At 39.0% G+C, this 55,043-nt stretch overlaps 1 protein-coding gene and 1 long non-coding RNA gene across 2 annotated transcripts in view; one reads left to right on the top strand and one right to left on the bottom strand.

The window, feature by feature from the left end:
• LOC121387124 (trace amine-associated receptor 4-like) overlaps nucleotides 1-15,852 on the top strand; it is a 30,911-nt gene extending 15,059 nt beyond the window's left edge. Inside the window, exons 3-4 of the mRNA XM_041518149.1 lie at nucleotides 12,157-12,255; nucleotides 14,835-15,852. Of these exons, the coding sequence (XP_041374083.1) occupies nucleotides 12,157-12,255; nucleotides 14,835-15,852 (1,117 nt within the window). The remainder of the gene's footprint in view (nucleotides 1-12,156; nucleotides 12,256-14,834) is intronic.
• A 9,395-nt stretch (nucleotides 15,853-25,247) lies between these two features.
• On the bottom strand, nucleotides 25,248-51,560 carry LOC121387765. Its single transcript, XR_005959874.1, has 3 exons — nucleotides 51,478-51,560; nucleotides 25,755-25,830; nucleotides 25,248-25,334 (listed from the first exon to the last, which is right to left on the bottom strand). It is a non-coding gene; the product is annotated as an uncharacterized LOC121387765 (long non-coding RNA).
• Nucleotides 51,561-55,043: the final 3,483 nt, after the last annotated feature.

Here is a 55,043-nt window from a genome sequence, read left to right as displayed (position 1 = left end):
CTATTTCATGTTGAACATTTGGTTATTTAGACATGTGATCAAAATCGTAACATCATAATGTTATGGTGTTGACCGTTGTGGTGTTTACAAAATTTAACAAAAACACAAATTTTCATTTCATTATTGTTGATTAGCTATGTTTAATTGCCAAGACATCTTCGAAGCATCGATTTATGATGATCTCTGAATGTATCATATTCATTTAATGCATCAATATATTAATTATGCCCGTTACGGTGTTGACAGAGAATAAACATCCCTTTTTGCCTGATCATTTGTAGAAAACTGAAACTGACAGCACTTTTCGTTATTAACATTTGAAAACATTGCGGGTTTGTCTACTTGGAAGGAAGGAAGGAAATGGTTTATTTAATGACGCACTCAACACATTTTATTTACGGTTATATGGCGTCGGAATTGTCTACTTGGAAGAAGTCATGTAACATGTCTAGGTTTATCATTATACAACATAGGCTGTGTTTGCTGACTGGTGTAGCATGTAATTTGCACTCCCCAAGAATATGCACTCCCCTGTCATTATTATACATATAATTTGCACTCCCCCAGTTACTATTATACGTATAATACGCACTCCCCTTGAAATATTTGCACTCCCCTAGTTATAATTATACATACAATATGTACTTTCCACTACTATGCTTGGATCCTGAATACTTTAAATCATCTCTTACAAAAACTTTAGGTTGATAATAATTTAAGTACTATTCAATGAAAGAAAGAAATGATTTATTTAACGACGCACTCAACACATTTTAGTTACGGTTATATGTCGTCAGACATATGGTTAAGGACCACACATATATTGAGAGAGGAAACCCGCTGTCGCCATTTCATGGGCTACTCTTTTCGATTAGCAGCAAGGGATCTTTTATATGCACCATCCCACAGACAGGGCAGTACATACCACGGCCTTTGGTATACCAGTCGTGGTGCACTGGCTACTATTCAATGAATACAATCCCCATTCAGTCGAACCGGATTGGAATATAGGTTTCATTTCGGTTCTTCTGTCTGTCCGTCTGTCCCACATATAGTTTTCCAGATGTTTTTGAGATATTGTCTGAAATACTTTAATATAACTTATCATATACCATTACAGAACAGGTTTTACTTTCATGAAGATTTACCATTTTGACCGAATTATGACCCTTGAACTTCGGAAATACAGAAATGCCTCAAGATATTGAGATGAATATTTACGTATAGTTTATAGTGTACCAATACAGATCAAGTTTGATTTTCATGACTAATTCCTATTTTTGACAAATATATGGCCCTTGAATTTAGGAATTTAGGAGAAACGACAATTTGTTTTCTGGACTTTAGTTTTGCAATGTCTCAATTTATTAAACTGAAATGTTGTATATAGAAAATAATACATGAGCGGCCGTTAGATACCATTTATCTCACAACGAGTATCTAACGAACGAAAGCGAGTTTGATACGTTTTTAAAGAACGAGTTGTGAGATAAATGGTATCTAACGGACACGAATGTATTATTCTATTTGTTACATCTTTATCGACTAAAAGTTATTTACAGCCGTTGCACTTACACGTCACAGACCCATGATTGTCAGGTTAACTATACGTCACAATGTACTCGATTTCCATCGTGTAATATTTCATTGAATGTATTGCAGTGGTGACCTGGTCATCATCTAGGAGCAGCCAGTCGTATGTCTTGAAATTTTTAACACACGTACGTGTGTAAACAACTTTGTGTTATCAAAAATAATGCACGGTGTGTGTAAGAAAGAGCTTTATCATGTACCATTACAGATCAGGTTTGACTTTCATGACGATTTGGGGAGGGAAGTAGCCCAGTGATAAAGCGCTCGCTTGATCTGGGATCGATCTCCGTCGGTGGGCCCAGCCAGTACACCACGACTGGTACATCAAAGGCCGTGGTATGTGCTATCCTGTCCATGGGATGGTGAATATAAAGGATCCCTTGCTACTCCACATTCATCAGTATACATATACATTATTATAATGTACTGTATATATAATAATGGTTGGGGAGTATAAATTATACGTATAATAATGAATGGGGATTACTGATTTATATATATATATATATATATATATATATATATATATATATATATATATATATATATATATAGTAATGGATGGGGAGTGTAAATTATACGTATAATAATGAATGGGGAAGGTAGATTATATGTGTAATAATGAATGGGGAGTGTATATTATATGTGTAATAATGAATGGGAAGTGTATATTATATGTATAATAATGAATGGGGAATGCAGATTATATGTATAGTAATGAATGGGGGGGGGGGGGGTAGATTATGTGTATTAATGAATGTGGAGTGCATACTATATGTATAGTAATGAATGGGAAGTGTACGGTACATGTATAGGTATAGTAATAAATGGAAAGTGTAGATTATATGTATAATAATGAACGGGAAGCGCAGATTATGTGTATAATAATGAATGTTGAGGGTGAGCGCTTTACCACAGGGCTGTTACGCCGCTTGTGCTTCGAGATAATCATGAATGTATACGTTATAAATGTACCTTATATACATGGTTAGTATCGTGGTATTTGTATATTATTGTTTTATACGCTGATACCCACATATGTTACTAACATGCACTAAAATTAAGTTACCTTTATTTGATCTTCATTCTTCTGTTTTGTTAAGTATAATAATTTTTTATTTTTAACAAAAATCGTTTTCAAGGTCGTCTAAAATTCGCTTTTCTTCCTCTGTCTTTCAGATCGTCCATCTAACTTTTGTTAGTTAAAAGCTTATAATTGTCTTGAAACAAACAATGGTTGTTCATATCGAATCTCTGTGCAAACAAGGTGGCAATTAACTGGGGTGGGGTGGGTCTGATGTAATTATTTCAATGGTTATAAAATATGAACCTGTTTTTAAAAATTTGGTTTGTTCAACGACACCACTAGAGCACATTGATTCATTAATCATCGGCTATTGGATGTCAAACATTTGGTAATTTTGACATATAGTCATCAGAGGAAATCCGCTACATTGTTTCCAATGCAGCATGGGATCTGTTAGATACATTTTCCCAATCGTGGTGCACTGGCTGGAATGAGAAATAGCCCAATGGGCCCACCGACGGGTGAACCTGTTTAAGACAAAGCTTCACAATGTTTTCTGGGATCCATCCGATCACCACACATGATGAGTTATTATTTTTATTCTGCAAGTTTGCAAGGGCAGATCCAGGAACGTTTTGGCCTCTTTGGGTCCGCCCCTTATTCATATACACAACACCCTCGTTTAGATTCGCTACTGAGGTTTAACTTTTACAAAGTGCACTGGCCATACAAACATCAAAAAGTAAAAAAATATAATTATGTCAGTGCTTAAATATTATTATAGCCTACTTCTAATGGGGGGGTGCATATTTTTCAGAGGCAGTGCATATTATACATATAATATAGACTGGAGGAGTGTATATTACATGTATAATACGCACTGGAGAGTGTTTATTATACGTATAATCTCGACTGGGGAGTGCAAATCCAGGGGAGTGCAAATTATATGTGACACCGGCGTTACGGTGTTGACGTATTATTTGCAAAATGAGTAACAGACAATGATAATCTTGTAAATAAAACCATAAATGTTTTCCATCTTCGAGTCTTTATTAATCGACTGATTGTTATAAAATACTGAATGAAATCAGTTTTGGGTTATTTTAATTTAGGTTCAGTGTCATGGTCTTTATTTGTAACATGACAATTTCAGGTTTTTCACTCTATTTGTTCATAAATTCAGGTGCCTTTGTGCTATAAAAATTTATCTGTGTGTTTTTAATTAATATTTATTTACCTAAGTGATCTTTATTTCAGTTTTGTCACTTTCGTCGATTTTAGGGGTGGGTAACGCAATATGACACATTTCGGGAGAATGACTCATACATACTACAGGCCTTTCCCCAGGAATGTTTTTAAGGCGCTTACATATATAGCATCATTATAACACAAATCAAGCCAAAATTAGTGGGGTAGTGGGTTGAAAACAGTTAAGTGTTTGCCTTCAATCCAGCTAATCATGTTTTTTGTTTTGTTTTTAAACTTTTTTTAAAGTAACCCATCAGTTCCCCACCCCCAACAATTTCATAATTTGCACCATGTTGTTGCTGTTGATTTCAGCGCCGTGTTAAATGCTTGTTGTGATTTCTGCTTGTAAAATACCTAGGCTAAGAATAAAAAACCAAACAAAAAACAAAACAAAACAAAACAAACGTTAATAAAATTAAAATTTAACTGCAATTTGTATAAATACTGCATGTTCGCGATCGCGATCTGCATGCGTGCTCTGGACCATAAGTACAAAATTAACAAAGACAAAGGAAATAACCGAAACTGCAGTTAGGTATTCATTGATGCAAACAACTATTGTTTTTCTACAAATTTACATCAATATTTACAATAATCGTATTGTTTAATGTCCGCAATGATGTCTCTTGACACGTGGGTGTCAGCTGACTCTGAAGCGTGATGTTATTTCGCGCCGAGAGCTTTCTTCAGTTCAGCCAACAAACGTTCTTTCTAACGTTTGCGAACTACTTGATAGGTGTCCGTCGTATCCATTTGGTTTAACGTGTAGCGAACGTTATGTTTTCGCTCGGTCTGACTGAACCCTGCCCTTGGGATAGCCTGCATGCCTTTCGGCCCTGAACTATATATACTCTTCAAAAAAAGAAACGCAAAAGGGTACAAATGGGTTATAACTCCGATTTTATGTTTCCTACCGGTTCATGCTTTGTGAATATAAGGTCATTGCATGTCCCAAACACATTCCCACGGTTACATTCGATAAAACGCAGCTACTGTACAATAAAGTTCCAAAATGTGAATATTCGCAAAAACGTAGCCACGTGAAAACCATGTCACCACTGCACGTGTGTTGTCTGCACGTGCAACATGAACACCGACAGTATAAAAGTGCAGGGTGTTCGCTTGCCTGGCCTCTGTATCTGGCCGACAGTTGACAATCCAGGACATGCCACGTCTCAGTGAACCGCAGAGAAACAATGCCATCGGCCGACTAGACGCAGGCGAATCCAGAACGGCCGTTGCCAGGGCATTCCATGTGTCCCCAAGCACCATCTCCAGACTGTGGGACCGTTACCAGCAACATGGATCAACACGTGACCTCCCTAGATCCGGTCGACCACGGGTCACTACCCCCGGGCAGGACCGCTACATCCGGGTACGCCACCTTCGGGAACGATTGACTACTGCCACCTCCACAGCCGCAGCAATACCAGGTTTGCGCAGGATATCCGACCAGACCGTACGGAACCGCCTACGTGAGGTAGGAATTCGTGCCAGACGTCCAGTTCGAGGTGTCATCTTAACACCACAACACCGTCGACTCCGACTGCAGTGGTGCCAGATTCATCGACAATGGCCTCAACTGCGATGGAGACAGGTGTGGTTCAGTGACGAGTCCCGATTTCTGCTCCGACGTCATGATGGAAGATGTCGCGTGTATAGGCGTCGTGGTGAACGTTATGCGGCAAACTGCGTGCAGGAAGTGGACAGATTCGGCGGGGGTAGTGTCATGGTGTGGGCAGCCATCTCACACACTGGCAGAACTGACCTGGTCCACGTGCAGGGCAACCTGAATGCACAGGGCTAGATTGACCAGATCCTCCGGCCACACATCGTTCCAGTTATGGCCAACGCCAACGCAGTGTTCCAACATGACAACGCCAGGCCTCACACAGCACGTCTCACAACGGCTTTCCTACAGAACAACAACATTAATGTCCTTCCTTGGCCATCGATATCACCGGATTTGAACCCAATTGAGCATCTATGGGACGAGTTGGACCGACGCCTCTGACAGCGACAACCACAGCCCCAGACCCTGCCCGAGCTGGCAGCAGCCTTGCAGGCCGAGTGGGCCACCATCCCCCGGGACGTCATCCGTACTCTGGTTGCTTCAATGGGCAGGCGGTGCCAGGCAGTTGTCAACACACGCGGAGGCCACACCCGGTATTGACTCCAGATGACCTTGACCTTGGTGGTGTGTCCTATCACTTACTCACAATGGACTAGAGTGAATTGTGAACAATCCTGCAACATTTGGTAATTATTGGACTCACCATTCAATAATTAAATAAATTCTCCAAATGTTACGACAATGTGGTTTTGCGTTTCTTCTTTTGAAGAGTATATATACAATATATAATATACGTCGCATTTTGTTATTCTGAATAAAAATTAATTCTAATTGGTTCGGGGAATTATATGATTCCGTGTTGTCGTTATATCCTGAATGAAATCATGTACAATTATCACCACATAATCAACCAAACACGGTACACATGTTTTAGCAAATGTAATTATTCAGCTTTTTAAACATTCCCCAACCAATTAGAATTAATTTGCGTTACATTTTATAAACGAAAATTATATTTCTATAGCCTAGAATTCGAACCCATAATCCTCAAGTAGAACCAAGAATGTCAGTTTTTTCCCCTTTTCATTCAGAACAACAAAATGCGACGTATAATATATGTTATATTACATGCCAGTGTAAGATATTGCTCATGTCATAGATAGAGATTATTATACGAGCTTGTGTGTCTACTGATTTTACCAAACGAGTGTCAAGATTCTGGTATTGCCCTAGCAAGAGCGACAATAATAATAATAATAATAATAATAATAATAATAATAATAATAATAATTATTATTATTATTATTATTATCATCATTAATATTATTATTATTTATATCATATTATTTATTTACTTGTTTGTTCTTTTCTTTCGTTCTTTCCTTATTTCTTCATTTATAGATTAAACAAAAATCATTTATTTTAATTTGTGGATGGTATTAAATGGTATTCGTTCTACAAACAATACAAAACATTATGTCTTTGAATGAATAGAATAGAATAGATGATTAACGACACCCCTGCACGAAAAATACATCGGCTATTGTGTGTCAAACTATGGTAAATGCAAAATATAATATGATGATAAACATCAATGTAAAAATTCAAGTGTTAAATAAAACACAGTTTAAAGAACTGTGCAGAAAATACAAATATCACAGATAGATACAAATAAAATTTAGAATAAAAGTCAGTATCACATAAAAATTGTAATAAAAGTTCTGGATAGAATCGAAATGATTCAAACACATTTAGTTGTCCAAATATATCTTTTCTAGTTTCTTTGAGATGATGGCACTCCACCAAAATATGGCGCACAGTCGGAGTACACTGACAGTGCTCACACTGAGATAGATCATCTTTCTTGGTTGATACTACGTCTTTCAATTAATGAAATCGGTATGGTTGTGAAATAAAGTGAATAATTTCATGTTGGTAACATCATTTCACTATTTGTGCATATTTGTGGAAATGTAATCATGATTGTAATCACGTTTACTGGACGATGTATTCGCAATCGTAATCGATTACTTTTGTCAAGTAATCGCCCCATCTCTGATATATCTGATATACACGTGTACACATTATTAGAAGGGAAAATCCAGTTTCGGCTAAATGTGTGTGTGTGTGTGTGTGTGTGTGTGTGTGTGTGTGTGGTTGTATGTATGTATGTATGTATAAATGTGCATGTATGTATGTTTGTATACATGTACATGTATGTATATATACATGTATTGTACGTGCACACACACACACACACACACAAATGCGATTCAGTGATACACCAGTAAATGTTGCACAGTTGCTTACAGACTCTTTCATACAAAATGTGTACGGTTCATGTTTGGCCTTTGAAATTAAAGTTACCTTTTAGATAATCCGGGAAAAAAGTTCTGTTGACCGAAATACTTCTTTGATAAAGTTTGCTGTGCCAAGTCAAGTCAGTTTTACTTTTGAAATTCATCTATATTTTAAAATACATTTTAATACAAGTTTTAAATGGTTTGTGTGAGGAAAGGAAATGCGTAATTAGTAGGTAACACGTAGGCCTACTTACAACTTACCATAATTGTTTTACACTGCCTAATAACCACGGTCAGTGCGTTTAAAATATTTCTTAAAATGATTTATCCCAAAATATATGGACATCAAATCCATCACTGAAATTTCAAAATGACCATAACTGTTGCAAACAAATAAATAAAAATCGTATGTAATAACCGGACAATTATTTACTCTTGCGCAACGAGTGTTATATGATTGCAAACTTCACGAGAAATTTTCTATTTATTATATAACTTTTGGTTTTTTAAAATGCCAGCAGCAAAATAGTTCCGGCTTTCTTACAGTGAAGATAACACTTTCTACAGTGACGATAACACATTTTAGAGTGAAATAGTGAAATTTTCACTCTAAAATGTGTTATCGTCACTTAGTGACTGATAACACTTTTATTTCACTGATATTTTAAGATATTTCACTAAATGTTATATAACAAAATGTTTTATTTAACGACGCACTCAACTTCTTTCAAAGTGTATCTAACGAGCGAAAGCGAATTGTATACGTTTTTAAAATACGAGTTGTAAGATATATGGTACATTCTATTTTTTCATAACATCAAATTTTAAACGTCTTTTAGCAGTCGGTTGAGCACTCACCTGAGGTGCTTACGTCGCAGGATCGAACCGCCTCGGTGGATCCATTCAACTAATTGTGGGGTTTTCTCGTTCCAACCAGTGTTCCACAACAAATGCCGCAATATGAGCTTTCCTGTCTATGGGAAAGTGCAAATAAAAGATTCCTTGCTGCTAATGGAAAAATGTAGCAGGTTTCCTCTGATGACTACGTGTCAGAATTACCAACTGTTTGACATCCTATTGCCGATGATTAATTAATTAATCAATGTGCTCTAGTGGTGTCGTTAAACAAAACAAACGGGTGTTTTGGGGGGAGAGGGGTGGAGACAGGGAGCAATCAGTTCCAGGTTATGTTATACGTCACAGAGCAAAGCAATCAATTCCGATCGTGCTTATTTTATGAGATAGTATGGATGTGGCAACGGGTCGTCACCTAGTAGGATTAGGGCAGCGAACCATATGTCTTTAAATCGGTATCAGACGTCTGTGTAAGAATGGGCGTCACTTGGTGAGGCACAGGGGTGGGGGTGGATTTCCCACACACACTTTTTGGAGTGGGGGAACCAACGTGCAAATGGTCCCCTCCACTTTTTACGATAAAAAATAACATCCGAAAACGGTTTATTTCATAACATTCAAAACGTCATTGCGTTGCCTTAAAAGCTAATATTGTTGACATTTTCATAAGAAAACCACAGCTATAGGCTATATAGTAGTACCATACAGCCTATAGTCGTACCAAGTTATCAACCAATGTTACCAACAACGTGGTCTATAGGCCAATCTGATTAAAATTAGCTCTACTTGTCTACCAGTAGATCTAACAGCATTGCGTGGACTCCCATGTCCAGATGACATTTCGTCTGTAATAAATAATTTAAATATCGACCAAGCATACTTGGCGTTTTATAACGTTATTTGGTATCATACAAATTCTAAAAATATCAAGCGAGACTATTTATGCGGCCGAATAAATAGAATAGATGATTAACGACACCCCAACACGAAAAATACATCGGCTATTGTGTGTCAAGCTCAAGATAATAAGTCGAGTTCTTGAGATAATAAATCGAACACTCGAGATAATACGTTAATGACTAAGGATAATAATTCGAGCACTCGAGATAATAAGTCAAACACTTGAGATAGCAAATCGAGCACTCGTGATAATAAGTCAAAAGTTTAACATAATAAATTGAGCACTCAGGATAATCAGTCAAATGCTTGAGATAATATAAGTCGAGCACTTGAGATAATAAGTCATGCAAGCTATCAAGATAATAAGTTTATCATTTGAAATAATGTCGAGCGCTTGAGATAATCAGTAATGCCCTCCAGATAATAAGTCGAGAGCTCGAGATAATAAGTCAGTGTGCATTCAGCATGCGCAGAAAAAACAGTTAAAAAGTTAAAAGTACTTTGATGACGTCAAATTACGAAACTGTAGATATAAAAATGCACGTTTCCGCGCGCAGATAATGTTAATGTTGAGTTCTTCACTTATTATATTGATGTTGAGGGCTGAACATATTATCTTGAGCTTTCAAATTGTATTGTCGAATGCTTAACGTATGTCTTGTATATGCGTACGTATCTTCAGTGGCATATAGTCATGATAAAAGGTCGAGAGCGTGACATTATAATCAAACTCTTGAGATAATATGATGACATTTCAAGATAATAAGTTAAGCACTTGACAAAATAAGTCCAGATTTCGAGATATAAGTTAAAGTTTAGTATTTTCGAAAGTAAGAAAAAACAAATGTGTGTGTCCTAAATATACCACCATATTATTTATTTTAATGGGTGGTGTTTTTAGATTGTATGAAAAGAAACTTTGAGACCTTAGTACATTTTAAATTACTGGTGTTTAACATAATGATCGTTATTTTAATACTGTATGGCCGAACGTTTATTTATTAGTATGGCAACGGGATTAAATAATAGTCGTAACCATTTTGCATTAAGGTTATATACGCAGGTCTCTCCTGTTACGGTCGTGGTTCATATAGGCGAGCTCCAATTCAATTAGATTGCCGTTTAAGCAACAGACGAACTTGTTGGTCTACTTCAACATTAAAAAACGGGGGTAAAAATGTAGTAATAACTCTGGATTGTGCACTAGAATAAATATATTTTATACCATCACGGTTTTTTGCCATCTTGAAACAGAAGTTCAACATTAAACATTTATATCACGGCAGTGAAATTAGTTTCCGGCATACTTAATTTATCCGAATCATTTCGTAGTCCCTCGGCATAATTCCGAATGTTTTCAAATTCTTTTCACGTCACTGGCATGATTCTGCAAGTAAGGTTTTGAATGGTCGAATGAAAGGTCAACTGGACATGAGCTCCAACGGGCTGCTGTTAGATCCACATGTAATAGTGGAGCTAATTTTAATAATGGTGGAGCTAATTTTAATTAGATTGTCTATAGACTGTACCGTCTAGACGCCTTGTTTTATGCTCTCTGTGTTTATAAGAAAACCAGCCTCGGTGGCATCGTGGTTAGGCCATCGGTCTACAGGCTGGTAGGTACTGGGTTCGGATCCCAGTCGAGGCATGGGATTTTTAATCCAGATACCGACTCCAAACCCTGAGTGAGTGCTCCGCAAGGCCCAATGGGTAGGTGTAAACCACTTGCACCGACTAGTGATCCATAACTGGTTCAACAAAGGCTATGGTTTGTGCTATCCTGCCTGTGGGAAGCGCACAGAAAAGATCCCTTGCTGCCTGTCGTAAAAGAGTAGCCTATGTGGCGACAGCGGGTTTCCTCTAAAAAACAGTGTCAGAATGACCATATGTTTGACGTCCAATAGCCGATGATGAGATAACAAATCAATGTGCTCTAGTGGCGTCGTTAAATAAAACAAACTTTACTAGAAACCATCCGCACCCACCCGAGTGGTTTGGGATTCGGTTTACGAATCTATCCTCACGCTTAATGCACGCAGCTATGATGTCAGGAGATTTACTTAATTTTAATTGTCAGACTTGTTAAAGGGACATTCCTGAGTTTGTTGCATTGTAGGATCTTTCCGACTAATAAAATAGTTCTATGATTAAACTTACATATTAAATATATGTTTTGTTTACAATATCAGTGTCTGTATATTCAATGTGCTTCTGGTCATCTTAAAGGGACATTCCTGAGTTTGTTGCATTGTAAGATGTTTCCGATTAATAAAATATTTCTACGATTAAACTTACATATTAAATATATTTTCTTGTTTAGAATATCAGTGTCTCTATATCAATGTGTTTCTGGTCATCTTAATATTTGTAAGAAGCCCAAACTGGATTTTGTCTTCAAATAATTTCGTACGTAGGAAAAAAATATATTTTAGGAAATAAAATAAAATTTAACCTAGTACAAATATCAGAATGATCAGAAACACGTTTAATATACAGCCACTAATATTTTATGCAGAAAAATATATTTGATATGTAATTACAATCGTTAAAAAGTCTTTGCTAGTCGATAACATCTTAAAAATTACAGCAAACTCGGTAATGTCCCTTTAAGCAGTTATCGTGGATATGCGAAAATTATTTGCTTCTGTCTCTACAAGTGTATCAAATACGGTCACTGACAGCGCCGGCGATTCTGTATCAACGGTAGGCCTCTTGCATTCACCACTGACCACTGGAAAGCTGGAAGACAAGGTCAGGTCAGGTCAGAGGGTTTAACGGGCACATTCAGAGCAAGCTGTTGTGGCGCATGCCTGTCCTGGGTGCAGGTGTCAGCCTCGGCCGGTTCCTCCGTCCAGGACAGGAAAGCGGAAGACAAGACCAGTGAATTCAGGTGTGCAATGTGTGTTGGTATGGGCGTCACTTGGCGAGGGATGTCGGAACATGCCCCCTCCCCAAACAATTGTTCAATTTGCATCTTAAATAGGTATTAAAATCACACCCCACACCCCATAATTTAGCGTCGTTGAAATAGTCTATGACTAGACTGAACAAAGACAAACTCTTGTATTGAAATAGTTTCACAAGCGCTTGTGATCGCCATTTTCTGAATTGTTGTACATACCGACACTATAATTCTTTAATAATGTTGAAAACTGGAAATTAAACTGTAATGATCATATTATGTTTGACACCCAGTAGTCGATGATCATGGGTGTCACTTGGTGGGGGACGAGAGGATATCACCCCCCCCCCCCCCCCCCCCCCCACCCCACACAGAATTTTTGGAAAGCTGTACATTCAGTTCATTATGTTCTTATATACAACACGAGTTAGTCCAATTAAAATGCTTAAAGTTTCAAATAAAACGGTGGCATGGTAGCAGTTATTGTAATAATGTTGTGTAGTTAATTTATCTGGCTTTCTTTAGCCGTAGGCTTTTAACCACTGTAATCTTTACAAATGATTTATGCTTTGAAAACCGATATTGAGCACATGTATTAAAAATACCGGTTAATTATTATTAATGAAAGATCATTTGCGTCTCAATTATAATAGTATCTAATGCTACATAGAGAATAATACATGAGTGGCCGTTAGATACCATTTATTTCACAACGAGTTGTTTTAAAATGTATCTAACGAGCAAAAGCGAGTTTGATATGTTTTTAAACGAGTTGTGAGATAAATGGTATCTAACGGACACGAATGTATTATTCTATTTCTTACATATTCTAAAAAAAAAGAAACACCAGGTTTTAAGCATATTTTTTGACTAAAAGTTGCACTTGTAGCTGACTTACTCGTCACAGACACATAATTGCCAGGTTAACTATACGCCACAGTGTAATCATTTCCACCGTGCTGGTCATCACCTAGGAGCAGCCAGTCGTATGTCTTGAAATTGTTAACACATGTACGTGTGTAAACAACTATGTGTCATCAAAAATAACACACGGTGTTCTCACCAACGCGTGTGTAAGATATTTAAGTTGGAAATGAAACGATTATCTTCGTATACATAAATTTGTGCAAATTATAAAAATTAGTTAAATATTAATTTTCAGTAATTTACAATGGTTTGTTTTAGCATAAGTAACGCATTATCACGCAGTAAAGTATTGCGACCAGAAGGCAGGGCCGTAGCTAGGATTTTTTTGGTGGTGGGTTTTTTTAGTGTGTGTGTGTGGGGGGGGGGGGGGGGGTAGATGAATTCTTGGAACGAACGAGCATGGAAGGCGCACGACACTAGGAGGTCCAGGATCCCCCCCCCCCCCCCGGACGTTTGGAATCTACAGGCTTTAAAATACCATTTTGCAGCCATTTCAGGGAGGTTACTTACTTAAAACCAAGAAGAGGATTTTCTTTAAGTTTCTATTATTTTAACCAGATTTATAAATAAGTAAATGCCATCATTATTTCAAGTTGCTTGAGAGCTCGCTTGAGGTGGTTGCGTTGCAGGATCGAACCACCTCCATGAATCCATTCAACTGATTGAGGTTTTTTACGTTCCAACCAGTGCACCATAACTGGTCAAAGACCGTGGTATGTGTTTTCCTGTATGTGGGAAAATGCTGCATTAGGAAAAATATAGCGGGTTTTTACGAGTGTCGGTAAAGAAAACCATTTAATGAAAATGCTCCAGTGGTGTCGTTAAACAAAGCAGACTTTATCTCAAGACAAAATGTTAAAACACCCGTCTGACGTCAGATATCTGTGGTTTAAAATGTGCTGAGGTGCTGGGCTCCGTTCCACAAAGCTATCTTAGCCCTAAGATCACTGTAAGTGCATAGCTACCTTATGAACTAAGGTGATCTTAGTGCTAAGATCGCTTCGTGGAACGGGCCCTGGTAAAGTTCCAATGTAAGTGCACAAAATAATTCACTCTTACCGATATAATGCTGATTGGTCTTCTTCTCGTGTCTTACACAGTGGGCGGAGTCTCCGATAGAGCGGTTGTTAGGAGTGGCGGGCTTCCTTGTTACGGGGCAACTATAAAGTCAGAAACTCGGCGCGCTGGTCCTAATATATATGTGTTATACTTGCAGGTACATAACCTTCAATATTATTAACACATCTCTAACGAACGCGGCAGCGAATTTGCATCTGGAGTCTGGACATATGTCTGTTTGAAATCATAATTTAGTGTTCAGCTGTGAGTATTACCATCATTAATTCCATTGGTGTTCTCTCTCTCTCTCTCTGTCTCTGTCTCTGTCCCCCCTCTAAAAAAACTAAATTAAAATGTCATACATTACCTTGAATCGACAACTTGTTTAGTTATTTCCCACAGAATTAGTATTCCTAATTAACTTGCATATTGGATTTTATTTTTCAGATTCCACTTGTTTCGTATGATGAACGACAGTGACGACTACGACTGCAATGCGGTCCTGGGGGCCCCGGGGTCGGTAGAAGTCCCGCCCTGGTCCCCGGCCGCCATATACGCTTACTGCCTTATGATACTGGCCCTGACACTCGCAGTAATAGCCGGCAACAGTTTGGTAATCTTCGCAGTTGCCAAATTCCGCAGTCTCCAGAGCCGCACAAACGCGTACATCGTGTCTCTGGCGTTCTCAGACATCGTCCTGGCGGTCCTGGTGTTGCCTCTGCACCTCTACGAATCGTGGAACAGATGGTGGGATCTGCCCCCGTGGATGTGCCAGGTAAGAGATGTTCTGGAATCGAGCATGGTTAATATTTCCGTGGCCAATCTGTGCGCTGTTGCCGTGGAGCGGTATCTGGCCGTGTGTCACCCTTTCGCACACACAAAGGTGACCAACAGAATCACCGCCGTCATCATCGCCTTGTGCTGGGTCGTTCCTCTCGCCATGTGGACCATCTACGAGGGCAGCGGCAGGCGCTACCTTGGTATTGAAGACTTACGGTACTGTCTGTTCCAAGCCGGCAAATGCGTGTTTCTTCTCAACCAGTATGACTATTACTTTCCTTCCGCTACCATATTTTGGATCCCTATGGCGCTTATCTTCATTACATACGGGAAAATATTTGCCACGGCAAGGAGGCACGCTCGTGCGATACAGGCGTTGCCACGCACCGAGGAACAAAGGAAGAAGAACAAGGATTACCTAGGCAACACCAAGGCTGCCAAAGTCCTGGGCATCGTGGTGGCATGTTTCGTGGTCTGCTGGACGCCTGTCAGTCTCGCCTTTATACTCGACACTGAGATTGGCTACGGGCTCGTATCGCCCGTAGTAGCTCAGGTGTTGGCGTGGCTGGGCTATCTGAACTCGATGATGAATCCCATATTGTACTACATATTCAGCCAGAATTTCAAAATAGCCTTCAAAACCATCTTCGGCTTCAAGACGGCAACGAATCATGAGTTGGGCTAGACGCCCACTGGATGAGATGTGGGGCGTGTTCAGGACGCACAACACTCGCGGCCGTTCAGTAGACCGAGTATTGTGTCAATCGTTCAATAAGATGTGTGACAACAATGGAAAGATATTTTAGTTTAATGAAATCTGAGCACATTTTAATTAAACGTCTAACATGAATAGGGTTATTTAGACTTGTGCTACTCGTGTCGACGAATCAGCTATAGTCCGTCTCACAGTGAACGGCTTTTTCAATACCATGGTATTAACCTTTTAGACTACTGGATTAAATTTGGACAAAAACTACATTGAGTGGGTACAAGTTTATAACTTTTACTCTATTCACTCAAATGTTTTATACATAAAATAAAGTTCATATTTGAATCGGTAAGTATTATTTTTGTGGGTTTTGCTAATTTATATGATATTTTACATCAGTTAATGTTGATTAAAATTAGGCAAAACCCCCCAGAAAAAGTAATGTTTACTTTTTGGCATTTATGATCAGCTGTGCAATATTTATGTCCATCATTCCCAATAACAGTGGTTTTCTGACCAAAATTTTATAAAAAAAAGAACTATTATTCATATCCCAATATTTGTTGATTTTCATTGTTAGTAAAACAATCAAATGTGTTATTAAATTAGCTGTCACAATCAGCTATCGGTCCTTGAAAACGTGCCGCCATTGTTGTCAAGTAAAAATAATTGCCAAACACCACTTTTTCAACTCAAAATTCCAAGGTATTTTCCATTGAAAAACAAAAACCTAAAGATACAGGAAACTGACTTGTCGTCTGTTTCCTGTTATATAACTGTTTTCGGTCAGTGTCGTGTGCAAAATGGTGGGAAATATGAATTGGGGAATGCGTTGTATACAGTGTACTATATGTCGACGTCGGGTGAGATATCTTGCCTGCAGTAGTCAGAAGGTTAACTACAAGTTATTTATTTCAGGGCCGTGTGGTTTGTAAATTACACACACAAATGGGGGGTGGGGGTGGGGGGTGGGGGGGGGGTTATTTCCAAAACCCTTTGACTTTTCTTATTACGTCAAACCAAACTGAAATTAATTACCCACCCACCCCCCCCCCCCCCCCCCACCCCCCATTTTATGCATCTTTCATATGCACTTTATCACAGGACAGAATACGTCACGGCGTTTGGTGCGCTGGCTAGGACTTGAAAATTAGTTTTCATCCTGGGGGAGGGGTTCTATCTTGTAACCTATTGCACTTCAGGCGGGCGCTGTACTACTGAGTTACACCCTCACCCCCGCCCCTCGTCTCACACCTGTAAAACGTTTTCCTCGTCTCACACCTGTAAAACGTTTTCCCCGCCTCACACCTGTAAAACTAGGAAACATAGTCAGATTTCTCATCAAAGTCAACGCGTGATTTCGTGTTTCTTTATAGATTAAAAATTATTCTTAAACATTTAACTGTAACATCAGATTTGTTTGTTTTGTTAAGGACACCACTAGAGCACATTGATTTATTAATTTTCGGCTACTGCATGTGAAACATTTGGTAATTTTGACATATAGTCTTAGAAAGGAAACAGGCTACATTTGTTCAGTTGTAGAAAAGGATCTGTTATATGCACCAGCCCACAGACAGGATAATACATACCACGGCCTTTGATATACCAGTTGTGGTGTACTGGCTGGAACGAGAAATAACCCAATGGACCCACCGACGGGGATCGATCCCAAACCGACCGCGCATCAAGCGAGCGCTTTACCACTGGGCTACTTCCCGCTCCATGACGTGTGTGTAATGTCTAGACGTTGTCATGCTTATTGTAGTGTATTTCACAATTCTGGATACAGGCAGTTGGTAGGGGCTTGACCCCCCCTCCACTCCACCCCCTCCCCCTTCGGGAAATCATGCACCTCGTTTTAGTGTTTTTTGAAGGTGTTGTATAAAGCAAATACCATATTCTGTGACACAATAGTAACGTATTCATTACTGATCACGTGCAGCACAAGCTCTACGTATTTTCAGTTCGTATGTAACGCTGATCATCAGTGACACACTTCGTCAGTTTCCGTTTTCAAAGATGGCGGATATTTGTTTACGTTTTAATATCAATAGTAACCTTTCCATCTGATGGAGTGAACAATCCAATATTTACATATTTTAATGAAACGTTTAATTAATAATGGATTTGTCACGAGTGTTTCTGATATGAAAAAAATATGAACAGTCTATCGGTATTTGTTGAGGCTCTGCCGATACAAATAATGATTAACTAGACGAGGTTGATTAGCTAGTTGAGTTTTAGTTGCGATTTCTATTTATCCTATATGTTACCCATGATACCCATGTCATAAATCCATGTGATATGTACCATTGTTAACTCTGTTATTATGTTTTTAAGTCGGCGGGTCATTTGTTTAAATGCCAACAGCATCTGTATACCTGAGTGTGACATTCTGACAAGATATACTTAAAGTGCGTCACTGTTCTATTAATTGTGATACTGAACTGTGCATTTAGTATTATTTATATCATACTTGAAGTGAAATATGTGGTACTGGACTAAAGTAATGTCAACTGATGATATTGACAATGACTGTTCTATTAATTGTGATACTGAACTGTGCATTTAGTATTATTTATATCGTACTTGAAGTGAAATATGTGGTACTGGACTAACGTAATGTCAACTGATGATATTGACAATGACGGTTCTATTAATTGTGATACTGAACTGTGCATTTAGTATTATTTATATCGTACTTGAAGTGAAATATGTGGTACTGGACTAACGTAATGTCAAGTGGTGATATTGACAATGACTGTTCTATTAATTGTGATACTGAACTGTGCATTTAGTATTATTTATATCGTACTTGAAGTGAAATATGTGGTACTGGACTAACGTAATGTCAACTGATGATATTGACAATGAGTGTTCTATTAATTGTGATACTGAACTGTGTATTTAATATTATTTATATCGTACTTGAAGTGAAATATTTTGTAGTAGACTAAAATAATGTCAACTCATCATATAGTGTAGTAGAACGGTGTCATATAGTAGCAAAGTAGTGCACAATGTGATACTAACACGCCACTTTGCATGCAGTTAGACCGCCATGTGTAGAGTAAACGTGACACTAACACGCCACTTAGCATGCAGTTAGGCCGTCATGTGTAGAGTAAACGTGACACTAACACGCCACTTTGCATGCAGTTAGACCGCCATGTGTAGAGTAAACGTGACACTAACACGCCACTTAGCATGCAGTTAGGCCGTCATGTGTAGAGTAAACGTGACACTAACACGCCACTTTGCATGCAGTTAGGCCGCCATGTGTAGAGTAAACGTGACACTAACACGCCACTTAGCATGCAGTTAGGCCGCCATGTGTAGAGTAAACGTGACACTAACACGCCACTTTGCATGCTGTTAGGCCGCCATGTGTAGAGTAAACGTGACACTAACACGCCACTTAGCATGCAGTTAGGCCGCCATGTGTAGAGTAAACGTGACACTAACACGCCACTTTGTATGCAGTTAGGCCGTCATGTGTAGAGTAAACGTGACACTAACACGCCACTTTGCATGCAGTTAGGCCGCCATGTGTAGAGTAAACGTGACACTAACACGCCACATTGCATGCAGTTAGGCCGCCATGTGTAGAGTAAACGTGACACTAACACGCCACTTTGTATGCAGTTAGGCCGCCATGTGTAGAGTAAACGTGATACTAACACGCCACTTTGCATGCAGTTAGGCCGTCATGAGTAGAGTAAACGTGACACTAACACGCCACTTTGCATGCAGTCATGTGTAGAGTAAACGTGACACTAACACGCCACTTTGCATGCAGTCATGTGTAGAGTAAACCTTGATATAGGACCAACCTGACAGGTTTCCCTATTCACCAGGTGACGTCACGATTAAAAAAGCCGCTATTTAACTATTTCACACTATGTTTCTATCACATTTAGAAATGTAAGCTATAATATATTATTTCTCATAGCACATTTTAGACACCATTATTAATGTGTTGTTTTACATATTAATTATTATTTTGAAAAATATGAATATATTGAACAAAAAAACAAAAACAAAAAATAAGACGAAAGAAACGCATCTGATTGCAAATACCCCGTATATATAATAGTCCAGTGACTAAGGCCCAAATATGAATGAAACTTGGCAAAGATGTTCTGTGGGGTCAGTATAAAATCAGGATAACAAATTTAATATCCCCCCTGGTGACTGTACAGAATGTAACTAACGACATAATTTGCAAGTGGTGGCTGGTTTTATTCAGTGAATGACACAGGGCTACAATACCTCGTGTTCATCCCAAGATGGCGACGTCGAGATCTTGGATCTCACTACACAGTTCACTTCCGGGTGAGAGTTCATTCATCCATTATAGTTCCTAATTGTGACACATGTTGTGGTTCACATATTCACTTCTAGGTATTGGAGAAGAATTCAAACAATTTTTATGTTTAATAGTAAGCCTTCTGGCTGAATGTTGCCCATGTTATTTTGTAATATTGTGCATTAACCTTTTGGGACATGGGTGTATAGCTGAAGAGACAGCCAGAGTGAATCAGACAATGAAACACCTATTCGGACTGGTACTACAGACAGATGCGGTCATAATATCAATAAATAGTCTTAGAATGAAATATATAAATATTTGCTAAATTATTTTTGTACATCTTTTGTTGTTTTGGAAATAGAAATGACCCGTCAAATGAGGCGTACTATTATTTGTTATTGTTTCTTGTTGGGGTTTTTTTGGTAGCAGTTTCTTTTATCTGTACAAGTTTGTCATAATATACTATTGTATATGAACTATATTATGGCAGTTGAATTAAAATAGGATAAGTATAATTTTCATGTCTAAAAAAGGTACAGACACAATCAAATAGTTGTAATCAGACGGCATAAACAGTTTTCAAAAAGCGCTATTTACCTACTTCTATTTATAAACAGGTCATGTGACAGCACATTTCCCGCCATTTAATTTGACAGCAGTCGTGCACATTGCTTGCATATGCTGTTAATAGTGTACATTAATAATTACAACGTGATTACTTATACTACAGCAGACGATATTCTAACTAGCTATGTTTGCTTCAACAGTTATGTCGACTATATGATCGAATACGTACATGCGCTCTGTATTCGTCGTTGTTTTGTTGTGTTGTTTTTCTACCATTTTTTTTCTGTTTTCTTTTTAACATTACAGACAGACAAACAGACAGACAGACAGACATATATCTTTATTTACGTCTCACCTCATGTACAACATAATTACATTTGGAATAAACATATAAAAGTACATAAGCCATTCCATAAGCCATTCCATTATGAGAAATGATATATACAATAAACATATATTCACATTTATACTAAAGATATTAATGCTAATACATGTACATATGGGTACTTCATCGTAATATTAAAATTAGCTTTTGATAATAAACGAAACATACAAATTAATCAAAAATACAAAAAGTCTCTACGTTTCTGTAGATTTAAAAAGCAGGTTTTGGCTATTTTAAAAGCAAGGTTTGGTTCAGACGGTAAAAAAGCATAAGACATTCCGCCCATAGTCTTGCTTTTGGCTATAAGTAATCCTAATGCTCGACAAGTGAGTGAGCAACAGCTTTACTAGCAGCTATATTAAAATCTAAAGTTTCGTCAAGCAGGATCCCCAAATAAGTGTATGTATTAACAGTTTGTTTACAGGATAACTTCATCGCACTTGAATGAGTAAGTTGTTCTGTTTATAGAATGGGTACGGAAATGTATTACTTTTGATTTCTCTCCATTTATTGACATGCTATTTCTGATACACCATGCACCTGTGTTATCAAACAGGACTTGTAAATCTCTCTCGTTTTCCGACAGAAGAACCACATCATCTGCATACATTAATATGGAAATGATTTCATTGTCGATATGGACACCGGTACCAAGACCTTTTAACGTAACAGCCAGATCGTTTATGAACAAGTTAAAAAGAAGTGGTGATAATACACCCCCCTGTCTTACACCACATTTAACAGAAAACAAATCTGTCCTGGATCCATTTAACCGTACGCAACTGGAGACGTCAGCATGACTGGCACGTATCGCATTCCACATATTACCATTAATCCCTAGATCACTTAGTTTGAACCACAATAACGATCTGTCCACCGAATCATAGGTTTTCTTGAAGTCTATAAAGGCTGTAAAATCGGACAACCTCTTGTCTTTGCGATTTTCTATTATTGACGTTAACGATAAACAGTACTTCTTCGTTTTCTAAAACCATTTTGTTCGTCTACTAAAAGATCATTGTCTTCTGCCAAAACAGACAATCGATTATTTAAAATGTTACAATACAGTTTATATGCAATTGACGAGTGGTTGATACCTCTGTATGCCAACGGATCTCTGGGATCCGATGTACTAAATTTAGGAATCGGGTTACATATTACATTCACACTGTATTAATCAGTGTAATAATATTGACTTGTGGATATTTGTATATAATTATTGTTTTATATTAATGCATTGGTTTTATTTGTTTTTATGTAATTAATTATTTTATTTCCACAAACAGGTGATGAATTACAACAGATTGTGTACTTTTAATTATTTTATTCTTCTAATGTAATAATGACAGGCTGATTACTATTTTCAGGTATGCTTGTTATAAATTGCACAAGCATGTATGACACCTTGCACAACTTAGTAACAATATCACTATCACCCATGCGCCGCGCCTGTCCTATTGTTTCCAGCTTGGGTACAATGTAAGCTGATGTGGTTTTATTTTTCTTAACTGAAGTGATAGCTTACTGTAGTTCCCTGTTTGCTTAGATAACGGTGTATATCTGGTATTGTGTTCCACATCATATTTTGCTATTCTAGAGTTAACACTTCATGTTTGCTTGATTTATCGAAGATATTCATAGAGCAGATTCGAGGTTAGCTATAGTGTTATTTATTATCTGGCTACATTATAATAACATCTATTTTAATGTAAATGTAATTGACTAAATAATGCTTTATAATAAGTAATTATTATATCTTTCTGCATAACTTTATAAACTGTACAGTGTAATATTAATTCTTGTTAATTCAGTAATTTGATTAATCTAAATCTAAATATGTGATAAACATAATTTAGTATGAATGCAATGTGTGCTAGTGTATGTTTGTGGTGATGAACTCTTTAGAGATTGTTGTATTTTATAAACTGTACAGTGTAATATTAATTCTTGTTAATTCAGTAATTTGATTAATCTATATCTAAATATGTGATAAACATAATTTAGTATGAATGCAATGTGTGCTAGTGTATGTTTGTGGTGATGAACACTTTAGAGATTGTTGTATTTTATAAACTGTTGTAATATTAATTCTTGTTAATTCAGTAATTTGATTAATCTAAATCTAAATATGTGATAAACATAATTTAGTATGAATGCAATGTGTGCTAGTGTATGTTTGTGGTGATGAACACTTTAGAGATTGTTGTATTTTATAAACTGTACAGTGTAATATTAATTCTTATTAATTCAGTAATTTGATTAATCTATATCTAAATATGTGATAAACATAATTTAGTATGAATGCAATGTGTGCTAGTGTATGTTTGTGGTGATGAACTCTTTAGAGATTGTTGTATTTTATAAACTGTACAGTGTAATATTAATTCTTGTTAATTCAGTAATTTGATTAATCTATATCTAAATATGTGATAAACATAATTTAGTATGAATGCAATGTGTGCTAGTGTATGTTTGTGGTGATGAACACTTTAGAGATTGTTGTATTTTATAAACTGTACAGTGTAATATTAATTCTTATTAATTCAGTAATTTGATTAATCTATATCTAAATATGTGATAAACATAATTTAGTATGAATGCAATGTGTGCTAGTGTATGTTTGTGGTGATGAACACTTTAGAGATTGTTGTATTTTATAAAACATAACGTGTCTGCGTGGTTAGTTATTATTGTAATTCTTTTATGCAGATACGTCAATCCTAAGTGTCGACCAGTTCCATTAAACCCTGGTGTCACACACTTGGTATGTAATATATTTGTATATGTATTTTGATAATATAATTCTTATATCAGGACATACGTATTTCACATGATTGAATATCTTGTGTATTATGATTCGTTATAATGGATTCATTTATTTGGACATTTCCGTGATAATGTATATTATGTATGTATGTATGTATGTATGTATGTATGTATGTATGTATGTATATCTATGTCTGTTATAATCGTAAGACATATGTGTATTATGCATTAATTACTTTTATGTCATGTCATGTTAAATACTATAATTTAAATGATGGAATATTATGTATTGTGTGCCCTGAGAGTTATATGTGCATTATGTATGTATTGTTATATTGTATTATATTGTTACAGGGTGAAAAAAAAGGAAACTATTATCAGTCATTAAAGAGCCATTTGACCCAAAACATTGATGTTGTTGTCAATCATTTAAAACGATGATGCTACTACACCAGTACTGAGTGGATATATACTCTTAAAAAAAGTAGGGGAACCTGAAATATTAATGTTAATATCAACTATTAGACCGAACATACGTTTTGACCACAGACATCCTAGTAAAGAACGTTCAGGTCTAGGTCTGTTTATCAACACACCGAAACACATTCCATAGTTTGCACGTGCATCACACAGTTGCCCCGTACACGTGCGTGGGGTGTCATTCTCGATTTTGACAATTTCCAGGAAGGTCGATTAATCACTGTGGAACATTATTTCTGTCAATCGTTTTCATTCTGTTGATCATACAATTGTTATTGTTTTGTTTTTAGTCATTTTTATTGTTTGAATTTGCGATTTACTGATAAAAAACTTTAAAATTTCATTACTGACCCCAATCGTCTTTCAAGATCTTTGGTGGTCATAAAACCTACTGTAAAACTGAACTACCGGTTGTAATGTTTGCCCAATTAATTCACTATTATCATATATATATAACCATTTCCCACAGATAATATACCTTTCAAGTTTGGCAATTGTAAATTCTTATTAGAGTTCCCCTACTTTTTTTTGAAGAGTGTATAATTTTGTTTCTCCTTTTTGCAATGAATTACAAACGATGGTTACGAATATCTGCTGAACTAGTAGGCCTACTATAGCATATACTATACTGTACCAGTCGTGGATCCAAGGATTTTGTGTGTGTGTGTAGGGGGGGGGGGGGGGGTGGGGGGTGCCTTTCTTTTATGAATACGTTAGTGTATATAAGCAGTGAATGTTTTGTATGATTTTTGTATGATGGATGACCATTTCTAAAAATGCTGGGATTTTAGGTGGGAGTGTCTGTAGAGCGAAGTTTATAGCGGATTTCAGTCATGCTCCGTTGGAATATGTATTGAATTTTTTTTTTTTTTTTTTTTTTTTTTTTTAATCTGCTCAAGCAGGAACCGGGAGGAGGAAATGTCGACCCATACCCTGCACACACATCTGCAAATAATACAAAGATAAAATATCAACATGAGGTAAACTGCAGTTGTGTTGGATATATTGTGGTTTGATAAATATATTAGTACCAAAAACTAAAATTCTGGCGAAAACGACAGAGATATTTGGTCAAAATGAGCTGGCCTGAAACCTTTTCATCATGTACTAATATTTTTAATTCGGGCACAAATTAGCCTGCCCCTCTCACCCTCTCACCCCTACAAAACAAAACAGGATCCCGTACGCTTATGATTAGTACATCAGGCCTGTACCAATGGGTGTGGGTGCGTGGGGGATGTACACACCCTCACCGCGAGGTCCATTTTTTCCAACGCAACAGTTATCGACCGTTTTTTATAACATAGATACCTTACACTGTGGTTTACATCATTATATATGTAAATAATACCTTCATATACTTACCGTTTGTGACGTCCAATAGCCGATGGGTATTTTTGTACTCCGTTGTGTAGGCAACGACCCGAAACATTGTTTTCGTCTGAAAAAATCGTTAAACAAATTATTTCATGGAAATAAAATATGTTCAGGATGTAATAATCACAAATCATAAAACGTTCCTACATTGTTGATAAAAATAACAAAGAAAAAATCGCTATTTTATCGCCGTTCGACCCAGATACAATACTTCGACCAACTGCCAGTGATTTGTTTTTCTTTCACTCCTCCTATAAACATGTCAGAAGAATATAAATATAAATATAAATTCATGATTCCGATAATAATATTTTCAAAATTAATTTGTGTGAAATATCAAGTGACCTATTGCGGTAGGGCCTACATTTTCTGCGTTCGCTCGGACTACCGTGCGTCACGCATAAACGTTTCACATTTTTGACTTCTCAAAAATTTCTTAACGAGTTCTAACTACATTTTGCGCCACACACAAACAAATTTTGAACCCACTCTCCTAAGCGACAGGGCCCAAAATGAAAAAAAACAACGAAGCGGCATATAAGCGTACGGGCTCCCATTTTTGTTAGGGAATGAATGAATGAATGAATGTTTGTTTAACGACACCCCAGCACAAAAATACACATCGGCTATTGGGTGTCACAAATGGGATGCAGGCAGCTTTTTGCTAGAGTTAAACAATTATTCATATTAGCTTTATTTCAAAGTAAGTATTTCCTAGTGTCCATATGCTCGAAATAGATCACAGTACACGATTTGGGTGGGAAAACGTGATGACAGTCGTTTTTCTTTTAGTTTGACCGCAATTCGGATTGAATTCCGTTCCGAGCGAAACTGCTCGGAAGGGCGCTAATGCCGTTGTTCGTCCCTAGGATTAACTTTGGTAGTGCTTGCACTTGTAGACAAAGTTAATCTTAATGAACTAAGGGGGAGGGGGGGGGGAGGGGGAGGCAATGGTGTGGGGGAAAAGCAGTCTGATTAATATTAGCTCCACTGGTCTACCAGTAGATCTAACAGCATTGCGTGGACTCCCATGTCCAGGTGACATTTCGTCTATTAATAATAATTTAAATATCAACCAATCACACTTCGCCTTTTATAACGTTATTTGGGAGCATACAAATTCTAAAATTATCTGGCGAGACTATTTATGCGGCCGCCGTACTGCGAACCATATCAATACGTACGGGCCGGGTTAGGCGACTGTTCAACTGCAATATATATATATATATATATATATATATATATATATTGCAGTTGAGCATATATATATATAACTCTAGGTGTTTAATTTATTTTTTAAAGAACTGAATCAATCTTCAATTTTACATAACAAATTATTTATTTAAAATAAATGAAACATGTTTTAATGCATTGTCGAGATCGGTCTGGCGAGGTACAAGTTTGTTTTTGTTTTTTGTTTAACGAAACCACTAGAGAACATTAATTAATCATTAGCTATTGGATTTCAAACGTGGTCATTCTGACACGTAGTCAGCAGAGGAAACCCGCTACATTTTTTTCTAATGCAGCAAGGGATCTTTTATATATGCACTTACCTATAGACAGGAAAGCACATACCACGGCCTTTAACCAGTTGTGGTACACTGATTAGGTGAGATACAAAGCTACTGCAAACACACACACACACACACACACACACACACACACACACACACACACACACGTTTTTTTGGTTGTTTTGTTTGTTGTTTTTTTCCTACGGACTATGGACTACCAATATTTAGAACACAAACTTATATCTCGAACTCTCGACTTGATGTCGACTTATTATCTCTAGGGAGCGGAATCTAGACGTCGGTAGAGTTATTCGATTACAGGAACAGATCTCCTCGGTGAATCATTTGCTGAATGTTTTTTCCCGTAATGCGCTCAAGATAATAAGTCGAGAGCTGAGATAATAAGACGAGTGTGCATTCAGCATGCGCAGAAAAAAAGGTTGATCGATGTTTACTTGTGGCTTAAAATACTTTGATGACGTCAAATATCTAAAATGTAGATATAAAAATGCACGTTTCCACGCGCAGATTACTTTAATAAAAAGTGGGACTTATGCTGGAATCGTGACTTATTATATTGATGTTGAGGGCTGAACCTATTATCTTGAGATATCCAATTATATTGTCGAATGCTATACTTATCTCTTGTCAATGCGTACGTAACTTCAGCGGCATATAGGGTGTATAGTACCAAATCAAATCCCATAGACGACAATAGTAACATATGTGGCTAAAACGTATCAATCAACATAAAAGCCACGAATATAAATACTACCACCCCTCACCTTTAAAATGAATCAGACAATTTGGGGGTCAAGCTGCTCATTTCTAAGATAACGGGTAGCGTCTATGACTACTCTAGTTCCGCACACATGTTGAGTACTTTCTTTTGACAGATACCCCATACATGTTTCAAGCTCAAGGCCATTTGACACAGTGGTACTAGATGAAATAAAATTGCACATTCACATTTATAACCAATCACAGGACTTGTGGTGTTCACTTCTGTCAAAAGTTAGGTGCACCTCGAACTTTGACCCAGCCGGAAGTTATTTGGTTTAGTACTACTTATAGTCATGATAACAGGTCGAGAGCTTGACATTATAAGTTAGAATCTTAAGATAATATGCGGACATTTCAAAATAATAAGTTAAGCATTTTAATGGGTGGTGTTTTCAGACTGTATAAAAAGAAACATTGAGACCTTAGTACATTTTAAATGACTGGTGTTTAACATAATGATAGTTATTTTAACACTGTATGGCCGAACGTTGATTCATTTCTATGGCAACGGCATTAAATAATAATCATAACCGTTTTGCATTAAGTGTACATACGCAGTCCTCGCTGTTAAGGCCGTGGTTCATATAGCCGAACTCCAATTCAATTAGATTGTCACTTAAGCAATAGGCGAACTTGTTGGCCTATTTCAACATTTAAAAAACGGGGGCAAAAGTGCAATAATAAACTCTGAATTGTGTACTAGAATAAATATATTTTATGGCTATAACATCACATTTTTTCAGTCTTGAAATGAAAGTTCAACATTAAAATTTTATATTGAAATTAGTTTCCGGCATACTTCGTAGTAGTACCAGGGTCACTTGGGTATCAAACTATGCAAATGGTCTAGGTCACGTGACCTGTCCTGCGCTCTGATTGGTTGACGGGGGCGTGGCCTAATGGCGTAACTGAACTAAGTTAATGGCTTTAGCAGCTGGCAGCTGGCAGCTGACCTCGGTGACTTGGGTTAACGCCTATAGCAGCTTTCACTATGGTTAATGACTTTGGCAGCTCTCATCTGACCCCGGTAACATGGGCTAATGGCTATAGCAGCTGGGTAACTTCGTGAGGACGCTACTTTCACGGTGGTTAATGGCTTTGGCAGCTGTCATCTGACCTCGGTGACCTCTGTGATTGGGGTTCACAGCTGTCAGGTTTAAGCGTGCGGACGCTACTTTAACGGGGATTAATGACTTTGACAGCTCTCAACTGACCTCGGTGACCTGGGTGAATGGGTTTGACAGCTGTAGAGGGTCAGAAAAAGAGGTATCGGGTTACGAGAGGCTGGTGTGAGTGTGGGAACCTGACGGAGTTAATCGTTTTGACGTGTGTGTATAATGAGAACCAGATGTGAGTCTTGGTAATGGGGAGTGGAAAATTCCATGTCCATAAAAGGTTGGGACGTCAGTGATGGTGATGAGAATTTTAATGGGTTTAACAGCTGTGCACATCCGGGGAGGGAAAGGTTTGAAACGTGTCCATATATGGCGATGGCCATGAGTCATCCCAGAACGTGTTCAGACACGTCTTGACCTCGAGATAGCGTGGGTACGCTATGGATGGCGTGTGGTGTGACGTCACAAGAAATGCCAGAGACATTGCTGTATTTAAATAAATAAACCCACACTGTTATCGGCCTCATTGGTGTAGTGGTTAAGACTGGTAGGTACTGGGTTCGTATCCTGGTATCAACTGGTCACTACCCAAACGTTTTACTAACCACTACCTCCCACTGTCCTGGACAGGTAGCCCCATAGATAGTTAAGTGCGTGCGTGTGTGTGTGTCCAGGATAGCGTGCTTAAACCTTAATGGATTATTGGATTAGTGTTAGACCGGAGAATCTCTCTCACGCCTCCATTATCCCAACTGTTCTAAATAGCCCCAGATAGCTTAACTGCGTATGTCCAGGATAGCGTACTTAAACCTTAATGGACTATTGGACTAGTGTTAGACCGGAGAATCTCAACAACTAAGTACTATCCCCACTGTCCTACACAGCCCTAGATAGCTGATGTGTGTATGTGTGTGTGTGTGTGTGTGTGTGTGTGTGTGTGTGTGTGTCCAGGATAGCGTGACTGAATCTTAATGGAATAGAGGTACAAAAATAAATATAAACGCATATCGTTACCTTCCGAGGCACGGGGCGTAAAGAGTATCGTTACATTTTCGAACGGGATTCTGATTTAGAGGCGTTCAGTCATAATCCCCCCAGATGGTAGCCAATGAACATAAACCAAATGTCTACACCTCCGGTTTCTCTCGTACTGAGAAGGATTACAGTTGCAACGACTTGTCATCGGTAGGGTAAAACTAACCTGTCTCACGACGGTCTAAACCCAGCTCACGTTCCCTATTAGTGGGTGAATAATCCAAAGCTTGGTGAATTCTGCTTCACAATGATAGGAAGAGCCGACATCGAAGGATCAAAAAGAACCGTCGCTATGAACGCTTGGCTGCCGCATGCCAGTTATCCCTGTGCTAACTTTTCTGACACCTATTGCTTAAAATTCTTAACCTCAAAAGGATCGATAGGCCGGCGCTTTCACGGTCTGTATTTGTACTGAAAATCAAAATCAAGTGAGCTTTTGCCCTTTTGCTCCACGCGAGGTTTCCGTCCTGCTGAGCTGACCTTAGGACACCTGCGTTACCGTTTGACAGATGTACCACCCCAGTCAAACTCCCCGCCTGACACTTGTCTTCAGCGACGACACTATATTTAAAGAAAACTTAGATTAGAAAAGTATCTTATTATATTACCACAAACATTTTGGGCTATATTACTCAAATTTAGAACATCTGTTCACTACTTACCAATCGAAATAGGATCCTGAAACAACACCTCAGTAGAAGATCGAACGTGCTCATTATGTAATAATAATGACATTAGAGACGAATTTCACTATTTATCCACATGTACTTATTTCACTCCCGTAAACATTTGCTTAAGCCATATTATAATAATAAACCAAGTACGTTGAAATTTAAACAACTAATGACGAATAGCAAAATAAGTGTTCTCAAGAAATTATGTAAATTAATAAAAGAAATTATTGATAAATGCAGTAAACCCCAAAAGAACACTGACCCATAATTATTTACAATGTCTATCACTACCCAAGTATACATATATATGTGTGCGCGTCTGATTAGCACATTTTGGTAGTAATTACAATAATGTGACATTACATTACTTTATTCTAATTGTATTTTATTATTGCCTTTATTATTCTGTTGTATTTGTATTATACTATTGTCTATTACTGTATTGCATTTGTATTAATACCATTGTACTATTGTCTCCTGTAAACCCTATCTTGTCACTACAATTTATATATCATGTTCCTCATATGTCGTTGTGTAACGGCCTGAGCGTAATAAAGTTCTGTTCTGTCGGGGGCTTATCTTCAGAAGCATGGGGCTTGCGCCCCGATCTCCGCTCGACTGAATATGTAAAAAAACCCATAAACGTAGTGGTATTTCAATTGCGCCGCGAAGCTCCCACCTATGCTACACCTCTCATGCCTCTTTGCAGAGTCGGACTAAAATCAAGCTCAACATGGTCTTTTTTCCCCGCTGATTCTGCCAAGCCCGTTCCCTTGGCTGTGGTTTCACTGCATGGTAAATAGGGACAGTGCGAATCTCGTAAATCCATTTATGCGCGTCACTAATTAGATGACGAGGCATTTGGCTAGAGCTGACCATCATATATACACTTGTATATACTACCACGAGAGTAGGTATGTGTCACGGGGATCCTATAATACCCGTAACTGAATAAAACACGATTATCCAAATATCTCTCCTAACTGTATATCTGTTAGATCTCTCTGTAACGGGCAGTCCAATACCCGCGTGGCTCGTCTAGGTAGAATCAGAGATTAGATCTATATATAAAGTATATATAATATAGCCCGTTAGTTCACTTGAAAACACAACAAAACACAATACACTTTGGAATCTGTATTAATACTATGCTGACAAATGTACTGCCGCAGTAGTTAATTAACAACAACAAATAATAACAACCCAGAACTGATCACTTAATTAGTTAATCTCTAGGTGTCTAGTTTACACAATATTCTAATCACTTCAACGTGACACAACACACACACGTGTGATAATTGAGAAACGCTGCCCGGGGAACTTAATTAGTAAAGGAATTACAACTCTATTCCTAACTGGTTAATTTTTAATTAACCTTTAACTACTCATTTAGTAACCTTGTAATACAGAATTAATACTGGTACCTATCACAATAAAGACAATAACCTACAGTTTACCTAGGTCCTCTAGGATGACTGGTTAAGCTTTAATAATTATAGAACAGTGAGCCTACAATTTACTTCGTCAGTTTACCGGAAACACTGTCTAAATAATCTTGGTATAATACAGTATTAAAATATTTAAAGTCACATCAATCATATCAAGGTTATACAACAGAGCAGAAATAAAATATTTACCAGTCCAGTCAGACTAACTTTCCCTGGAGCCGTCCAATATGTTTCTCCCTGATATCTCTAAAACCCTAGCTATTTGTTATAAAACCCGAATATCGCCTGGGGGCACATCGCGGTACCGAATACCTACAAGTCATATTTCCACAGAGACCAAGACGGCAATTTTCCTTAGATGGCCAGACTTGCTGTCGCCATTCCGCCCAGAACTCGCGGAGGTATTACGTAACTACTGGCCACATGGCCTCCGCACCTAGTCTGGGTGTGTATTGTGAACAGCTCGACCACCGTCGCGCGGAGGTATTACGTAAAAAAGTGCCTACCTAGACTAAATGCATATTGGGACTGCACACGGCCCTCTAAAACAATTAATATCGCCACAGGGGAAAAGAAATTAAGAGCATGTTCCGTCACACACCCCCAACTCAAAAGGGATATTTCCTCTACTCTAGGAATAGGGAAATATACTAAAATAAAACAAATGTGCGTTAACCGACGCATCCGGGCATTTATAACACATAGTAAAAGGTGACTACCAGTAATCACACTGAGTCTCTGAGTCCCTGGTATACAATAAAATATATAAAAACAAAACAGAAATCAAGAACGTCAACACATTATCACAACGTTCAACTTCGGGACAGGGCATCAGCGATTACATTGGAAGTGCCCTTGATGTGTTCAATGGTAATTGGGAATTCCTGCAGAAGAAGACTCCACCTCAAAACTCTCTGGTTGGTGGCTTTCATTCTGTGAATGAAGGTAAGCGGATTATGATCAGTAAAGACCACCACTTGATGCAATGCCGACTTCACATAGATCTGAAAATGCTTCAGGGCTTGTACCATGGCCAAGCTTCCTTCTCTATAGTGGAATAGTTCACCTGGTGTTTGTCAAACGTTTGGAGAAGAAACTTACAGGATGGTCCAGTCCATTTTCGTCTTCTTGGAACAGCACAGCTCCAGCTCCCACGTCACTGGCATTCACAGCCAGCTTGAAAGGCATTCGGTAACCTGGTGCTGCCATCACGGGAGACGAGGAGAGCATCTGTTTGACACGGTTGAATGACTTCTTGCATTCTTCTGACCACTGGAACTTCGTTTCCTTCTTTTTCAGTGTCGCACGTTTTCCAGGTTTTCTTCGATAGGCATGCTGTCGAATCGGTGTAGCATTGGGTTCCAAGCGCACATCCTGGCTTAAGGTGTTGGTAACTGTTGGAAGGTCCTGACAAATGGAAACGTTGTCTTGTATCAATGTAATCAGCTTTGCTCGCTGGGGGCTCAAGTCTGCTAGAATCTGGCTGTTGGTTAATTTGATCTCTGCAGTCTTGACGTCATCACAGGAAATTGAGTGACTCTCAATTTGGACAGGTAGCACTGAAACTATTGGCAGTCTGTCAAAATAACCTTTTAGCAAATTGATGTGACAATACCTACTTTTCCTAACCCTATCAGGAGTGTTTATCACATTCCCTGTCTCATTAACCCGTTTGTGCACAACACAGGGCCCGAAATACCTGTTCTGCAATGAACCCCGTTTAATGGGAAGGTACAGCAGCACCTTATCCCCTGGTTTAAATTCCCGACTCTTAGTCTTCCTATCAAACACTGATTTTATTTTACTCTGAGCATGGCTCAGTTGCTTCCCAGCCTTCCCATCTCTAACTCTCTTATTCATTAATACTCCCTTGTCCATATCATAACCTGACATCTGATCCTCCATCTCACCCTCTGTTAATGTAGTGCGAGCTGCCAACAATTTAGGATCAACCCCCTGCTCTAGAATTAACTCTTGTCTATTACAAGGTAAGTCCCCTCTAGCAAACACAACTGGTTCATTTACCCTCTGAGGGAGATCAACAGGTTCCACCACATTTAGTTCCTCAGTTGACTTATCTACCATTTTACTGATAACCTCATCCACTCCAATTTCATGGCTCACACACGTATCAGACAAATCACACATATCCTCTGGGTCTCGTGTTACCCTTCTGGCCATAGCCCTAGTCTTTATACACGCAGGATATCTAATCTCATCAACCTCACTCTCTTCTATTGGTAAAGGGCTGTCTTTAATTAACAATTGGTCACATTTCGGCTGACAACACTGACTAGTCAAATCATTACCCAACAAAACTCCTATGTTTACAACACCCTTAATGACTGGTCCCATCACAAAGTTCGAACACAAGAAAACGTTATGTAACCGGACAACAATATTTTCTCCAGTAACTGAGGTTAAGGACAAACTACGTCCTGTATCTGAATTCTCTATACCAGCTAAACACTCCGACGTGATCAGTGACTGACTACACCCGGTATCTCTACAGATTGATATTACCTTAGGACTCAATTCTTGTTTCACATCACAAACCATACCAGTGGACACATACGGGTTTACTTTCTCTGCCATGGGACTAACCAATAACTCTCTCGCTAACGGAGCTGACCTCACTAAACCGACCACTTGCGCATTATCGCGTTTCCTTTTAAAACAGTCCCCGACAAGATGGTTATCCTTTTTACAGTAACTGCAATGTGGACGAAAAGTTCGTGCATTGGCTGATAATGCAGGCCTATCCTTACTTTGCCCACCAGGTGCATTCCTTGCCTGACTAGCTGACCAACTAGATGACTCTCCCCGATAGTTACTTTCCCAGGAAAAACCTGGCTGAAATTTCTTCTTATCACCCTGTTGTATAGAGCTACCCTGTACTGCCTGAGCTTTGTGTATTAACACGTAATCATCTGCCACTATGCCTGCCTCCTCTATTTTTTTGATATCACGATCCTCTAAATGAATACGTAAGCTAACTGGTAATCCATTTTTAATGTCCTGTAAGATCAACAACTCCCGTAACTCGGTATATGACTCTACCTGATGAGAAACCACCCATTTATCAAACATCCCTGCCTTCTTAGCCACAAACTCACTACAAGACTGACCCTGCGTTTTTCTCAACTCGCTATACCGTAAACGATAATCCTCAGGTCGTAATTCATAAGCCCTCAACACCGCAGACGTAACTAGGTCATACTGACTTGATCACTCATCACTCATTGAATTATAAGCTACGCTAGCCTTCCCCTTAAACTTAGACACGGCTAACAATGTCCACTTAGACTGCGGCCAATTTAGCTGCTTAGCGGCCCGTTCAAAAAGTTGGAAGAACATATCTACCTCCTGGTCATCAAATACAGGCACTGATCTATAAGCCTCCAACATGTTAAACTCATTTCCTGCTTCACGTCGAACATCTTCAGTATTCAACTTTAACTCATGTTCCACTTTTAATTTTTCTAACTGGAATTCTCTATCCCTATCTCTCTCTTCTCTCTCTCTCTCTCTCTCTCTCTCTCTCTCTCTCTCTCTCTCTCTCTCTCTCTCTCTCTCTCTCTCTCTTCTCTATCTCTATCTTCTCTATCCCTCTCTTCTCTTTCTCTATCTCTATCTTCTTTTTCTCTATCTCTATCTTCTCTCTCTCTCTCTCTCTCTCTCTCTCTCTCTCTCTCTCTCTCTCTCTCTCTCTCTCCTCTCTCTCTCTCTCTCTCTCTCTCTCTCTCTCTCTCTCTCTCTCTCCCTCTCCCTCTCCCTCTCTTCTCTCTCTCTCTCTCTCTCTCTCTCTCTCTCTCTCTCTCTCTCTCTCTCTCTCTCTCTCTCTCTCTCTCTCTCTCTCTCTCTCTCTCTCTCTCTATCTATCTAATGCACGTTCTTCTCTTTCGTACTCAAGCTTTTTAAAAGCTAACTGTTGTTCCATACTCAAGTCATTTATCTCTATCTCTGGAACAATCTCACTTTCTTCCATAACACGACTATCACCAAAAACATCCTGGACAATAATTGTCTTTATATCACCTAAGGTTTTAGCTGATGTTAAATCAATTTCCCGCTTACTTGCAATTTCAACTAACTCGGCCTTACGTGGTCGCTTAATCTCCACTACACTGAGCGTATGCCTATCCAGCAAATTCTTATCCATGTTTAGGTATGACGCACTTATTATTAATTAATTTTCTAGTGAACAACGTTGCTACTTCTAGTTAATTTGTAAAAATAATTTATAAAGCGCCCATTTACAAATAAACTTTTTTAAATATGCATGTCCGGTTTCAGATCCGGGACGAGTGCCCCAATTTTCACTCCTGTCACGGGGATCCTATAATACCCGTAACTAAATAAAACACGATTATCCAAATATCTCTCCTAACTGTATATCTGTTAGATCTCTCTGTAACGGGCAATCCAATACCCGCGTGGCTCGTCTAGGTAGAATCAGAGATAAGATGTATATATAAAGTATATATAATATAGCCCGTTAGTTCACTTGAAAACACAACAAAACACAATACACTTTGGAATCTGTATTAATACTACGCTGACAAATGTACTGCCGCAGTAGTTAATTAACAACAACAAATAATAACAACCCAGAACTGATCACTTAATTAGTTAATCTCTAGGTGTCTAGTTTACAGAATATTCTAATCACTTCAACGTGACACAATACACACACACGTGTGATAATTGAGAAACGCTGCCCGGGGAACTTAATTAGTAAAGGAATTACAACTCTATTCCTAACTGGTTAATTTTTAATTAATCTTTAACTACTCATTCAGTAACCTTGTAATACAGAATTAATACTGGTACCTATCACAATAAAGACAATAACCTACAGTTTACCTAGGTCCTCTAGGATGACTGGTTAAGCTTTAATAATTTTAGAACAGTGAGCCTACAATTTACTTCGTCAGTTTACCGGAAACACTGTCTAAATAATCTTGGTATAATACAGTATTAAAATATTTAAAGTCACATCACACATCAAGGTTATACAACAGAGCAGAAATAAAATATTTACCAGTCCAGTCGGACTAACGTTCCCCGGAGCCGTCCAATATGTTTCTCCCTGATATCTCTAAAACCCTAGCTATTTATTTAAAAACCCAAATATCGCCTGGGGGCACATCGCGGTACCGAATACCTACAAGTGATATTTCTACAGCGACCAGGACGGCAATTTTCCTTAGATGGCCAGACTTGCTGTCGCCATTCTGCCCAGAACTCGCTGAGGTATTACGTAACTACTGGCCATATGGCCTCCGCACCTGGTCTGGGTGTGTATTGTGAAGAGCTCGACCCCCGTCACGTGGAGGTATTACGTAACAAAGTGCCTACCGAGACTAAGTGCATATTGGGACTGCACACGGCCCTCTAAAACAATTAAGAGCATGTTCTGTCACAGTATGCAAGATACTAATAGTGTTGCATCCATGGTTCATACTGGAGGATGTCCCCAGTTTCCATATTCGGGAAGGACGGATCTCGAGAAACCCCCAATTGTATCCAGCATGCAGTAGGAGACTACTCCACCAGGGTCACGCGGCTTGGCGGCTCTCTTGGTTTGAGCCCACCATGCAGTGAGCGCCATCACTGTGAGCCCCACCTGTTTCTACCAATACTAACGCATGTACGCCAGGCGCCTGTACTGCGCAGGTCGATATTTTGTCATACCCAACACCGACTACGGGGTCCCTACCTCTGTGCAGAAGTGATCATTGCCCTTGTACCATGTATCTCTGGCACCCACCAGAAAACCGCTGTGCACCTCCACTTCGGTACAGCCCGTGAGTGTCATTGCTGAGGCTTCGAGACTGGAATATTTGTCCTTCTTGCCGGATGCTGCCTTGTGGAAGGAGTCCACACTATCGTCCCATATCACTGTCTGTCGGGTCAATGATATGTACTTTGCTCCCACGCCAAATGAACAAGTCTGTTTTCAGCGTTTCGTTATCAGTAACGATGCGTGGTTCTTCCAGGACATTCCAGCCTCTTTTCGTACAATTCTGACGGATTGCAAAGTATACATGGTTGTGTCGCTTGATCCGATTTCTCTTCACAGACATACACGCACCCGTTATGTACCCAAGAGTTTCGACTGCCCGTCCGCATTTTCTACAACTTACATTCCCCTCTTGTCTTCCCCTTCGGAGGGCTTCTCTGGTGGGAACTGTGTTAGTACGAACCCTTAGCGCAGCCAACACTTCCCTTTCGCACAGGAAAGTTCTCTCTGTGAGGAACACATTGCTTATCGGACAACCACGCCATAGTTGTACGCATTTACCTTGCGAGGGTAGTGAGGCCCATTTCGCAGCCTCAATTTTATGCCAGGCCCTGTTCCTGCACTTTTTGCTAGTCGGTGGTGGCAGGCGGAATAGGTATTTGATCTCCCCGATCCTTTACTCAAAGCTCGATTTCTCTGCAGTGCTGCGGATTGTATCATCTGTTGATGGGAGACAGCTTGACATGTTGTTCACCTGGGCTATTGGCACCTCCTTTGCCAGCTGAGTAAAACCTAACCCACCGTCAACATTTCTAGCATAGAGCAGGTGGTTGTTCATGACATTGCACAGATGTAGCCAGCTGTGGGTCCATTTTCGAATGAGAATGTCCAACTCCTCCAGCTTATCTTTGCTGGGTGCATTCAATGCAACGCTGAACTTAACTCTTGGTATGGCATAGGTTGTCAGCATCGACAACTTCTGCTTTGGTTTCAGAGCTGCTTTATTTATACTCCCCGTGAAAATGGATGATGGCATCCTGGTGATTGAGTTGGGGCATACTTGCTGGTATGTCTTCTGGCAATACATCACTTTGGCCCAGAGTTCATATAGACAGGTGGTCAGGGAGGCCCGACCTGATCAATCGGCTGGTCACGCCATGCTCATGAGCAAACAATTTGTTTTTTTTATACTTGCCAAGAACAACCATTCCTTGAATGACCATGTGCATTTATTGCTCTTGGGCAGTGGCTAGGGTCAATCAGGTGATTTCTTGTGATTTTTATTACCTGAGTATATCAACCATGTATCCCTAGTATGATTGTCTGGAGGTTATCCGCAGTTTCATGTCCCCTTGTTGGACTCTGTGATGAGTGGGGGCATGGTTGATGAATTCATGACTCTATAATATGGGTAAAAACAACTCTCAAACTTCAGATGGGAAAAGGGTCCACACCGAGGTTATGGATTCCTCATCATCTGATGAGGAATCCAGGACTAGTGTGAACTTGAAAAAGTCAAAAGTTATTACTTCTGAATCCTGGCCGAGGTTCCTGGTCATCAGTTCGTCTGCTGATGGGGCCTTGAGCAAATTATCTCCATTTGCTATTCAGAAGAAGCTTGTCAGCTTGGCTGGTGAGCCAAAATCTGTGAAAAAACTGAAAAGTAGTTCGCTACTGGTAGAATGTTTGACTGAGAGGCATTCATCGTGTCTTCTCAAGTCTACTTCATTGTGTAATGTGCCAGTAAAAGTATCGCCTCACGCCTCCCTTAATTCATCGAAGGTGGTAATCCAGTCAAGAGATCTGGAAGGAGTCACTGAACATGAAATAGATGAAAATTTATCATCGCAGGGAGTGACATCGGTGAAAAGGATTAATATTCGTCGAAACAATGAATTTGTTCCAATGAATACTTTGATCTTAACTTTCAATACACCAGTCCTTCCTCAATCAGTCAAAACCGGATATCTCAGTATATCTGTTGTGTCATTTATACTGAATCCCTTACACTGTTTAAAGTGTCAGAAGTTTGGTCATGGTCAAACTACATGTCGAAACAAGCTGACATGTGCTCGTTGTGGTCAGTTTGACCATGACAGCAAAACATGTACTAATGGCATTCTTTGTATCAACTGTAAGGGAAACCATTTCGCATATTCGCGAGAATGTGCCAGATGGTATTCGAGAAAAGGGTACAACAGATTAAAGTTGACAAAAACTTGCCATTTCCTGAGGCTAGGAAACTTGTGGAAACCGAAACACCTGTCGTAGCAGGTAAATCGTATGCTATGGTAGTCAAGGTTTCCACAAGAAGTATTTTAACTAATACTGACATCACTTGGAGATATGATGAGGCTAAATATCAAAAGCTTTCTGATATTGAAAAAGCTGCTAAACAGGCTGATAAGGCAGCCCAGAAGCACAATGAAGTTTCGCAGAAACAGCAGGAAGCTTCCCAAACACCTAAAACATGTACAAAAGTTACATAAGTGTCACTGGATTCGCAGAATCCATCAGGGAGATCGACTGCTATGGTGCCAGGCCCTAGTGGTCCTCTTCAGTCAGGAAAAGGTAAACAAATCTGGCACGGAGTGCTCTTTGGGACGTTTGAAAAAAATTGAAATGCGTTCTGTCCCAATAAGTAATTCGTTTGATTCTTTGGTGATGGACGTGGGTGATGAGAGGGATGATTTGCCTCAAATTCACTCACGATCTAAGTCAAAGAAAAAACAAAGATCAATCCCATACGTCCCTCTGATGACTAATTCAGTCATTCAGTGGAACTACCGTGGGCTTAGGCCCAATTTTAATTCAAAAACATAATTCTCTTGCAGTGTGTCTTCAGGAAACTTTCTTGAAGGACACTGATCATATTACAATGAGAGGATTTAACCTCTATCATAAGTTTCAAGAAACTGAAAATAGAGCATCTGGGGGTGTTTCCATTCTGGTTAGTGAAAACATTCCTCAGAGTAGAGTAGCATTAACTACAAATTTACAAGCTGTGGCTGTAAAAGTCATGGCTCATACAACTGTAACTCTATGTTCAATTTTAATCCAAAGGATCTTCAAGATCTCATTAACCAGCTCCCTACTTCCTTTATTATTATGGGAGATTTTAATGGTCACCACACTTTGTGGGAATGTGAGGATGTACATATTAGAGGTAAACAATTGGAAGACTTAATTCTCAATAATGACTTACTTTTATTCAATGATAAAAGTCATACATATTTTCATTCTGTAAATGGTTCTTTCACTTCTGTAGACATAACCCTTTGTAGTCCTTCACTTTTTCTTGATTTCTCCTGGAAAGTTGGTTCAGACTCTTGTGGTAGTGACCACTTTCCCATTATTTTGGAGAATGATGGACCTCCATCGCTTGAAAGGGTTCAAAGGTGGAAGTTGGTGAAGGCAAATTGGGGTCAGTTTCAGTATCTGTGAAGCACTCGACTGCAACAATTTGCCATTACTGATGCTGATGATCCCATGTCTTTGTTCACTTCCATCTTGAAGGACATTGCAGATAAAACTATTCCTAAGACTTCGGCAGTGCCAAAGCGTTTCAATAAACCATGGTTTAATGATACGTGCAAGGATGCATTCAAAGAGCGAAACAGGTTACTTGAGAGGTTCAAACGTGAACCTACTGGGGATAACCGGGATGCATTTCATATTGCTAGGGCCAAGGCTCGCAGAGGGATCAGACAGAGTAAGAAATCATCTTGGAGAACTTTTGTCTTCAAGTTGAATTCACAAACATCAGTGAAATCTGTCTGGAATAGGATCCGTAAAATCAAAGGTAAGAATCCAGTAATACAGTTCATCATTTGTCTGTCAATGATACGGATGTCACGTCTCATTGTGACATTGCCAATGCATTGACAGACAACTTTGCTCATAACTCATCTTCTGCTTTCAGTACAGATGCATTTACATCTGTTAGAACTAAAGCTGAAAAGCAGTCCTTTATTTTTCATCTGAAAATATACATCAGGCATTTCTCTTTGGAGGAATTGCAGGATGCTCTTCATAGAGCCCATGATACATCAGTAGGCCCAGATGAAATTCATTATCAGTTAATGAAACATTTACCTGAATCATCTTTGATGGTTCTTTTGAATATTTTTTAATAACATCTGGATTTCTGGAGACTTTCCTTCTGATTGGAGGAAAGCAATTATCATTCCTATTTCCAAGCCTGGACCCATATTCACAAAACATCGTAAGCCTAGTTTTACACGTAAACGCAAATCTACGACTGAAGAGCTATTCACGAAACAACGAAAACGTAAGTTACGTGTAAAGTTGGACGTAAATATAAGAGTGCCTCCGGTTACAACTAACACTGCACGTAAGTTGTGTACATATAATAAATCAAGCACGATCGCCGTTATTTACTATTATTTACGGAAACTAGCAGCATTTCCAATAATTGAAGCAGTTTGCGATAGCGAACGTCCACGGATTGAACATATTCTTGTTGGTTATCGAATGGATGTTTTCGACTGGGCCAATTTCTCGTGAGTTATCTTTTCCTTTTTAAGAAATGTCCTCAAGTTCGTACCAAAACGCGGATCCTAACCAATAACAAAATGCTATGGTTCACCATTTGCAATGTTATTGTTAGCAGACGACAAACGAAATTGCGTTTTGCGCATTTGTTATTATCCGGTAGCCATCGTTTCTAATGTTGTTTTTTAATTATTTCCCGGTAAGAGTGTTAAATCGTAGATTTACATCCAACTAAGTTATGTTTACATTTATGACCGTCTTTGAGAATAAGGTACTTTTTGCACATAAATGTAAATCTACGGCAGAAGTAAGTGCTAGTCGTAGACATATATTTACACCTTTTTGTGAATATGGGTCCTAATCCTACTAGTTATCGCCCTATCGCATTGACAAGTTGCATTTGTAAAACCATGGAATGAATGATTAATCATAGACTTGTCTGGTATCTTGAATCCCATAAATTGCTTACTAACGTGCAATGTGGGTTCAGATCTAGACGTAGCACAGTTGATCATCTCGTTAGATTCGAAACATTTTGTAGGGAAGCTTTCATCCATAATCAGCACTTGGTTTCAGTGTTTTTTGATTTGGAGAAGGCTTACGATACCACGTGGAAGTATGGGATTTTAAACGACCTCCATGGCATGGGCCTTAGAGGTCAACTTCCAGTTTTTATATCTCAATTTTTAAGAGATAGATCTTTTAAAGTCCAGCTGGGGTCGACTTTGTCTGATGTTCACCACACAACCAGGGACTTAGGCTTTGTCTTGGTGCATTTAGAACATCTCCTGTAGAGAGCTTCTACGTTGATGCAAACGAACCTTGTTTGGGTGCTAGACGTGCCAAGCTTTCTCTGCAGTTTGCTACCAAGATCAAATCATTACCAAAACATCCTACACATGATGCGGTGTTTGACAACAAATATATGAAGTTGTTTGATGCAAGACCAAATGCTATTCGTACATTTGATCTTCGCATTCAGCGTTTTTTGTCGCTTTCCAATATTGATTTATTAGACACTTTGGAAACTCCTTCATGTTTTGTTTTACCACCTTGGTGTATTACACCACCTAAAATTGTGTTTCATCTTGTGCATCTCAAGAAAGATCGTACAGATGCTGTGATATATAAACGATTGTTCATGGAAATTCAAGACATGTACCGTGAATACATTCCTGTGTATACAGATGGATCACGGGATGGGAATTCTGTGGCTAGTGCTACAGTCTTTCCATCGAACACAATCCTTTCCATGAGACTGCCTGAGTTTAGTGCTGACTTTAGTGCTGAAGTTTAGGCAGTCATTAAAGCCTTAGAAGAAATCAAGGATTCGATTGCATCCAGATTTATTATTTTTACGGACTCACTTTCTTGTCTCCAAGCTTTGCACAATATGAAGCTGGACGAAAGTCTGTCTTTTTATCTATTGCCAATAAAGATGTATTTTGTTGGGTGCCCAGCCATGTTGGTATCAGGGGAAATGAAAAGGCAGATTCTGCTGTCAAATCTGCTTTGGATTTGCCTCATGCCAGGGTTGGTGTACCTTATACTGATTTTAAACATAGTATCAACCCATTTATCTTTTTGACTTGGTAACGTGATTGGGATGATGCGGTTGCAAACAAGCTTCATGCTATCAAGCCCGTCTTGGGAGAGTGGCAGTCCTCCTAGACAGTGCAGAAAGAATGAAATAGTCTTGTGTCGTGCCCGCATCGGTCATACTTACCTGACCCATTCATTTATTTTGAAAAAGGATCCTCCACCTCAGTGTGAGCACTGTCAGTGTATTCTGACGGTGTGTCACATTTTGGTTGAGTGTAACTTTATGAAAGAAACTCAAAAAGATATATTTGGTCAGAGCAGTGTGATGGAATCATTTTGATTCCATCCAGAATTAGATTTACAATTTTTACGTGATATTGACTTTTACTCTAAATTTTAATTTTATATATCTGTGATATTTGTATTTTGTGCACAGTTCTTTACACTGTTTTATTTGATTTTTGAATTTTTATATTGATGTTGATCATCACTTCATGTTTTGAATTATCATAGTCTGACACCCAATAGCCGATGTATTTTTTTGTGTTGGGGTGTCGTTAAACATTCATTCTTTCTTTCTTTCTTTTTGTATACTCTTGCACCATATCTCTAGCTTTTTAAGTGGATCTGCTTTCTGAAAACCAACCCAGGGATCTATCTCCCGGACAAGATACTTTGTGCTTTCACCTGGCTGTAGCCAGGGGACGTCTACACCATTCACTTGAATGGGCTCAGTGTCAATGACCGTGTACGTCCTGTTCGCAGAAGGTTTTTCTATGAATGCACAACACTTTTTGACATTCAGTTTCATCCCGGTGATCTCAGTAAAATCCACCGCTAGCTCCACGTTTCGTTGGAGGCTGTTCCTGTCAGGGGTGATGGTAGCTGCGTCGTCGGCATACGCCAACATGGACACTTCAGTCTCTTCTAGTCTGTATGAGTACCCCTCATCTTCTATGAGGCAGAACAGAACGTCCATTGTAACGTTAAACAGGATGGGCGATAACGGTTAGCCCTGATTAACACCCCACGTCATTGGAATTAGGCCTGTTTTGCCTTTTGGAGTGGTAAAGTATGTTTTTGTTCCCTCGTACAGCTCATCCACTAGCTACATAAAGTGTTGTGTGATGCCGTGGCGTTGTAGTCCCTTCCGAATATGCTTGTGGGACACAGTGTCGAACGCCTTTGCCAGGCCGAGTAAGGCGACCGCAATACGTTTGCTGGACATGTTTGCATTGCGGACCAGCTGGTCCAGACACTGAACGTTTCGGCGCACCCAGAGTCTCCATCACGAATGAAGCCTCTTTGCCTCGGGTTCAGAAAGATTGATTTCTCCAACCGGGCTGCCAACAATTTGGTGAATAGATGGAGCACTACTGACGCAATTGTTAATGGTCTCCAACTGCCGAGGTCAGATGTGTCTCAACCTTTTGGGAGCAAGATACTGCGATTACCTTGGATCAGTTTACTCACTTTGCCCATCAGGAGGAAGATGTTTAAGATTGTCGCCAAGATGAGACCATTTACACTCTAATGAAGAGTACCCACCTTTACCTTGTCGGGTCCACCGGCTGTGTCCCATTTCATGCACGACAGTGCCTTCATCACCTCTTTTACCGTGAAAGGTTTCAACGTTTCTGAATTGTCGGTGCTACGCTTGGGTGCAGGGAAGCAGCTCGGATCGACGTCCTGACTTACACCGCCAAATCGTTCTAAGTAGGTGACCTTGATCTCATCCACCTCTCCTGGACATGTGTTTTCACACTTGCCATCAAGGATCTTTGTTGCGAGTTTCATTCAGTCTGACGCGTACAGTGGAATTCTTGAGGCTGTTGCACACCAACATTTCCTTGAATCCTATGGGTCTCTTCTGAGCTCCAGTTGCGTTTGTGACGGGCAAGTGAAAATGACCGGATCGAATGTGACTCATACCCTGGTTTGGTAGCATATGACCGACATAGAGCCCCACACCATTAACTCTGACATTGGGACAGTACCTCCCTCGGGCTCGTACTCGGCCTCCGGGGAGAAGGGGTGCAAGCCCGTACTAAAGCTATTGCGAACTCTCATATTTGTTTTTGGGACCAGAAGGCCCATTGCAACGTTTTGGCTCACAGACTCAGCTCCTGGGGTCTATTACTCAGACTCTCACGTGGATAGGCACGTGCCACCCATTGGCGTGGATGCACTACCCGGACGTACGTTGCTTAAGAGTGTCATAGTTACTCCCGCCGTTTACCAGCGCTTTTATTAATTTCTTCACTTTGACATTCAGAGCACTGGGCAGAAATCACATTGCGTCAACACCGGGTCGCACTGCTTTCTTTTAATTATACAGTTGGATTCCCCTGGTCCATCGATTCCTGTCGGTGGACCCATTTGGCTATTTCTCATTCCAGCCAGTGCTCCACAACTGGTGTAACAAAGGCCGTGGTATGTACTACCCTGTCTGTGGGATGGTGCATATAAAACATCCCTTGCTACTAATTGAAAAGAGTAGCCCATGAAGTGGCAACAGCGGGTTTCCTCTCATTATCTGTGTGGTTCTTAACCATATGTCTGATGCCATAAATACAATGTGTTGAGTGCATCGTTAAATAAAACATTTTCTTCCTTCCTTCCCCTGGTCTGTACCAGCCAACACGGACGACACGTGAGACGCAGCCGAATAGCTGAGGCAGTCCACGGGAAGGTTGAAGCAACGATCCGAGCTCGATACCGACACGCCACCCTCGATTGGCCACGCGCCCAGACTGCCCCGACGGAATGCCCACCGTCCCCGGCACTCGACGAGCAGCACCTGAAGAGAAACCCGAAAGCAAACGCTGAGCACCAAATGCCAAGACCGGGCGAGAGAGAACCAAGAGCGGAGAGGGACGACGCGACCAGGGAGAGCGTCAAGCCTTGCCCAGCATGTGCCCTTCCGAGCCCCGCTTCGTACTCCAGCCCGACTGGCCCAGCCCTCAGAGCCAATCCTTGTCCCGAAGTTACGGATCCAATTTGCCGACTTCCCTTACCTATATTGTTGCATCGACTAGAGGCTATTAACCTTGGAAACCTGGGGCCTAATTCACAAAGGTCTCTTAGGCTCTGCTAGACAACAAATCATCCTCTTTGCAAGTCTTTTAGCATTACACTGCGAGATCACAAAGTTGCGAGAGTTTAGTGAATTAGGCCCCTGCTGCGGATATGGGTACGGCCTGGCAAAAAAATCACAAGTCTCCGTCGGATTTTCAAGGGCGGGCGAGAGCACACCAGACACCGTAAGAGCCACGGTGCTTCACGTGAACTCCTTTTCCCTCTCTCTGGGTAAGCCGATTTCAGGGATTGGGTCTCTTACAAAGAAAAGAGAACTCTTTCCGTTCATTGCTCATTGAGAGCATCTTCGGAAAATAGACGATTGTCTCCTGTGTTGTCAGTCACTGAGAACATTCAATGGATAATGGGCTATTGCCTAGTCTTTTGGTTGTTTAAATAAATATCTGTAACTGTACCTAACTATATGTAATATTAACTGAAGTTAAATATTATAGTTCTTTGGTGTAGAACTCTCAACTAATTTCATTGAGAGCATCTTGAGATAATGGGCGAATGTCTAGTCTCCTGGTGTTGTTAGTCACTGAGAACACTCAATGGATAATGGGCGTTTGCCTATATCTTTTGGTTGTTTAAATAAATATTGATTTTTAACTGTGATACTTATAATTGACATCACTGGTTAACTACATATTTTTCATAGTTTAGTGTTAATAGTATTCTTCGCTCATAACTATGGTTGATATCAGCATAATATTTCATGTATAAAATTCTGTGGTTTTTCAATGCAATAACAACCCGTCTTTAAAAGCGACATCTTTTTGTCTTGTTTATTTTAACTATTATTTTATGTGGTAAACGTCTTCACGTTCGAGCGTGCAGTACGCACTCCTCGTCGCTTGCTCAATACATAGGTCCAGAGTAGTTGCACACGTGCTCGCACGACACTCAGGCACAAGGCACAAAATTCTACCACAATGGTGAACAATTACAAGCCCCAGTCCCCATCACGAAGGAGATTCAACGAGTTTCCCATTCCTCTCGGAGCAGGGCAGTGTCCACGTTGATTCCTTCAGTGTAGCGCGCATGCGGCCCCGGACATCTAAGGGCATCACAGACCTGTTATTGCTCAATCTCGTGTGGCTATACGCCACTTGTCCCTCTAAGAAGTTGCGCCGACTGTGTTTCGTGGATCGGCGAACTATTTAATAAGCTAGAGTCTCGTTCGTTATCGGAATTAACCAGACGGCCTCAGATTACAGTTATCTTCCCATTTGTCCGCGCAATTAGTCTGCTGTTTGACTGTGATTATTTCATGGCAGACAGCTATCAAGTAGCAACTATTTGACTGAAGTGACAGGGGAGAGCATGTAGTTTGTAAACATGTGTAACTTGTTGACATTGAAGACTTGCTTGTGGTAATTCCGGCCCATGCAAAAGTAGTGCTTTTTGTGTACAATGGGTGTACTCCGGTCAGGTTTAGAGGGTGTGTTTGTTTAAATCAATATGCTGGGAGAACGAGCTGGACAACAGGGGTTGTCCTTTTCAGGGTATGTGTCCCCCAGGCAGGCAAAGGTACATACAAAAATCCACGGGCCTGCCGATATTAATAAAAATGTTACAGCCACTAAGGCTATATAGAAACATATCGCGAAATTAATTGAGGTCTGAGGCCAGACAAATCGCTCCACCAACTAAGAACGGCCATGCACCACCACCCACCGAATCAAGAAAGAACTATCAATCTGTCAATCCTTACGGTGTTCGGAGCGGATGGTTTTTCCCGTGTTGGGTCAAATTAAGCCGCAGGCTCCACTCCCAGTAGTGCCCTTACGTCAATTCCATTAAAGTTTCAACTTTGCAACCATACTTTCCCCAGAACGATTAAAGGGAGATTATTTTTTACAACTGCAATGCAGTAAGTAATACAGAGTTACCCACCATGAATTTAAAAACTATTTTGAGACGGAATATACGGCTGTAAATAAGTGACAGTATTTAATTTACGACCAAGGGCAGATTATATGTGAAAACCGCGGCTGAGACGTCAAAGACCGTGGAATGTATTACCTTATTGATGGGAAAAGTACATAGAAAAAATCTGTTTCTGTTTTATTTATTTATTTATTTATTTATTTATTATTATCTTTCTTTTTTTTAGAAATAGCCTGTGCGGTGACATTAGATTTCTTTCCTGCCTCCCTGCAAAGCACAAACGACAGCCTGTTGTCAGTTTTAGTTAACAGTGCGTTTGCCGATTTCAAATTGTAGGGTTCGTCTAAAAAATGAAATGAGAAATACTGCGCTGTACGAAGAACGTTCGGTTGAGGATACGGTACTAGAGTCTTTCGTTAACGCCGGTTTGATCTTGACAATGTATTATCGACAATCGTATTGTCCTATTTCAGAATTAATATTATATAAAGTGTTAGTAGAACTTTCAAAGTTTAGTTTGCATACTAGTAACACATTGATCATGTATATATTTTTCAAATAAAATATACTAAAGTAGACAATGGACGTTTTCACTTCTTAATTTTACGTGTGTTAAAATCGACAAATTCAAATAAATATTCTTTCGTTTGGAAAGGGTAAAGTTAGGGGTGTTTTTTGTTTAACGACATCAATGTTGGAGCATATTGATTTAATAATCATTTGCTATTGGATGTCAAACATTTGGTTATTTTGACATATAATCTTAGAGAGGAATCGAGTGCATGCGCAGGGGGAGGGTATTGGAAGTCGAAACCCTTACCTGCCTAAGCTTAAAAAAGAAAAAAGAAATATATTTTCTGGGGGAGCATAGCCCCATATAAACTTCGCTCAACAGTCTATAACCCCAACCCCGCTGAAATCCCAGCACACACGCCTTGGAAATCCGCTACATTTTTATGTTTAGCAAGGGATCGTTTATATGTACCATCCCACAGACAGGGTATCACATACTATGGATATTATATACCCACCGATGGGGATCGATCCTAGACTGACCGCACATTTTCAAAAAACACCTTTTTAGGTATAAGTAATGAATAAAAATAACGTATAGTCTTGAAAAATTTTACGTAAATCGAACACAACACCCTCTTCCTCTACCCCTAGAGCGTTACGTAATTATTAACACCCCCTTACATGTAACGCGTATGCCAACCGCTGGCCACTGTCAAAATTTCAAGGCAAATCCCCAACCGACCCCTGGAAAGGTGTTGTACCATACCTCAATGGATATAAATATGTTTTGGAGATACGAGACGACCCCTCAATCGAGACAGTTAAATTTGTTCATAATCACGCGAGAAGCTCAGCGCCTGCGCAAATCACGTAAAGTCCCAGTTCTACTGGCGTCCCGCTAAATGAAGAAAAACAAAGCTGGCCATTGCCTTTGTGGTTGACCTAGATAATGTAGATAAGCGAGCATTGCGAAACTATAGCGATGTGGTGGACCTTTTATGTACTAAACAGAACTAAATCATCTATTCTATATGCTTAAATAATAAAAATATTCCAGGGACTGCAGCTTTAATAACTATGATTCGGTAACAGCACTAAAAGTTTAGCTAGTTTCGCAGATCGGTACGGTTAGAGGACATTATGATGTGTATTAAGCAAAAATGATTGTGGCACAATGTTTGTTGTCTGTGCAGGCACATATCTTGTACATGCAATTGTTTTTGTGTGATACATTTTTCGGGGAACATGTCTCGACCCCTCACCGTAAACTTCGCTCGCCTCCGTGTAGCTCGAATACTCTGACTGTAAGAGATGGGTTTTTTAATTTGGAAGGAGCGGTCGGAATTTAGGCAAAGAGAATGGGTGCGCGTTTTGAATGAAGGAAATTTGGCGCATTTTTGAACGGTCGATCGAAAGATAAAGTCAGTAGCTACGTATATATTTTGATATTAGTGAGTCGAGAGTAGCTCGATACTTAGACCTATTGATGCTGGGGTGTCTCCCTGTCCTAAAACATATTAACCGTAACCCCCTGTGTTGTACCATATTTACTCCTGGCGTACAACAACACAAATTACGCTCAACCCTCTTATACAGTCAGTTACACAACCGCAAACATACACTATACACACACCCAATTATCCTATAACAAAGTAAAACTACCTAAGTTATAGCACCTGATATTATGCACTAATATACAACACCACTTACATGCATATCTAAATAAAAACAAATAAACAACCCTATTAATAATCACCACAAACAAATTACAATTAACTAAATTGCCCTGTATTTGAGTCTTGTGGAAAAATATAGTCAAACTATCTGTCCAAAAGACTAAACCACATACCTCCTAAGAGCCATTTCCCAGTCAACTTGCCTGCTGGAAACCTTCTTGGCAAATGCACTGATGAACAGACAGGTGACTTTTACCTTTCCCACAGCCTGTATGCTTTTTACCTGCAGCTTACTTTCCCACTTAAGAAACTCAAAATACTGCTCATAAACGTTATGACACAACGTTTTCACAATTTACCCAGTATGCTCATGCTCTAGCAAAACATTGGGGACATTTATGGTATAAACCCCCTCTAACATCATAAAATACATAAAACTAATCTTTTCTGTGATACCTACAAAACCCACACACCAGTACACACGCACCAAAAACATAAGCCAGACGAACACGCACATTAAAAAAAAAAGGTTTTATACCAGTGGCGTAGGAATGTGGGAGGTGGGGGGGGGGGGGGGGGCACGCACACGCACAGGCACACGCACACACACTCATACATATATGCATATGTGTGTATATGTGTGTGTGTGTATATATATATATATATATATATATATATAAACCATCGTTACTGCTACCTTGATCAAGAAAAGAAAGAAAGACATGTTTTATTTAACGACGCACTCAACACATTTTATTTACGGTTATATGGCGTCAGACACACATATATTAAGAGAGGAAACCCGCTGTCACCACTTCATAGGCTACTCTTTTCGATTAGCAGCAAGGGATCTTTTATATGCACCATCTCACAGGCAGGATAGTACATACCACGACCTTTGTTACACCAGTTGTGGAGCACTGGCTAGAACGAGAAATATGATTAAGAGAAGTGATATACACTGCCGAAACAATGGCAAACATTAATCACATTTGTATTATTTTGGGGGGCTTTCTTTTGACTACGGCGTGCCAAAACCTATTTACGAAACACCATGTCAAAAAACAGACAGGCCGGACAAGCCTTGATGCAAAAAAACCAGAAGTTTGTTTTATTTAACGACGCCACTATAGCACATTTTTTTTTTTTTTATCTTATTATCGACTATTGGACGTCAAACATATGATCATTCTGCCACTGTTTTTAGAGGAAACCCGCTGTCGCCACATAGGCTACTCTTTTACGACAGGGCAGCAAGGAATCTTTTATTTGCGCTTCCCACAAGCAGGATAGCACAAACCATGGCCTTTGCTGAACCAGTTATGGATCACTGGTCGGTGCAAGTGGTTTACACCTACCCATTGAGCCTTGCGGAGCACTCACTCAGGGTTTGGAGTCGGTATCTCGATTAAAAATCCCATGCCTCGACTGGGATCCGAGCCCAGTACCTACCAGCCTGTAGACTGATGGCCTAACCACGACGCCACCGAGGCCGGTAGCCTTGATGCATATTCATCGTTCTATGAAGATTGACATTTCTAAAATCAATAGCATGTTCCTACGTCGCAGACTATTTCAAGGATCCATCCTGGCAACTATGTGTATATATATTGTCTTTTTGTAGATTTTTGCTTGTGTAAGAACATCAAATGGCTTATCAGATTATTTTCATTGTAATATCGGCACTCGTCAAGGATGTATATTGAGTCCACAAATGTTCATTATTTTTATAAATAGGCTTGTAAAAACTATGGAAGAGTGTGATGGTCAAGGTGTTTTTATATCAAATGATTGTAAATCATTATATGTTCTTATGTTTGCTGATGATGTATCAACTGTTCTGACACTCCTTTACAGCTACAAAAGACAATTAGTGCATTAGAAGTGTTTTGTAATACTACAGGTATGGCTGTGAATTTAAGAAAGACCAAGGTCATTTTTTTTAGAAATGGAGATCCTCTAAAGAATTATGAAAACTATTTTTTTAATGGAAATAGTATTGAGGTTGTCTCATATTATAGATATTTAGGTATTATGTTTTCACCAAAACTAATATTAACTAAAACCCAAACTTGCCTTGCAGCACACGGTAAAAAAGCCATGATGGCAATATATAGGTATCAAAAGAAATTTGGTGATATTCCTTTGTAAAGATCTATTTAAGATATTTAATTCTATGGTAACGCCAATTTTATGTTATGGTTCAGACATATGGGGTACTTGTTATTGTAAAATTGTTGATTTAAATGTGTAAATGGTTTTTAAAATTGGGGAAAAACACCAGTAATAGTATGGCTTTAGGGGAATGTGGTAGAGCTCCTTTACAGCTTATTTACACTACTAGAGCTATTACGTATTGGTGTAGGCTATTACAACTGAATGTAAACAGGCTTCCCCGTCAACGTTATACAATGCTACATACATTGGATGAAGCAGGACGCACCACATGGGTGACTTATATTAAAAATATTCTTTTTAGAGCATGATTTGGCTATGTTTGGATAGCTCAGGATGTTGGAGATGTAAAATTGTTTATAGTTAAATTTAGACAACGATTGTTTCATATCTTCAGCAAAATTGGTGTAGTTGTGTTACAAATTTATCTGATACTTTTTATTATAAACAGTACAAGTCATTGTTAAATGTAGAACGTTATCTCACTTATGAAATACCTATTTATCTTAAAGTAATATATACAAGATTTAGATGTGGTAACTTTAGACTTGCTGTTGACAAAGGAAGATAAAACAACATAACCTACACTGAAAGGCTCTCTCCATATTTGCCTGGATCATGGATTAAGATATATTGAGGATGAATTCAATATTTTCATATTTTGCTTGTATGTAAGCGTTATAATGTACTAAGAGATCACCATATTTCTAAATTTATAAATAAAAAAAAATCATTCATTGCAAACCTTTATAGATATTAGGACATCAGAAAATTTGGATGTATTATTCAATGTATGTTTTTATCTTTATAATGTGCAAAAACTTAGAAATACTTAAATATTTAAATATATACCTATAGCATACTGTCCAAACACTACACATGCGCAAACATGTATAACAATTTCTGACTATATTATGGGACTATGGCCTTTATACTGAATAAAAATTGTCTTGTCTTGTCTTGTCTTGTCTTGTCTTGTCTTTTATATATATATATATATATATATATATATATATATATATATATATATATATATATATATATATATATATATATATATATATATATTAGGGCCCTGCGAATCTCAATTTTCCGGTCGAATCGAAAATGTTCGAATCGAATCGAATTCCAATCCCGAATACCTTGGAGAATAATCAAGTGTATCAGATGCAGTTCACGATATAAAATATAAAATATATAAAATATATATAAAATAGATTAAAACTTGACTCCATAACAGTAACTTCTCAGACGCGCGTGCGTTTTCAAAAATATGAGAAATGTATTTTGTGATATTAAAAACACCAGGATGACCAAAACCACTTCGAATGTACGGAAATTTATCCACTAAACCATAAAATCTAAGTAATGTATGATTTCAGTTACTAAAACCCGGCTATTATAGTAAAAAATATGCTTAGTGTTAAAAAAACTAGGGTATGTCCCTTTAATAACTGCAGGTAGATAGTCGATCGTAACTATTAAATTACATATGAAATTGTGTCCGTTACACTATGTCCGTTATTTTCACCAATAATGCATTTATTTACATCGTCAGTATTCA

Source organism: Gigantopelta aegis, chromosome 13 (genome assembly GCF_016097555.1).
Source record: "Gigantopelta aegis isolate Gae_Host chromosome 13, Gae_host_genome, whole genome shotgun sequence".
Taxonomy (NCBI): Eukaryota; Metazoa; Mollusca; class Gastropoda; order Neomphalida; family Peltospiridae; genus Gigantopelta; species Gigantopelta aegis.
Note: the sequence above shows the minus strand (reverse complement) of the source record. Positions and strands in the feature narration are given on the sequence as shown.